The 72,089-nt window shown below is 38.3% G+C and overlaps 1 non-coding gene across 1 annotated transcript; it reads left to right on the top strand.

Moving 5' to 3' along the window:
* The first annotated feature begins 52,664 nt into the window (after window positions 1-52,664).
* LOC145135372 (small nucleolar RNA R71) lies at window positions 52,665-52,771 on the top strand. The gene has a single exon (XR_013719834.1). It is a non-coding gene; the product is annotated as a small nucleolar RNA R71 (small nucleolar RNA).
* The last annotated feature ends 19,318 nt before the right edge of the window (window positions 52,772-72,089 follow it).

The following is a 72,089-nucleotide window of genomic DNA, read 5'->3' as shown; positions in this document are numbered from 1 at the left end:
CAATTGTGAGACAATCCCACATTCCCTAAGATAGTCGAGGAACTCTGAACTAAGATACTCACCACCTCGATCAGATCGAAGGATCTTAATGTTCCTGCCCAATTGATTCTCGACTTCCTGTTTAAACTCTTTAAACCTCTCAAAAGTCTCTGACTTATGCTTGATTAAGTAGACATATCCATATCTACTGTAATCATCAGTAAAAGTCAAATAATAACGATTAGCATCCCTTGTGGCATGTTTGAAGGGCCCACACACATCCGTGTGTATAAGATCCAACAAACCTTCACCCCTCTCACAAGAGCCTGTGAAGGGTGACTTTGTCATTTTTCCAAGTAAGCATGATTCGCAACTATCATCTGACTTTAGGTCAAATGACTCCAATACTCCATCCTTTTGGAGTTGGCCTATGCGTTTCTTGCTTATATGTCCAAGACGACAATGCCATAATGATGCTTTATCCAAGTTATTATCATTAACATAATCAATACACAATACATTATTTCCTAAGTTATCAACCACAGATACATTTTCATACACACCATCACAAGGTAATGCTTTAAAATAAAGAACATTATTAAAGAAAGCATTAATCGAACCAAGTTCATTATCAAATGAAAAGGTGAAACCTTGTTTATACAATGCATGAAAGGAAATAATATTTCTTGCCATTTCTGGCGAATAACAACATTTATTCAAATCTAAGCTAAACTCACTACTTAGCGATAAAGTATAAACTCCAATCTTGGTGACAGGTAAAGCTTTCCTATTCCCCATGATTAAGTTTATTCTTCCATGCTCCACATTCTCACTTCTTCTTAGTCCCTGCAAATCAGAACAGATATGAATACCACAACCGGTATCAAGGACCCAAGAGTTAGAATGGGGTGAGTTATTAGATAAGATAGTGTAAATACCTGCATGGTTGGGTTTAACTTTCCCATCCTTCACATCTTGCTGGTACTTTGGGCAGTTCCGCTTCCAATGTGACTTTTCATGGCAATAGAAGCATTCAGCCTCTTTAGGGTCAGAAGAAGGAGTGACAAAACCTTTCTTGGTTCCACTTGAAGAAGAGCCATCAAGGGTCCTAGCCTTGGTACACTTCGAAGAGCTCTTCCTCTTCTTCCCTCTACCTTTCCCGATTTCCAAAACCGGGGCAGAGTTTGGAGTAGGAATGTTAACAACCGACTTACCCTTAAGACCTGTTTCTGCGGTCTTGAGGAGTCCCTGAAGTTTGCTGAGTGTGACCTCTTCCTTATTCATGTGATATGTCATGCGGAATTGATCATAGCACGATGGTAAGGAGTGCAAAATGATATCTATTGCAAGCTCCTCAGGGAAGTTCACATTAAGCTTCAGCAACCGATCCACATACCTTTGCATTTTCTACATGTGGCTCATGACGGATTCCCCGTCCTTCATCATGGTTGTTATGATAGAGCATATGATTTCATACCTCTCTTGTCGTGCACTTTGATGGTATCTTTCCATCAGATCTTGGTGCATTTCAAAAGGGTAGAAGTCCTCATAGGACTTTTGGAGTTCCGCTGTCATGGTGGCCAACATGATGCATGCCACTTTTGTAGCATCCCTTTCATGTGCCCGGAAGTCAGCGATCTCCTGGGGAGTTGCAGTGGTCTCATCAATCTCCTTAAGCTCCTTGTCAAGGACATATTCTTTGTCCTCGTAGCGGGTAATCATCTTGATGTTTCTGATCCATTCATTGAAGTTGGATCCATCAAAAGTGACTTTCCCACACAAGTTCATAAGGGTAAAGGAGCCATTAGGATTAGAGCCAGAAGCAGCATTGTTTGAAGACATCTGAAAGAAGAGAACAAGATTAGTTTAGATATTAAGAGAGTCCTTAATAAAACACCCAAATGTAATATTAAGGCTAGGATCCAATCACAATATATTATAACTTAGAAGAGGTATGCCGTAATCCAAGCTATAACATATTTGAAAGGTAGGTGAATCACGATTCACCAATTTCCACCATGAAAAACGAAATATAAATATTAGGTTTTTAATTGGTTCTTAGAAATTCCTAGATTCTTTTGAGATTCAATGAACTTTTCAAAGACATGTTTCAATCTCGAGTGTGCCCTCCAAGTTTTGTGACTGGGATACCGAGGATCACAAAACGAGGTGTGAAGTAACCATGCAAATCACTTGGTACCCTCAAGGTTTATCACTCAATCGATGTGCCGGTAAACCACACACGCTCCACCGATGCTATGGTAAACCTTAAGTCACCCTTTACCTACCTTGTTAAGTCCAGGTTAGTGTGCCGGTTAACCACACACGCTCCACCAAGGACTTAAACAAAGTGTTAAGTGTAATTTCATGGATTAGCACCTTATTCACATTTTCCTAAAGCAACTAAGATTGGGAATTTAATAAAAGCATTTAGTTACTTTATAATATTCATCATACTTTTAATGAGAATTTATAAGTCCTTGTCTTACCCGTTCGGCTAACAACCCTCCACCGATCAAGGAAGCGGTGGGTGAGAGTGGACACCCATTAAGTTGCCATTTTATAGGCAACAACCTTATACCCCCCTTATAGACCGGCTTCGTGAATGAGGCGTACTAGCGGTAAGACGACTTGTTGTTATACATATATATATTAGTAACTTATAATATTATAAAGTATAAGGGTTGAATTTTAACTTTTAAAATTCTAAGGGTTGGAACTAAAGTTTTAATCAAGACTTTACATGTTCCAAAACATGAGGGCAAGTTTTTGTAAACTTCCAAAACTTTTCATTTCTTATAACTTATGAATTAATTGAGTAATAAAAATGAAGACTCTTCATTTTTATAACTCTTGTGTTCTTTTAATGGCTTTAATAAAAGTGAGACTTTTGGTTTTCCATAACTTGAGGACAAGTTATGGACTCCATTAAAACACATTATGATCATGAATTAAACTACCATGAAGGTTACAAACAATTCCTATGATTATCTAATCTTCATAAGTTCAAGAACATGAATATGAACACTTTCAAGAATCAAAAATTACACTTAAAAAAAAACTTGTAATTTTAATAATTGCCATTGTAAATGGATTAGCATAAACATTACACCATCTAAAACAAGTTTTAAAACATCAAAACATTTTAGGGTAATGTTTCTAGTCCATTTCCAGCAACAAATGTGCAAACTTTCATACGAGCAGAAAACAGAAAAACTATTTTCTTTTTCAAGCTGTTTGCACACAAAAAAAAACAACAAACAAACCTAGGCTCTGATACCACTGATGGGTTTTGAGCATTCTAACACTTCCTAAGTGTACATGCAACCCTAATAACCTTGGATCTATGTTTGTCTAATAATCATGCAAAGTTGAATTCCAAGGTTATATTCCTATCTAGCATACATGGGGAACATTTTTAACTTGAATGAAAGATAGAATAACTTACCTTGTTGTTGATTATGATCCTTGAAACCTTGTGAGCCTAGCACCCCAAGTGTGATGCCTCAAATGCTTCAGACAACACTAAATGCAAAGGAGTAAACTTTGAGAGAATCTTACACTTGCAAAATCGGCTCTAGCCCTCTTGTTTCTTATGTGTAGCCAATTTTTGTGGAGAATGGGTTTCTTATATAGTGTTGACACATCTAGGGTTACACCATGTAAACCCTAATGTGTCATGACTCTTCATTTCCATGACCCATGGGTTTGTAACTCCCATGGAGCATCCATGGAGCATCCTATGGGTGGAACCCAACTTGATAATCCATGGAGCCTCTTAGCCCACTATATAAGATATAGAAGATTTACATAATCTACCCATATATTTAATTAGTTATCTTTTGATCACTTAATTAATTCTAAATTAATTCTTGATCAAACTAATTAAATAATATTATTAATATATTAGAACTTATAATATATTAATAAACCATAAGTGTTATTTCTCTCATTTTAGTTTATCCAATTGCATGGTGTCATGCAACCCAAATGGACCATGCCGGGTCGGGTCAAGTACATACCAGAAATAGTTATGGACTTAGACACATTATCCAACACTTCAGTCCCTATAGACTTCCTACTGATGAGGATGATGATGCTCCAGTCACAAGACAACACCTACAGAGCATTCATGAGAAGCTTGATAAGTTGATTGAAGACAACAAGTCCTATAGTGGTGTTGTGCTTAAAGCCTTTTTGGACACTGCTCTTGAACAATATACGGAGTCAATTGACAAATCCACCAAAGTTGTTAATGCGTCTACCTCCTCTTGCCAAAAGGCCACCTCTGATGTTACTGAAATTGTACATAGTACTCAGATTTTTCTTGAGTCACTTAAAGGGCATGCTGATACAAATGCAGCAAAGGTAAATGCTTCTGTTGATTCTTTATCCAAGTCTCTTCAAGAAGAACAAACAAAGTTTGAGGATGTGCGTTCTTCCATCCAAGCCAAGAACTCTTCACTTATCAGTTCAGTGAATTCTAGACTTGAATCTCTTCACGCTGATCTGGCCAAAGAAAGTGCTTTAAAAGAAGAACTGGCTCGACAAACATCCGTAGTTGAAGTACAGAAAGTGCAGCTCGCCCAAGCAGAAAAAGAAATTTCTTTATTGAAGACCGAAAGAGCTGTTTTCCGTAGCTGTGCAGGTGATGTAAAGGATATGCTCACCAACATTCTTGGTGCTCATGATCCTATCCTCACTTTGACCATTCGAAATCATCTTACAACAAAACTTCTTCCCGCCCTTGCATTGTTACACGAGATGAAGGGTGTTTCGGAGAGATTTATTGCTCCAAAACAAGGGGAGAGGGTGCTCATCAACCGAAGGTTAAGACTGAAACCGAAACTACTCAACCGAAGGTCAAAGTTACAATTGAACTGAAGGATAATGTAGCTTCAGGTTCTGGTCCACAAGAAAAACAAAAGGAGATTGATGATGATAGCAATGATGAATCTGATGAAACTATTGCTGAGGCTCTCAAGAGAAAGAAGAGAGATAAAGAACTTGATGAAACCTTGAAGGTTGCAAGGGAAGCAGAGGAGAGGGAAAGGAGAAACAAGGAAGAAGAAGAAGCCTTGAACTGCAAGAAGGCCTTGTTTCCCTTATGGACTAAAGAGTCACTTATCAATCAAGCTATAGTGTTTCCAAGTATTTATTGGTTGGAACCTGTTGCTTCCTTTGACTGTGATAATTCTAAGGACTCGCAGTTCGATACGCCAATCACACGAAAAGCGTTCACGTTTCACTGCTTTGATTCGACTGCTGAGGTTCCTTTTCCTCATCTAAGGGTTGACCGAGAGCTTATTAATTTCTATCTGAAGTATGGGCAACCTCAGTACATGACATGGAGCGCACAGAAAATAATCACTGTCAAGGTACTGAAACCTACGTCTGCTGGGAGATTTGTAAATGTCAATTTCAAAATCACACGAGGTTCTGCAAACTCGGTGTCGATTATATCTCTAGCAGATCTTCCGAATCTAAACCCTCATGATTGGATTTTATTGTTCAATATTCTGCTTACAAATCCGAGGGAATATGAACCGATTTTGGAGCACTTGAAGAGGATGTTGGCTTCTTACATCCATGAGGTTGCAGCTATGGATCAAGAGATAGCGAAAGTAATGAACAAGAAACCCACCGTCAAGCCAACATCAAAACCAGGAGATGTGAATAAGATGAAGATTGGCCAAATAGATTCAAAACATATCACTGTGATGTTTACAAAAGGCGAAGCTCACAAATTTTTGTTCGCTCTTGTTGATAAACATTTATTTTCAACTGACTGCTTGGAGCACATCATCAACATTATACATCGGTGCAAGCAGAACTCAGAGGCTGACAAGAAGAATTTTACTGACATGCTTGGGTTGTACATAACGTTCCGTCATCATTTGCTAGCTATCATTCCGAAGGTGTTCAAAACAATAAAGAACACTTCTGCAGCTCAACCGAAGTGAGCTTTCGGTCCCATTGACGCAAAGGGGGAGATTGTTGAGTCTAACTGTGTTGCGTCTTGGGCTTTTTGTTTTGTATCCGGATTGGGCCTGTCCATCCGTGTTTATCTGATAAGGTTATACTATAAATATGCATGCATGTATGCATTAGACCATGTTGATTATTACGTTCATTGTTCTGTAACCCTAAACGCCTCTACAGTCGAAGTTCTTAATCGAGCTCTTCTGAGGTGTTGAAGTATTAATCATACGACATATTCAAAGCCATTCTTGTGTTCTTGATTACATTCTTAACTGTTTGCTTGCATAGAATCTAACGATCCTAATAGAACTTTGTTCTAACAGTCTTCAAATCCGCGTAATATGAAAAATTCAAGTTCGAATTTCCATATAAATTTCTCCCCCTTTTTATAATCGAAAAATGATTATAAAACCTTCAAGGAAAGAGAACGTTCTCTATTCTGAATTTTTTGTGTCAAAACTCCCCCTTAACATGTGGCATAAACTTTGTGCTTCAATCCGGAAAACCCAAAAAATATTCAATTTTTAGCTTCGTTCACGGATCGCCTTTGACAAAATTTCTCAAAAATGGGTAGAAATTGTCAATTTCAAAATTCTGCAGTGACACGGTGCGCCCAAAACAGCAAAATATGCAAAACTCTCCCCCTTTTCCAAAGCTTGGTAGAAAGCGTCAATTTGCACAAACTGCAGGGGCCTGAAATGTATTTTCTTCAATTTTCAGCAAAAATAGTCCTTTTTTGAATTTGGGTATGAACCGCCAAACATTCAAAGCCTCAGGGACTATTTTCGAAAATTCTGCCCTTTTTCCTCCAAACATACGAAGAATTGTCCCAAATATACGAAGCTTCAGACAATTTTCAAAGTTGGGTGAAAAGTGTCAAACATTCGAAACTTCATTTAATTTTCAAGGTGTCAAATATTCAAATGTTCAGGGACTGAATTCGAAAATTTTTCATTTAACTTTGTTCAATTCATACGAAGACATACAGTGTGCCAATTCATACGAAGGTTTTAAGTTTTGTCAAACTGTCAAAACTTCAGGGGCCATAAACGAAACTTTTCTTTTCCTTCTTTCCAATTCATACAAAATTATAATCCTTCGTATAAAATCTCATACCCTTCGTATGAAACGTATTACCCCTTCGTACAAAATCTCATCTGCACCCATTTTCTCTCTCCTCTTCGTATGAAACTTCACTGCACCATATTAACAAATTTTTCTCTCTCAATCTAACGAACACGAAGCATACGAAGCCTCACTTATGAACAGTAACCTCTTAGCAATTCATCTAACCTTTGAATCAACCCATCCTATCTTCAAAATCCAAACACAGGGACCCTTCGTACATTAACCCCAAATTCTCGTTCTTACAGTTCTTCCCAAACCATCAACAGCAAAGTTTCGTTCAATTTTCTCGACCCAATTCTTCGTTCTTTTCATTACAGGGACCCAAAATCGAATATATTTCTCAGTCCAAATCACGATTCCAACACAACAATCGACCCTTCTTACGAAATCAAACACCCATTTTCGTTAATTGATTCACCCGTTATTAACCCTTCGATCATTCACAAACACAGAGACCATTCGTTTAAATTCTTCGTATCATCTACAAACCCCTCTTCGTTCAATAACCCAAATACTCCCTTCGTTCTTAAAGTTACAACCCTTCGAATCATTAAAACATCCAACTCCAACCCATCGATATCATAGCCTGCGTCGTTTGTCATCAATCATCGACACTGTGTTCATCACAAGAACATAAATTCAACTGATTTTTGAAATTAATCCTCCAATCAGTCATAATTTCGACATCTATAGCTTGTTCTCGACTCAACAACAACATCTTCAACTTTCAATTCTTTATTTCATCACTCCAAAATCAAAGTTGACTTTTTCGGCAGTTGACTTTTTCGATTTCAATGTTCAACAACCAATAAATCGATGCTTCTATCAACAAATTTCAAATCAAAATATGATCAATCAACCGATTTTCACCTCCTTCAAGTGTTATTGGTCAGTTTCATAGAAATCAAAGGGATCAATTTCATGATTTTTCAACTGACTTGATTATGATCGATTTATGTGATTGAACACAATATATAGAATCGATTCACAAGTCCAACTCAACAATCAAAGCTAATCGAATTCCAGATTTAAAGAACCGAAAACGAAGATTTAATCATAGTTGAGATAAAAATCGTGAATCAAGAGCATCTTGAAGTACAACCAAGTTAGGCACAGGAACAAAACACAAGAATTGATCAGCGACTGTAGACATTCGAACAGATTTAGTGAACAGTAATTCGAGTTTGGGCTCAATGAAATAATAATCAAATTATGGATTATTTGGGATGGATCTTTTGAATATACGAAGTGGATTAATATTTGAATATGTCTTTGGGCTTAAAAATTTGATCACACGAATAGTAACCAATTCAAATGATCAATTCAAACGAATCTTGAAGATATTAGATCCTAAAATGAATTTTGAGCTTAAATCTCAATTCAAACGATCAATTGCAATTTGAAAATTGAATCAAACAAACAAATATGATTGGATTGGGCTTTGATCAACAAAAAAATATTGGATCACAACAAATGGGTTTTTCAAAGAAGATTTGATCCAACGAGTCAAATGATCAAAAATCAAAAACGCAACACACAAATTCAATGAGATTAAGAGAGATCATAGAGAGAGACTAACCAAAAATGCTCAAATTGCGACAAAAGTTGCCAAACCGAGAATTGTTCTTCAAAAATCACCTTGATCTTGAAGACCTTCTCTGATACCAATTGTAGTGACATAAGAACATGGTTTGGCATGCGGAATTAAAGTTTGCACAATGAACATGGTGATTTGGGTGCTAAAAGATATATTCTATCATAGTAAATGAGTACAAAAAGGGATCTAGTCTAGAACTTCATAAATATCTCACTCACTAATCACTATGACTACATCTCTCAAGCACACCTCTACAAATGGACTAAACCCACCTTATATAGAGGTGTTTACATGTCTCTCTCTCACTCTCTATCTCTCATGTGTCACAACGCAAATACTCCACATGCAAGTGGGTTTACAAAAATCAAACATTTACAAAGTCAATCATGAATAACTTTGTACCCCAACAGGGATTAATCTTTCACCTTGATTGCCATGTGGGATATCATCTTCATTAGGAAATTCTTTTCCAAAAGGATAAGGAAGACCATAGTTGTCAGAACTAGACATCTATGAGGGAGAAATTCAAGTTAGTTGATTTAAGTCCTTAATATAACACCCAAACTGAAATATTAAGGCTAGGACGCAACACAATATTCCACAATTGTGAAAATGGATGCCATAATCCAATTGTAAAATATTTAAAGGTAGGTAAATGACGATTTACCAATTTCCACCATGAAAAATGAAATAGATTATTAAGTTTTAATTGGATTTGAAATTCCTAGATCCTTTGAGATTCATTGAATTTTTCAATGGCATGTTTAAATCTCGATTGTGCCCTCTCAAGTTTGTAACTGGGATGTCGAGGATCACAAACAAGGTGTGAATAACCATGCAAATTAGCTCGGTACACCCAATGTTACAAATTACCTAATCAATGTGTCGGTTAACCACACACGCTCCATTGATCTATGATTAACATCAAGCTACCCTTAGCCACGCACTGTCAGTCCCATATTAGTGTGCCGGTTAACCACACACGCTCCACTGACGACTTAACAAGGTGCTAAGCGCAATTTCAAGGGGTAGCACCATTTTCCACATTTTTGTTAAAGTAACTAAGATTGGGAATTTAATAAAATTTAGTTACTTTATAATTATCATTATACTTATAATGAGGATTAGTGTCCTGTCCTATCCATTCGGCTAACGACCCTCCACCAGTCAAGGAAGTGGTGGGTGAGAGTGGACACCCATTAAACTGCCATTTTGTAGGCAGTAACCTTTTACCCCCTTATAGACTGGCTTCGTGAATGAGGCCTACTAACGGTAAGACTGACTTATTCTTATATATATATATATATATATATATATATATATATATATATATATATATATATATATATATATATATATATATATATATATATATAACTATTAACTTTTAATATTATAATAGTATAAGGGTGTATTTTACACATTTAAAATATTTAGAGGTTTAATCTATTAATTAAACTATACTCTTAATTTAATTAAACTTAAACCATGTCATTATGGAATTATTAATTCTCCTTTAATTAAACACTTCAATTAATTTTAATAAATCCATAAGGTTTGAATTTTAACTTTTAAAACTTTAGGGTTTGGAATTAAAGTGCTCATTAGTGTGACTTTACAAATTCCAAAACTTGAGGGCAAGTTTTGAAACTTTTCAAGACCTTTCACATTCATAACTTATGAACAATTATGAGTTTTAATACTCATGAATGTGACTTTTCATATAACTTGAGGACAAGTTACAATAACACATAGCATGAATAATTAGATCAAATTTTTGGATCAAACACAATTATCATATAATTCTTCCTATTGATCTAAACTAACTCATAACAAGAATATTCATATCAAATACTACATATAATTACTTTATTATCTAAACATTTGACAATTGCCTTTTAAATGGATGAAGGCAATCATTACCAATTCAGAAAATACAATTTTTATGATTACAAAACAGTTTGTGGTAATGATCTTATCCATTTCTGGCCAAAAACTCGGAATTTCTGCACACATGAGCACCAACTCGTCAAGTACATGAACTGGACTCACCGAGTTGATTCCTCACTGAGTGGACTCGGCGAGTCTATCTGTTCATGTACTCGGCGAGTTCATTTGCAGAATGCAGAAAAGTCGATTTTTTCAACTTTGAAACTTAGCCATGCATCAAATATAACAGAAAACAACCTATGGCTCTGATACCACATTTGGGTTTTGTATACTACAACATCCTATGGTGCACATACAACACTAAAAGCTTTGGATCTATGTTTTCTCTAATTATACATGCAATATTGTTTCCAAAGCTTTAAACCTACAACTAGCATACAATATGACAATTTGAACAATTCAACTAGTTAGATGACTTACCTCTTATTAGGACTTGTAGTTCTTGGCCATTGAAAGCTTTAGCACCTTAAGTGTGATGCCTCTAATGTGTCACAAACACCATACGCAAAAGGAGGCTTGAGAGAATAAGGTTATCTTGCATAAAATCATTTCTCTCTCGCTAAGAATTACTTAGGCAACGTTTTTGACTCTAGGGGGCTCTTTATATAGTGTTGCAAAGGTTAGGGTTTCATCCATGAAACCCTAGAGCTCCATGATCTTCCATATCCCTTAGGCTCCATGGGTTAAAGCTCCATGGAATATCCATGAACCACTTAGCCCATCCTAACGGATCATTGGCCCACACTATAAGAATGATTGATTTACATAATCAACCCATTAGATTTAATTAGTCTCTTTTGATCACTAAATTAATTCCAAATTAATTAATGACCAATACTAATTAAATAATATGATTTCTCAATTAATATATTATACTTATAATATATTAATAAATCACAAATAACCTTATTCTCAAAAGTCCATCCTATCAAATTGCACTGGTGAAGGCAACCCAAAAGGACAATGCTACTATCGAGTCAAGTACATACCAATTATAGTTATGGGCTTAGACACCAAATCCAACAGTTTCCGCCATCCTGGTTTGGGGGTGTGACAGATTGGTATGAGATCATTGTTTATAGTGAACTAAGTATATCAAACCATGTAAGATATACAAACTCTCTGACTAAACATTTTCACACAAGTATACTTTTAAAATATAATGATATTTTTATAAAAGTATAAGTACATACATACATACTAGAGCTGTGTCATAGCAAGAACCATATAAAAGTATTAAGATGAGTTGAACACTACGGGTAGGCCTAGGTATTATGTAATCATATATTGGATAAATATAGTATGTTCAAATATATTTATGCGAGATATGAATAACATGTGTTTAGGAATAGTCATGGTGAACAACGAGTCTAAAACTTACCAACACCCCATACAAAGAAACTCTAAAACCAAACATAAAGTTTAAAATACTATAGGAGTATTTTATGATACTATAGAACCATATATTTAGACTCTTTATTTGTATTTTATACCTTTACTCTTGCACAGTCGACATAACCAAATATATAGTTGAGACACTCCATTTTGATAATACCCGACTTATAATCATTATAAGCCACCATGCTAAAGGATACCACCACGCCGAATAATCAGACGTGTCGTCAACACATCAGCAGCTCCACCGCCACCGCCACTACCTCCTCAGGCGGACTCTACTACCTTCCAAGCCGCTGTGACGGCATATGTGGCAGCCACGATGGCACAAATCAGTACCAATGTTGCAAATGGGAATGGAAACGGTAAAAAAAGTTCTAATCATGGCGAAAGCCATGGACGCCAAAGAGGATGCTCCTATAAGGACTTCTCGAATTGCAAGCCCAAGTCTTTCTATGGCAGCGGAGGGGTCATTGCCTTGACTACATGGTTCGAGAAGACATAATCAGTATTCGAGATCTGTGCGTGCCCGGAAGAAAGCAAGGTCAAGTTCGCGGCCTGGACATTCGCTGACGGGGCCCTCTCCTGGTGGAATGGCCACGTCAAATCACTAACTCTCCCGGTGGCCAACTCTATGAGCTGGGAGGACTTGAAAATCATGATGCTGGAAGAATATTGCCCGAGGGGCGAAGTTTAGCAGCTAGAGCAAGAGCTCTGGAACCTCACAATGACGGACTCCGATGTAGCAGCCTATACTACCAGGTTCAGCGACTTGGCGGTGCTATGTCCCGGGATGGTCACCCCGGAAAGCAAAAAGGTGGAAAGTTATATCTGGGGACTGTCCCCCCCTCCCCCCCCCCCCCCGATTAAAGGGAATGTGGTATCTGCAAACTCATCCACTTTTGACAGTGCCAAACGCTTGGCACAAAGCCTTGTGGATCATGGAATCCGCCAGGGCACTATGACAGCCACCCCCGAACAAACAAAAAGGGGAGACAACAAAAGAAAACTCTGGAACAAGAGGAAGGGCCAACTGACGCAAGAGCCCGCAAAGGAACAACAAATCGTGGAAGTCCACACTGCCACTGTCTCTACCGCTCCAGCACCAACGAGACAATATGCTGCGAGCCTACCCAAATGCGGCAAGTGCAACTTCCACCATACTGGAGCTTGCCGGGAAATGCATTGTAGCAGCTGCAACAAAAAGGGGCATACCACCCGCTTCTGTAGGGCACCTCGTATGCTGGGCGTACGAGGAGTACACGGGGCGTACGAGGGGAAAGGAAAACCCTAATTTTTGGATGTGTACCCTATATAAACTCATTAAGTCTTTAGGGCTGGCCTCTTTACGAGCCTCCAAGTCCCCAAAACCCAAGAAATTGTCCTCAAGCCTCCATGGTGGTGTCTTTGAGCTCATTATGTGCATCTTGGTGTTTTTGAGTCATTTCCAAGAAGATGGAGTTTTGTGCAAGGTTGTGGATCAAGGAAGAGCTTGTGGATCTTGATTATGTGCTTAATTTCCAGCTTGTTCGAGGTAAAAAATATTTAATCTTGTTCATGTTGTATTAGATCTTTCATATATGAGTTTTGGTTTCTTTTTGGCCCCAAGAATGAGATCTAGTGGTTTGGTACCACTCCAGGAGCTATGAGTTGCCACTCTTGGTGTTTTTGAGGTTCTAGATGCATAAAGTTGCCTCATTCAGGGTTTGGAATCCCCCACTTATGAGATTGTGTCCATTTGGTGAAAGTATAATGCTTTATCTTGAAGATTTGTTCTTTTGGGGCATGCAAAGTCACCAAGTCAGTGACTTTATGGTTCTAGATAATCATTAAGAAGTAAATATATGGTTTGGACTTATGGAATTAAGCATTAAGAGCTTAAGGAAGGTTTTGGATTAATGGAGGAGTTTGTTGGGCGTACAAGTCTGTACGTGCAGCGTACAAGCCGAATTACATGTATGCTTAGCGTACAGTTGAGTACGCCCCGCGTACTTAGTCAGGAGGGTTTTGGCTTTTGGGCTTCGTGTTGGGCTTGGGCGTTTGAGTTCTTAATGGGCCATCTGAGTACAAGTGTTCTGGACTAGGAAAATTGGTTGAGCTTTAGGGTAAGGCCCATGTGGGGGGTTTGGGCCCAATTTGGAAGATTAGGCCATATTTAGGCTTTGGTTGGTTATTTGGCATTTGGGCCTTTCAGGTTGTGAGTTTGGGTTTTAGTCTTGGACCAAGCTAGGTTAGGGGTAAAATGGTCTTTTTACACCGAGTATGAATTTATGGTTGTAACGCTTGGTCCAGGTATTATTCAATTCTCAAAATAATGGAGTTTTTGTAGGAACTCGACGAGTTGGGGAGTACCAACTCGACAAGTTGGCGGATGTGGAGGAAACCCTAATTTTAGGGTTTGGCACCCTATTTAATGACCTTAACTCTCTTGGCTGGCCTCTTTACCAGCCTCCTTGTTCATAAAACCCTAATTTCGTGTGTTATCCTTCAAGGTTGAGTGTATGAGCTAGTAGTGAGCTTGGAGAGTAGGTTTTTGGTGTTCTTTGGAAGAGGATTGAAGATTAAAGGTGCTTGGTTTGGAAGGAAGGATTTGGATCCAGAAACTCTCCATTTGTTGCAGTTCTTTTGAGGTATAAAGTCGACATCTTGCCTTGTATTCATCTAGATCTCTTTGCTTGAAGTTTTAGCATGATTTTGGGATTTTGGTTGAGGTTGCCCAAGATGTTGAGGTTTCCAGGGTTTAATAAGTTAGATCTGACCCCTTCATGACTCCTCTTGACTTAAAGTTTCAAACTTTATTAGTTTCTATGTCCCATTCATGCAATAAGTCCCTCGCTAAGTCTTTATTAAGCTCTAGAGAGCATTTCTAGCTTGCTTGGACGTAAAGTTGGAAACTGTACGTGAGTTTCCAACCTTTGGACTTCAGATCTGTGTTTTGAGTCTATGTTGTGTGAGTTTAAGAGCTAAATGGGTTAAGACTCACTCTATTGAGCCTAGGGTTTGAGTTTGGCTCTTTAAGGATGGTTCTTAAGGGTAAAGTTGGAAACTTTACCCTTCTAGACATCATTTTGGAAGAGATCTGAGTTTGGGAGTCCTTGGTTTCGTTGGAAACAACTTAATGCATTAAGAGGTTGAACTTCTAGTCAACTCGGCGAGTTCATTGGTGAACTCGACGAGTTGATGGGAGTTTTCCCGATCTGTACAGTGAGAGGAGAAACTCGACGAGTTGAAGGACAACTCGGCGAGTTGGGTCAAATTGGACAGTTGACTTTGACTTTTGATTTATGACTTTAATCAAGTTTGTCCCAAGGGGTATCTGTGGTAATCTGAATTGTAATTAAGGGAAGTATGGGCTTAGGGTAAGGCCCATATGGGATTGGGCCCAATTTGGAAAATTTGGCCATTAGTGGGCCTTTATGGATCCTTTGGTTTTGGGTTTGAGAGTTGAGTTATTATGGGCCATCAGAGTTCAGGTGTTGGACTAAAAAGAATAGTTGGGCCTTAAGGCAAGGCCATGTAAGGGGTTTGGGCCCAATTTGGAAAATTGGGCCAATGGTTGATTTATGCCTTTGGGGCCTTTCAGATTGTAGTTGGGTCATAGAGCCGGTCAAGGCTAGGTTAGGGGTAAAATTGTCCTTTTACCCCAGGTATGGAGTTATGGTTATGGTTTGGAGCCCAATTGCTAATTGGGTATATTGTTGGTATTGATAGTTCGGGGATCAGTCAACATAGAGCCAGGAGCTTTCTGTATGATTCAGCAGTGCGAGGTGAGTCTTCTCACTATATCCATGGGTCGAATGCACCAATGTCGACTCATTATGTGTTATGGGGTATGCTAGTTGTACCTGTGATATGTGGTATGCTAGTTGTTTCTGTGATATGTGGTATGCTAGTTGTTTCTGTGATATGTGGTATGCTAGTTGTCTCTGTGATACTTGCATGGAAGACCTCGGGGGGAGCCCGTGGCATTTGGATATTAAACCATGGGGGGAGCCCATGGCATTCCAGGTAAAAGACCGTGGGGGAGCCCATGACATATCAGATAAAGACTATGGGGGAGCCCATGGCAACTATATGTATGTGCATGATATTCCGTGGTTGTATGTTGTGTGGTATTTTTGGGAAACTCACTAAGCTTTGTGCTTATGGTTTTCAGTTTATGTTTTAGGTACTCTAGTTTTCAATGGAAGGGCTCTGGATGATTGCAGAACACACACCGCATGTTTCTGTTTTCCGGGAAATACTCTGATTTGTCAATAATATGTTAAAAATTAAATTACCCTGGTTTTTATGGAAATAATATGTACTAACGATTTATTAAACTAAAAATAAAATTTTTATGTCATGATTTTTGGGGTGTTACAATGGTTATGGTTTGGAACCAATTATTAATTGGGTGTTGTTTTGATATTGACAGTTCAGAGATCTATCAGCCAGCAGCTAGGTATCGTCTGTGTGACTCAGCAGTGTGAGGTGAGCCTTCTTCCGGTGCTCGTGAGTCGAAGGCACCAATGCCGGATCACTAAATTATATATGTAGGATGCTAGATGTCTCTGTGACACTTGCATGGTTGTATGAGCCTGTATGGTAGAATAGTTGTATATGTGATGACCAGCTGGGTCTAGTTGTTATTATTATGTTATGTTGTTTGTATGTGATTAAGTAGATGTATCTGTGATGACCAGCTGGGTCTAGCTGTTATTATTATGTTATGTTGTTTGTATGTGACTGAGACTGCTGCTAGTCTCCAAGGTTGCTGATAACCCACCGGGTCTGCTGTTAGCCCACTGGGACTGCTGGTAGTCCCCAGGGTTGCTGATAACATGTAGTTGTTTAATTGTGTTGTGCTTTGTGTGCTATTTCGGGGAACTCACTAAGCTTTGTGCTTACGTTTTTCAGTTTATGTTTCAGGTACTCCTATTTTAAAAAGGAGGAGCTTAGGATGATTGCAGAGCACACACCACCTCGTTCCACATTTTCCTAAATTACTCTGATATGATGTGATGATTGACTAATTGGTTTTATCTGGATTCTTATAACGATGTTACTAGAATACTGGTTCTTATTAAATTCAAAATGAAAATTTTGGGTCTTATTTTTGGGATGTTACACTGACCCACAATACGCTCGCTCTTTCAGTGCTCTTCTTTCATAGCCTTAACTTGTGCCTCACGAATCCGCTCCAATAACGGAGTATTCATGGTCATCCGCAAACATATGTCCGTGATCGGAGCCGCGACCGCCTTGTGGCTAAGAGCATCAACCACCACATTGGCCTTCCCCGGGTGAAAAATGATTTTGCAATCATAATCCTTCACCACATCCAACCATCGACGCTGCCTCATATTTATATTCGGCTGATCCATCAAATACCTCAAGCTCTTGTGATCCATGTAAATAGTAAAACGAGCCCCATAGAGGTAATGTCGCCAAATGTTGAGGGCGTAAACCACGACCCCCAAATCCAAATCATGCGTCGGATAATTTGCTTCATGAGGCTTCAGCTATCTCGAAGCGTAAGCGATCATGTGACCCCTCTGCATCAGCACTACCCCCAATCTTGTGATCGAAGCATCACAATAAACGACGAAATCATCAACACCCTCTGGCAGGGTCAAAATCGGCGCCTCACATAACCGACGTCTAAGAGTCTCACAAGCTTCCAGCTACTTAGCCCCCCAGAAAAATGTAACCGTCTTCTTTGTCAGTCGGGTCAAAGGAACAACTATCTTGGAGAAATCCTGGATGAATCTCCCATAATATCCCGCCAAACTAAGAAAACTCTGAATCTCATATGGAGACCACGGAACCTCCCACTGCATCATAGCCTCAACATTGGCCGGATCAACCAGGATACCATTCTGGTTGACAAGGTGCCCCAAAAACTGCACCTCGCGCAACCAGACTTGGAGAACTTTGCGAAAAGTCTCTCCCTCCTCAACGTCTCTAGAATCTCCCTCAAGTGCTCCTCGTGCTGCTCCCGACTCTTGGAATAAACCAAGATATAATTATTGAATACTATCACAGACCGATCCAACATCGTTCTGCACAATCGGTTCGTGATGTCCATGAATACGGCTGGAGCATTGGTGGGCCCAAAAGGCATCACCACGAACTCGTAATGACCATAACGAGTCCGAAAAGCGGTGTTCTGCGCATCCTCATCCCTGAACCGCATCTGATGATAACCCAATCTCAAATCAATCTTGGAGAACCAAGATGCACGCTGAAGCTGGTCAAAAAGATCATCAATCCTCGGGAGTGGATAATGGTTCTTCACCGTTACCTTATTCAACTCCCGGTAGTCGATACACATACAGTGAGACCCATCCTTCTTCTTCACAAACATAATCGGTGCTCCCCAAGGCGAACTGCTCGGTCGAATAAATCTGTTGTCTAACAGCTCCTCCACATGTGTAGAAAACTCCTGCATCTCGAGATGAGCCAATCGATACGGTGCTTTGGCTATCACAGCCGCACCTGAACCAGATCAATCCTGAACTCAACCTGCCTCTCCTGAGGCACCCCAGACAAATCCTTCGAGAATACATCCGTGTAATCCCTCACAATCGACACATCATCCACGGTCGCCTTACCCTTATCCCCAGTATCCATAACATAGGCGAAATAACCGGAACAACCCTGCTAAAGATAACATCTGGCCCTCTCCGTTGAACACAAATTGACCCACGTTGAGATCTCTCCCCATGAACTACTATCTCTCCCACACTAGGGGTCCAAACCCGAACTAACTGCTGCTCATAGTTGATCACTGCCCTATTAGGGCTCAACCAATCCATGCCCACGATAACCTTGTTTCCACGTAGAGGAATGAGAACCAAATCAACCGGATACTGCTAATTGAATAACTGGATAGTACAACCCCGATGAACCCTCGCAACCCGAACAGACCTATCATCAGCAATCTTGAAATCTAAAGGACAATCCAGCTCCCCCAGAGCTCCAGCAAATCTCTTGCTCAGCGCAAGCGATACAAATGATTGGGTAGCCCCCGAATCAAACAATACCAATGCAGAAATACCGTTCACAAGGAACAATCCTAAAATAAAACACATAAACATAAGAAAGCAATTCAATATAAATAAAGAGATAAGGAGAACATACATACCCGTCACCACGTCGGGAGCTGCACGCGCCTCCTTGGCTGTCAACTGGAAATCCATGCTCTTTACCTTAGGTGCGTCTCCACGGCCCTAGAGGTTTTCCATAATCCGAAGAGTTGCAGGAGCGGGTGCTGACACCGGTCCTGCTGCAGCCAAACTTGGACAATGGGCCTTCTTGTGTTCCCTCATATTACAATGAAAGCAAATCAGATTGGATACCGGGGTGGTGATGGTGGTAGCAGTGCAATCCTTGCTAACATGACCAATCCGACCGCACTTGAAGCTGCCACAACCACCCACCCTGCACGTACCCTCTTGCAACCTGCTGCACTTGCCGCAGCGGCATTGGCCCTGTTGGCCCTTCCCTCTCGTATCAACAACCTTGGGCCTCTTTCCCGAACCCCCTGATACTTGAACGTCATCCGACTTCCCCTTCCTTTCCATCTCAAGATCAATCTCTCTCTCTCTAGCCCTCGCTATCATATCCTCCAGCGTCTTGCAGCTGGATTGGCTCACAAACTGGCGAATGTCACTCCTCAATATCTCATGATACCGAGCCTTCTTTATCTCCTCGTCCGCCACATACTGCGGAACCAAAAAGTGCCCTCTCCCGGAACATCGCAGTGATCTTAGCCATTGTCTCCGTAGTCTGGTGGCGATCCTGAAACTCTCATGCCAACTGTTGCACCTCAATCACCGGTGCAAACTCAGCTCTGAACCTAGTCGAGAAATCATCCCATGTCATCACATTAACATCATCATCACCCACTACACGTCCTACCTCCTCCCACCAGTCTCGTGCCCTGTCCTTCAAAATGCAGGAAGTTAGTCTGACCTTGTCCCCCTCGGGGCAACGACTGGTGCGGAAGGCGTTAGCAACATTTGCTAACCACCTCCTTCTCGCTACCGAGTATTTCGCCATGTGATAATTTGGAGCTTTAGATGCTTGAAACTACCTGAAGGTCAAAGAACGCGCCCCAACCAAGGCCACCATCTCTGCATGAAAGGCGTTCAACCGCTCATCCATGATCTCCAGAATACCCTCCTTGACTGTGCCAAAGATCACAGGAGTCTACTCAAGGATACTGCACGTAATCTCAGACGAGATGAAATATCTCTTCTGGTTATCTAGTTGCCCGACTCCAGATCCCGAGCCCGATCCCTCTCCAACACCAGAACTGATAACAGGTCTGCCTCGCAATGTCATCATACTGAAAATACACCATATAAACCATCAGAATAAGCATCAAAATATATATCGTGGGATCACAAACTCACAAGCTTCCTGGTTTCATTGCAACTATCCCTGAATTAAGAACGGATCCTATACTACCAGTTGTACGGGCCCATACTACCTTCCAACAGTCTCCCACTTGGATAAGTCTAATAACTATTATTGCAAGTATGACTTTAGAATCTGATTAGCAATCGTAGCTTTCAAAAGCCGCTGTCGAACTCTGAACTAGTCAATGACGCGTCCTTTAGATAAGGGATCAAATATTCCACCGTTCTACAAGATATCGTATGGACATGAGACATGGATTATAATCAATCTTAGTCCAAGATTTGTTTCCCGATTTCTGATTTATGACCACTGACTAATTGAACAAATCAAATCAGTCCAGGCTTGGCCAAGCGCTTCAGGTGTCATCACTAAATCATCGAGGGGCCCATAGATATCGCTTTTATCCCATTTAGGGTAAAAGTAATGGATAAACTGCGGATCATATGCTTGTACTATTTACTCATCAAATCATACACACCAATACGTTTTATAACATCAAGTTACTGATGCATTTACGTATTATCAATGCGCAACCGACTCGTAAACAACAACTCATATGTCTCTGTTTCAAGAATATAAGATATTATCGTCTCACAATCACTCGTGATAAAATCCATGAAGTGATTCAAATGAGCGTGGGTTTAATCCAATACTCAAATTCCTATTTCAGGAGTACTCATGAACACTGCATCAAACATTTGCTATGTGTAAGCACTTAGACAATCTTACAGTCAAATTCATGACAGTCTTAATTCACTACTTACTTCCAAAGTATGAGCGACTATGGATGTTTGAATAATCCAATTATTCAGGAAGTAAAACATGCGAAGTGAAACACAAGAATAAACTAATCCAATATGGTCTCAAAAAATGTGAATATAAATAAAAGCACTTTTATTTAATCACTATATTAATTAGCCTTTACTCATTATATAATGTTTCGACCAATCAACTTTATACTTGAATTAAAACAACAGTCATGCCATGCTCCAAGCACGCACACTATGTTTATCTATGGTCCTTTACTTTGTGAAACAGATCAATTGGACACATTTCTAATGATGCTCATTTCATAATTTCAAATTCTTATTACAAATTCTTGCCACTACAGAATGTGTTAGAGTCTAAACTCACATGCAATGATCCTTTTGTAATGTCGAGGCTCCAGAGTCACAAATACTTGCTCAACGATATTACAAAGCATTCCATTGGAGATTTGTTACAAAACAATTCCATGGAAATGAAGTCTCACATTCAAAGTACATTCCTTTTGCACCCTTCTTGCATTAAAGTTTCTAACTTACATATAGATTCTTAATATCCACTCCCATAATGGAAACATTTCCATATTGCCATTTGATAATCCATTCTTAACATAATCATATCTATTCAGAATCACGTCAATATGGTCCATTTATTACTATACTTCCAACCGTCCACAAGCAACCAATCTTTGGTAAACCTTAGATTGTCCTTGACGGTTGTTTAACAACTTCAGTCACATCTTGTTCTAGTCCTTTTCCCTCTTAATGCTATAGGCATTTGGAAAAATTAGAACAAATGAATATTACAGCATATGCAATCGATCCTATACCCGAAGCATATGGGATACGATTCATAATGTCTTACATAAAGACATGATACTTGACCAATCTCTTGCTATAATATTTCCATATATAGAATTTCCTATGTTGAATTACTTCAACACATTATTCATATATGTTAATGACTAAGTTCCATTAAAACATCAATCTAAACTTTTAGATTCGAAATGAAGTATAATTATCCTCTCCCTTAAACCTTACTATAGCGAAACGATTTCCAAACTTTGCAACTTTGCAAATTGAAACTTTTGTTTCCTATAAATAGCATTTGGTAACTTGCAACACTTATCATAATAATTATGCTCCCACTAGCATAATAATTCTATTCTTACTAGCATAACAATTATGCTCCCACTAGCTTTGACATGTACCCAGAAATCAGTTGGACTTCTAGAAATCAATACTTATTGACTTTCTTACCAAAGTCCAGATTTCTGATACATGGTGTTTCGATAAGTCTTTATCTAGACTTCTCAAGCTCGTACACCTTCATTAGATAGCATATGTGTGTGTCTAAACTATTTCAGAACTAATGGCAGTAAGTCCTGAATGTTCAAACAGTTCCTTTCCATTTCTCACAATTCGAACCATGAAAAGGGATGTCGTAATCATACTCGAATTTAAGAACACAAATATCACAACCGCTAAATCTAATGATATTAATCAATCTTTTAAAATTTACTAGTGAAAGCGTTTCCTCACAATCATTTTCATGAAGTAGAGAGAAACCTCTTGCAACTTAGATTTTATGGTGTATGTGTTCCTATCCATGTGAATTTTTCATTTACAACCACTATCACAAGACAAGGTTTATGACAAATTCAAACTCATATGGACTGAACTTGCTTAATCTTAATTTCTTGCCTTTTGGTAGCACAAGGGCCTACCATTGCTTCCAAGTTATTTAGCAACTCATCCTTACTGATCAATGTACTTTCACTGTTCAAGGTGTTTTGCCCTATGCAGTCAAATGAAAACTCATAGAACTCACATGCATAGTCAACTCAACTGGAATGAGCACAAAAATAAGAATATGTCAAAACGAAAGGTTATAAACCTCAGGTCATGTTCTAATGATTACTAAAAGGTTTATTCTTGATTAGCTCCTAAAACTATTCAAGACCATTAAGACTCCCACTGGCTTCTTGAAATGTAAGATTCTCTGTCAAGGAACATTACTTGACAACAAAATATTCAAGAGTTAGTGCGGGTTCTTATCAAGAAAACACTTCATATAATTGGTCTTAGTTGGTCTTTTTTAGCCAAAACATCACAACTACCAATTTCAAATGTGAAAGAGTTAGAAAACATTTCTACTCCACATTTCATGAGGTGTTATAAACCTATTTAGAACATGTTACTCAAGGTACAACTTGAAGTAACTAGAGTATGACTCCTAAACTCGATTTTGGAACGAAGTATGACTCATTTTTTTGATTTAACCATTTCAAAAATTCTTGATTCCTCTTCTTAGTCATATAAATGCACTAAGGTGTCCTTAGAGCATCAATTGTGACATGGTTCCATAATCGTTAGGATGATCATAAAACACGATACTAAAGTACTCTCATTTCCTTTCAGATTGGAGAAACTTTTATCTTTCTACCTAATTGATTCTTCTTATTCGTTATGCTATACTCTGAAACTTTTCAAGGTATTAGAATTACACTTAATCTTATAAGCATAACCATATTTACTGAACCATTAGTAAATCATGACGAATAGACTATGTCGTCCTTTGTGGTGGATCTGACAAGTTCACATCAATGTGTACTACATCCTTTAGTCCTTCAATTGACTCACATATACATGTGAACAAGTAATTAGTCTTAATTTCCCAAAGATCAAGATTCTCATACATCACACAATTCAAATCGTATGATTCCAAGTTTCTGTCCAATTGAAACTTGGGTGACGAGAATCCTTCCTTATTTGGTAAATTATGACACTACCACAAACAATATAACTAAGAATCAAATCCATTTTCAACATTGCTAATAATATATAAAAACCAATTTTCACAAATGCCATTGTAAGGAAACATAAAATAAGACAAAATCAAAATTTACTTTGTTTATAAAATGCGGAAAAACTTGTCCTTACAATGCAAATACATAAGAAAACTATGTTTCTAAATATTCCTAAGCAATCTATCATAACTCCTAAGTAAAAGCTCAAAAATCTGATCATCGAACCATACGATCAAAATCCATCTCTTCAGGATCTGACTCAGCTTATACTTATCCTTAAGCTTCCTTCCTTCTCTTCGATCCTTCAAAACCTCAAAATGCAATCTGATCACATAATGTATTAAGAATCTATAAATAGAAACTTAACAGAGCTAGATAGTGGACTTACCTGAAGCACAGTCATACAATTTGACTTTACCATCTTTGCAATCTTTCAGGTAGACAGGGCAGCTTCGCATCCAATGTCCATTCACTCGGAAATAGAAACATATGGACTCTTCAGGAACAACACATGGGACTATCTCGGAACTGGCCTTTCTCTTTACCATATGGTCAAACGGTTTGACCTTGGCCGATCCTTTTCCATTGGGAAGAGAAACCTTTTCTGGACTACCAATGTTGCCATTGTTAAGGTCCATGGAATTTTGGGAAATAGATCCTCCAAACAAATTTGCTTGACCAGTGTGCCAAAGCATTTCTGCTTCAACAGCTGTTAGCAAATATGTCAGATCAATAAGGGTTACGTCGTTGTCAATCACATAGTAGTCTTTAACAACTGACTATATGAATCGTGAAGTGACTGAAGAACCAAGTCAACAGCTAGCTACCTTGGGAAAACGACATCCAATATTCCCAATCTGTCAATGTGCGACTTATGTTTAGAACATGTGCACATACATAACTTCCATCTCTGAGTTTACATGCCAATAAGGCTTGAGTGACCTTGAACTTTTTAAGTCGACGAAAATGTGGGTCTGGGAGAATTACTGGAGGAGGTGGAGGAAGAGAAGTATGATTTCCAGTTCCACCAATATACGAAGAAGAGATTGATCTTTTACCTCAATCGACACATGGAAAATCATCTTCAGAAGGAATGCCTTTTCCAAAAGATTTAGGAAGGTCATAGTTGTCAGAACTAGACATCTACAAAAGGGGAGAAATTCAAGTTAGTTGATTTAATCCTTAATATAACACCCAAATGAAATATTAAGGCTAGGACCCAACACAATAATTTACAATTCGGAAAAGGGACGCCGTAATCCAATTGCAAATTATTTTAAGGTTGGTAAATGATGATTTACCAATTCCACCACGAAAACGAAATTTTAAACGAATTAGGTTTTAGATGAAATTCCTAGATCTTTTGAGATTCATTGAACTTTTCAAGGGTACGGTGGGTTAGAGTGGATACCCAGTGGCGGTCATTTTACAGGTAGCTTCCTTAAACACCCCTTATAGACCAGCTTCGTGAATGAGGCCTACTAACGGTAAGACTGACCTTTTCGTATACATATATATAAATTAAACTTTTAATATTATAATAGTATAAGGGTGTATTTTAAACTTTTAAAATACTAAGGCTTATTCTTTTAATAAATTAAACTTTTAATTTGATTAAATTTAAACCTAACTATGGATTTATTAATTCTCTTTTAATTAAACACTTAATTAATTCATTAATAAAATCCACGAGGGTGTATTTTAAACTATTCAAAATACTAGGGTTGAACAATTTAAATTTCTAAAATTAAAACTGTTAATTTCAAATTCAAACTATGAAACCACAAGGGTGTATTTTTAATACTTTTCAAAATACTAGGTTAAATCTTTGAATCAAAATAATCTTATATTATCCGATTTTAACCAAATCTTCAAATTTTATAAGGATATCATGTTACCAGTAAGAAAAATCGATTTTAGGCAATAAAAACGAGTTATGGTAATTATCCTACTCAAAATCTGATCTGAAAATCGAAAAATCAGGGTACTCACGAGTCAACTCGTCGAGTTGGCAAGTGAACTCGTCGAGTTCATGCACGTCGTCGAGTTCATATTGAACTCGTCGAGTTTATGCTTCAGATAGAAAATTTCGTCTTTCTTGTTCTTTGGACAATTCACTATTGCATCAATTCAATTGAAAAACATCATAGGCTCTGATACCACTGATGGGTTTTGAGTATAACAGCGTTCCTATGTGATCATGCAACCCTAATTGCTTTGGATCTAAGTTTTTCTCTATTGAACATGCAAATTGAATACCAAAGCAACAACCCTAAAACTAACATACATAATTCGAAATTCATATCTAAACTCGGGTTAGAATATTACCTCACTTGTTATGTAGCAATAACAAGAACATCTTGAAGATCCTTGACCTTTGAAAGCTTAGTGCCCCAAGTGTAGCACCTCTAATGGAGTCACAAACACCCAATACAACAAGGATGAGAAGGAGATACAAGGATTTTCGGCTAGGGTTATGTATCTTATGCATAGGCCGAAAATTCCATGATATGGAGGTCTTTATATAGCTGTGGACTACTAGGGTTTCTGGAGGAAACACTAATTCCTGCTTAAGGCTTAAGCAGCCCATGGACTCCTCCTTATGAGGCCTTGGACGAAATCTATAGGGCCTCCCTATATGATTTCGTCCACTACTAATTAAGGAGTTCAATAGCCTAGTTTTGCAACTATCAATGATTTGCAAAACAACCCTTCCATTATTAATCAGTTCCTTTAATCCCAAAATTAATATCAAATTAATTTCTGATTAATTACTAATTAATAATATGATTTCCATATAATATATTAATCTTGTAATATATTAATAAAATCACTTTGAGTATCAATTTATTATTTATATAATAAATTCTATTGTCTCTCCACTTGTCATCCTGTCAAGTTGCATGAGTGAAGGCAACCCAAAAGGACCATGCTCATAATCAAATCAAGTACATACCAACTATAGTTATGGGCTTAGACACCTAATCCAACAAGAACTCCTATAAAGCACAAAGCAAGTAACATTCGGGCATCAAGTAACTAGAATCAAGTATCACCTCATCAGGCCACCCTATCACTGACTGAATAGTACTAGCATGAAAGTCTATAAGATCATACAGTAGGCATACAAAGGCATCTCTCCTAGCATTATATCATTCAAAAACTGAGCATATCCTTAGCCCTAACTAGCATGTGATTCATAGATTCACAGATCAAATCATATTAGATAACATGTATGGGTATTTTGGGAAAACTTACTTAGCTCGGTTGATTGCATGCACCACACCCTTTCTTATCTTAGAAAAAACTCTTTTCTTAAAACTATATTTTCTTTTGGAAAAACTTTACCAAATCCTCAGTTTGAGTTCAGACACACTTGAGAGTATGTCCGAATCACTCAAACTAAAGCTCTGATACCAACTTGAAACGTCCCAAAAATAAGACCCGAAAATTTCATTTTTAATTTAGTAAAATTAGTATTTCCAAAACATCATCGATACAAACTAAATAAAATAAATGTATCAAACAACATATCAATCAGAGTGAATAAAAAAAAAGCAGAACGAGGTGGTGTGTGCTCTACAATCATCCCGAGCCCTTCCCCTTGGAAATGGAAGTACCTGAAACATAAACTCAAAACCGTAAGCACTAAGATTAGTGAGTTCCCCAAGATACCGCATACCAAAACATATAACATATAACGGGCCCCGCCCAAAGAGTAAAATGGGCCCTGCCCTAACTCGCATAACGGGCCCCGCCCAATGAGTATAACGGGCCCCACCCTAACTCGCATAATGGGCCACACCCAATGAGTATAACGGGCCCCACCCTATCTCACATAACGGGCCCCGCCCGCATACAATTCATACTGTCACACCCCGATCCTTGTCGGAATCGATCGAGGCGTGATATATTGTTCAAAGTCTCATGACAACTATGTTATAATATGATTAGATTCAATTAAGTACTAAGTATGCAAACAAGATCCACAACATACAAATACAAATCCAAATACGAACAACATTTATTACATCAAATTTAAATAGTCTTGTGGATTTCTAAGGCACAACCTATTTTTCATCAACTTCATTCTTCAAATCTGCATCATGGGTAAAAACAGGTCAACTACAAGAGTTGGTGAGTAATCTAATTTTAGTAGAGAAAATTGTGAAGTTGAAACCTTTATAATTGGAAATTTGTTTTCTTTTGAAGTCGGCAAACAATTGTATTTGAGATAACGGTTTATAAATCAAAAATTGATTAACAAATGATAACAACAACAATAAGTCCTCACCCTATATATACATATGTATATATATATAAATATATATAGGATGGAGCATCTAATCATCATACACACTCAACCACGTGCGATCAATCACCTTAGCGTCCCAAGGCGGGGTGGTCAACCCAATAGCGCTATTATTGTCCATAACGTACCTCAAGAATACGGGCATAGTCATGGAGATTAGACTAAAAATGATAATGCACTACAAGTACATGTAGCGTAAACAAACAATAGTTATACAATTAATGACTCACGTATAAATGTCCCAACAATGTCTCAATTGTGATAAAACAATAAAATGAAGTTGGAACATATTAGAACCACATGATACACCCCAAAAGTATTGAAAATTATAAAATATGGGGTAGATTACTCACATTAGTCCCAAAACGAAATGCGTGTGTCGTACGATAGACGGTTCGGGTCAAAATGGCGTAGAACCTAATATAATTAATAGTTTTGGTTTAGGAACTGCTAAACGAGAATAGAGTACTAATACAAATAATTAGACATATATTCTTATATTAGATGAATTAACAATAATTCATTTTGATTATAATATTAAGGTATTCATTTGTTAAATGAATTTTAAATTGAATTAATTACTTTGCATAATTAATTTATATTTTCAATTTAGGCCAGATTTTAATAATTTCTTATTAAAATAATAACTTGCCCAATTATAATTATTTACAGATTTTAACAATTATTTATATGAAATAATCATTAAAATGCATTTTTACATGCTTAAATACTTAGGAAAATGGTTTTAAATAGTACAAAGTATTGAAAAATTATGAAATTATTAGGAAATCATTATTTCATACAATATTAATTACTGTAAAATTTTTATATTTTTCTGAACTGTTTTAGTATTTATTTAATACTTTAATGATTAAACAACAACAAAATTCGGGAAAAATACTAAATGATTCCCAAAAATTATGTAAAATTAACCATAGTTTTATAACATGATATAGAGCCCAGTGTATAAGTTTCGGATATTTGTGACTATGAGAAGTATTTTTTATATATTTCATTATTAATTAATCAATAAAATCATAAATAATAGTAAACAGTAATATAAATGCATGAAACTTCATAAATTATGTTTAATCAATATATTGGTCATCCCAGAATTTTCTCAGAATTTATTGAATGCAAAAAGTATTTTATGTGAATTATTGCCCTACTTTATTGCATTAATTATAGTAATTCAATAAAAATAAGTTATTTTCTGAAAATTTCCAGAACTTCTTATTTTATTGATGGGATTATGAGAAAAATCAGGTTTATGCATAAAATGAGTTTTAGATATTTTGGTGGATTTAATTTGTTTCTTGTATGAATTTGAAACTTTTAACAACATACCTTGATGAATGCTTCAAGAGGGATGAAGATTTGAGTATAATAGATTGTTCTTGGCTGGAATATGAGTATTTCTTGGATGAATTTCGAGATTGAGAGTGAGAGAAAGAATAGAGAGGGTGTAAGTGGTGAAGAGAATAATGTGTTGGGAGAAAAAGGAAAGGAAAGTGGATGGGAGGTGTGAGTGGGAGACCATGGGAATAATCTTTTTGCTTTTGGTGGTCTTCATAATTTCCCACTAACACAAGCATCTTTTACATAATTAATATAAGAGTTTTATAAAATTTAATGTAAAGTTTATAAAAATAGAGTTTTATAAAATTTAATGTAAAGTTTATAAAAATGGAGTTTTATAAAAGATGAGTTATTATTTGATTATAACAATCTACTTTGATTTGAAGTTTAATTATAGCATTCAAGTTTGATTCTTTTAAATTTAATTAGAGCATTATACTTTGATTTGATATTAATATGGTATCATAATTTAATTTGATTATAGTTATAACGTTGTACTATACTATGTTGCTATTAACGTCAATTTATATCGTAGTGTATGAGTTTTGATCCTATTAGCGTCAAGTAATCTTGAGTAGGGTTTGAATGAGATTGAGAGAGGTTTCGTTTGTGATCTTTTTGAGTGTCCGGCTTCGCAACGCAAGGTCCATAGACCCCGTTAAGCCATGATTTAGTGTCCTACACAATCCCGATGATTGTGCAATAGTGTTTTATCGCTTTGGTTCGTTGTTTAGCACTGTTAAGGCTAAGGAATATCAAACACATGAACTTTCCAAATGATGTTTTCTCATTAAAATAGCGAATTGTACAGTGATTACATAACGTAAACCCTAACATACAAGGGTTAATGGAGTTGACCGGTTTAACTTGTTGACTTTGTTTGACTTTGACTTGACCGAAATTTGATGGTTGTCACACATACTACATAACAAGTAATAGCATACCGAATAATCATGGGGCCCCGCCCAGTAAGAATACAAGCACATACACATACAATTATCATACAAACAATGAGTATTCAAACATATCAGATCATTGCTCGATATTGGTGCCTTCAGCCCGCTATACATGGTGAGGAAACTCACCTCGGACTGCTGAATCACATTGATAATCCCTGGCTGCCGGTCCGACGAATCCTCGAGCTATCAATATCAAGTAACACCTAATTAACAATTTGAGTCAAATCTATATCCTTCAGTCCGTACTTAGGGTTGAAAGACCATATTTCCCATTACCTAGTTTGGTCCAAGAATAAGGCCCAAAATTTCAATCTAAAAGGCCCAAAAACCAATTATCCATCCAAGGCCCACATATAGCCCAATTTTCAAAATTTGGCCCAAATCCGTACATGGGCCTTACCGTAAGGGCTACCAATTTTTCCTAGTCCAAACACTTGCATTTAGGTGGCCCAACAAGGCCCCAAGCAACTAGGCCCAAAAGATAAACCAAACCCGAAGCCCAAACATGCGAAGTCCATCAGACTGAGTACGCAGGGCGTACTCAGCATGGACACACAGCGTACTCGCTTGAAGGCTTGTACGCTAAGCGTACCTGCTTGTACGCCCATCATACTCACCCCTTCATCCAAAACGTAATTTCAACTCTTAATCCCTAACGACATAGCTCCAAAACATAGTTCTGACTTCCTTGAGCTGGATTATCACGTAAAGTTGCTAACTTTATGTAACATCTTGTTTTGAATTTTTCCATTTTAGGATGGAGATCAAGGACTTAGTATTATCAGGCTTCGGATCCTCAAGGAATTTAGGTTTTTGGACCCAGTTGGATTTGGATAATGTATTTTGGTTGCTCGGGTATTCAGTTTGAGTTTTTGGGTCAAAGGGGTATTTCGGTAATTTGTCAGCTCGGGCTTTTATGGAATGTGAATTTAGTTTCGGATATCTTATGACGAGTACAAATTCATAACAGTGTTGAGGGTCTCGATACATTCCTATGGCTATATGAATGGTCAAAAGCGGGGTTGTATCGAGTGAGTTATAGTCTTCGGAAGAATTAGGGTTTTGGGGGAAAACCCTAGTACGCGGGGCGTACCAAGGTGGTACGCAGGGCGTATCGAGGAAAAGGAGTTACACGAGGCGAAGCTGGGAAGAACACGTGTCGTAAGTGTAAAGTTGGGCCGGGGTACACGACCTCATACGCTGGGCATACGAGGAGGTACGCTAGGCATACGAGGGTCAGATTGAAAACCCTAATCCAAGGGTTGTACCTTATATAAGCATAATGTTAGCCTCTTTCTTCATTTCAAAGTCAACCCCCACCCTCTAAAACCCTATAAATCATCCTAAATCCTTCATGGTGGCGTTTTTAGCTTATGGTGTCCATTTTTGGTATGCTTGGTCCATTTCCAAGAAGGTGGAGTTTGATGCAAGGATGGGAATCAAGGAGGAGTTTTTGGATCTTGCTTATATGTCTCATTCCAGCTTGTTGGAGGTAAAAATCTTTGAACTTGACCATTTATGTTTTGGATCTCTCATTTGTGAGTTTTAGTTCATTTTGGTCCCAAGAATGAGATCTAGTGGTCTTGATTTCGTTCCAGGAGCTTTGAGTTGGCCCTCTTAATGTTTCTGAGGTTCAAGGTCCATAAAGTTGGTAACTTTAGAGTTTAAGACCATCTATGTTGGAGTTTGAGTCATTTCCATGAAAGTAGAATGCTATACTTTGATATTTGATCTTTTTGGGGCATGTAAAGTCACCAAGTTAGCGACTTTATGGTTCTAGACGTTCATTTAGAAGTAGATATGTGGTTTTGACTTATTGGATCGGGATTTAAGAGCTTAATGAGGATTTGGATTAATGGAGTAGTATGATGGGCGTACAAGTCTGTACGCGCATCGTACAAGCTAAACAGCCTGTACGCTTAGCGTACAACTGAGTACGCCCCGCGTACTCAGTCAGATGGGGTTTTTCTTATTGGGCTTCGGTGTGTTGGACTGAAAAGAATGATTGGGCCTTAAGGTAATGTCCATGTAAGGGATTGGGCCCTGATGGGCCATCAGGTTTTGGGCTGTTAGTGATGTTGAAAAGGCCCACGGAAGGATTTGGGCCTAATTTGGAAAATTGGGCCATGGTTTGGGCCACGAGTGTTTTTTTAACATTTTGGGAATATAAAGTGTGTTGGACTGAAAAGAATGATTGGGCCTTAAGGTAATGTCCATGTAAGGGGTTGGGCCCAATTTGGAAAATTGGGCTATTGATTGATTAATTGGCCTTTCGGCCTTTTAGATTGTAGTTTGGGTCATACTTTTGGACAAGGCTAGGTTAGGGGTAAAATAGTCATTTTACCCCAGATGTGGAGTTATGGATATGGATTGGAACCCAATTGTTAATCGGGTGTTGTTTTATTATTGATAATTCGGTGAGCTGCCAGTCAGCAGCCAAGGGTGCTTCGGTATGATTCAACAGTACGAGGTGAGTCTCCTCATCATATCAATGGGTCGAAGGCACCAAGGCTGGCCCATGTTATTTAGCTGTAATGGTTATTTGCAAATGTACTGTAAATGTGTTATGTATTTATATGAAGACCATGTGGGGGTTCCTATGGATGATAGTCAAGACCATGTGGGGGTTCCCATGGCAGTGAGTAAAGACCATGTGGGGGTTCCCATGACAGTTCGTTAAGACCATGTGGGGCTTCCCATGGCACCCGGAGTAAGACCGTGGAGGGTTTCCATGGCATCCTTATATGTTTGTATGCATAACTTATGTAGACTTATGTGGTTTCATGTATGGTATATGGTATTTGGGGAACTCACTAAGCTTTGTGATTATGGTTTTCAGTTTTGTTTCAGGTACTTTAGTTTTACGGGATGATCGCAACGCATACACCCGTGGTTTCCGCAATATGTGATCTTTGGGATTGGACTCTGATAATTGTTTTATTTGAAATTCTTTTCAATGTTTTGAACAAAGTTACAATAGTGTTTGGAATATAATAAAAATGAAATTTTTACCTTGGATTTTTGGGCTGTTATAAGCTGGTATTAGAGCCTTGGATTGAGGGATTCGGGCATACTCTTGGGTGTGCCTGAACTCAAACTGAGGGTTTGGTGAAAAGTTTTACAAAATAAATATTTAACTAAAAAGGAATTTCTAATTAAAAGAAAGGGGTGAGATGCGTGCAATCGGCCAAGCTCAAGTAAGTTTTCCCAGAATACTCACACATGTTATCTGTTATGATTTGATTTATGAATCTGTGAATTGCATGCTAGTTAGGGCTAAGGATCTGCTCAGTTAGAATGCTAGTAGAGATGCCTTTGTATGTATATCGTATGAGTTGGTAGACTTGCATGTTAGTGCTGATCAGGTTGTGGTAGTTGGATCTGATATGTGATACCATGTTGCTCTGGGTGTATTGGATGTTATGCTGAGATGGGAATATTTATTGGAATCAATAACTGTTAGGTGTATGCTTTAAAAATTGTATACGATTAGGATCTTATAGCCCTAGAATAATGGATTTTGCCTTATTTCATGTTCCTTGTCTGGTTGTGGTTCTAGGGTTGAGTATGTTATTCGACAGTTTATATGATCTTGTTCCGTGTATAATTTGCATGCATAAGGCAACCGACAGTAAGGGTGGAATTTCTAGTATATGTAGTAGTGTATTGGTTGGATGTTCTTTGATAGTTTATGGATTAGAGTGTTACTGCATGAATGCTGCTTGCTTTGTGCTTTATGGAACTCTTTGATGATGAAAGTCACCTACTAAGTGAATAGGAAAGTATTCATGAGGTGGATGACTGGAATTATGAGGAGTTCTTCAACAGCTGATGCCAGAGTGAGGTCGGGAGCCTAGGTGAGCCTAGGGAGTGTTGCAGTGGTTGTATCCACATGGTTTAGTGAGCCTTAGTGCATCAGTTTGAGAAGGTGACTTAGAGGATTCAGGATAATTCTTGAGGATAGTATGGATAGGTGTAGAAGGTAGTATTGGGCCCATACTACTGAAAGCATAGGATCCATACTCGAATCAGGGAGAGTCTTGGAGAATCTAAGAGGCTTATGTGAAGAGGATTCTTGGGGATGTTTTTATCTTTGGCTTGTTGTATTTCGGGTTGGAGATGATCACTCAGGGAGGTAGTTTTGGTTCTGGTTTGGTTTCATCTTCCGAATCAGGTGCAGATGTTGAGCCGATTAGTGAGCAGATGCAGAAGTTCATCTCATCGGAGATTTCTCGCAGTATTTGAGAGATGTTGGATGAGAGCTTGGGCGTGTTCAATGTGGAGGTTATGACTATCATTGGAGATAGCACTCTTTTTTTCCGAGAGTTCTGTGCTTGTGGAGATCCGGCGTTCTATGAGGAGAGGGGTTCAGATCATGTGCATTTAGTGGAGGGTCTCGGGAAGGGACCCAAGACTTCTGAACATGATTTGAGAGGCCAGCGGGGTCAGGGTCTGTCCAGCGCGTGCGGGAAAGGAATAATGGAGCTTGCCAATCCAAAAGTATGGGTAGCTACGAGCGTAGCAGGATTGATCATGTCAGTAGAGATTGTTCTCTAGGGGAGGCAAGGAAAACCAGTGCTCCAGCAGGTGGTTCGGCGAGTATGTTATCTTTTGTGATCCTTTCGGTTGCTACGGTTTCTTGTTGCTTGGAATCTTATAGTATTTTGGATTCATGTTATCTTTGGGTTGTTGCTATGTTATCGTTGGGTTGTATCTTCGTGGAGTGTTTTATGTCTTTTGCATGCCATGATTCATTAGTGGGTTATTGAGGAGTTGTATCTCGTGTAGCGGGTTCCATTGTATTCGGTTATTATTATGTTTTGGTTGAGATCGGTTTAGGGGAATTGTGCGGAAGGTCTATGGTCGGGATTCAGTGGGATGGTTTTCCCAGTAACCATCAGGGTTCAGCGGTTTAAATATTGGTTCTGGTATGAGTGGCGGTTGCGTCTGAGAGAACTGTTGGGTTCAAGTATTGTTGTTGTTAGGAGGAGAGAGGTAGCAGGAATATGATAGTGCCAGTTGCATGAGTTGATCTGGTCATTAGAACGTCAGGGGATTTTTCATATTTTCTCAGGTTGCAGTTGACTAGGATTCGGGGATTCTTCGAGAATGGGTGTTGGGATGAAGATTTGTCAGTCAGGGCAAGTGTTATGGTTTTCCGTTGCCAGCATAAGAACTCAAGGAATTGGTATGGTAATAAGGGAAGTAATTTGAACTACCTTATTGGTTAAGATTTCAAGAATATCCTTCAGAATTTCGAGAGTTGGCTGATCATTGAGTTTGGCTAGCAATGAAACACTAGTATTGTTCAGCGCAGGGTATGGGCGGTTCATGCTATTTGAGGGAGATGGGTCGGAGATCCATGATGTAACGCCCGTAGATCCGGGCTAGTCAATTTAGAGATAATAGGGTTCGAAGACGACTTTTTGACAAAAGATTATTTAGAATAAATAATCTTAACCAAGTTGTAGAATATGTCTCAAGGGTTCCGTACATATAAAGAACGCCGAAATCCGAGTTATAACGAAGAAGTTGTGGCTCGTCGAAGTTTTACGGCAAAACCGGCACGACACCGGGAGACGTAAATAGTGAATTTTTGATAAAGGACTTTTTAGCCTTAGTGATCTAAATAAAAGTTGTAGTATACATTAAACCGAGAACATACAAAAAAAAGAACGCCCAAATCTGACTTCGTATGAGGAAGTTATGAATTTTCTAAGATTTGGCTTAGCAGTGCACAGCCCGAAACTCGAATTTTAGATCGAACGGTTTTTGGCCTACGCAACCTAAATGAGAATTGAAGATATCATTAATAGGAACTCAACGGTAAAAAGACAGACGAAAACAGAGTCCGTATGTAGAAGTTATGAATTTTACTCGGACATTTAACAGTATAATCTCCTCATACTGTTAAATTTAAGATCGGTCAAGAATTAGTCGACGGAGTCAAAATTAAAGTTGTAGATCTTATTTTTACCTACGCGTGGATATAAAGAACGTCAAAAACGGAGGTCGTATGTGAAAGTTACAGATTTTAGAAGTCGGAAGTGTGCTGTGTGAAAATGGGTGATGTGGCACAATCTTGGCCATTGCTTTCTCCCCAAGTCTTGCCACTAGATGGTGACATGTGGCACCAAGTTCAGCCATTTTTCACCCTAGAAATAGAACCTCTCCCACCCTCATTTTCTTCACACCTTTCCCATTCTTTCTTTCTCTCACTAGTTTCTCTCTTCTAGAACCTCTCTCTAGCCTCGAAACCCCCGAAAAGCCTAGGGAACCTCCCTAGCACGAGGCGGAAGCCCCGAAGTGCTCGACGGCTCCGAGAAGAAGAGCTTTTCGGCTCGGGAACTCTGCTCCAAGCAAAGCCCGGTTTTCTATAAAACCCGCTGTAAGTGAGCTACGCCTACGCTATTTTTAATATAACTTTTATTTAATTATAATAACGTTATTAGGAACTTATAATAAGTACTTTGGCTATTATTATGGGTTATATAAGTATTGTTTAACACTTATATAATAGTAATAATAGCTAGACTATTAATTAGTCTCGGCGAATAATAGACTAAACTCTAGTGGTAATAATACTAGGTTTCGTCGAACGAAATTATTTTTAAGAAGCGAAGCGCTGTCTGAGTTCGGATTCACCACCTTTTCAAGTGAGTGCATGGTCCCTTTCATCTTACACATAGATATGAAGTATTTTATATAAATTACGTGCTATGTGTGCATATTATCTGAATACTTGCTGTCTATGATGGATGAATGATTTTATACATGTTTTAAATGATTTAAATATATATTTATTTTATATCTACAAATACGTTGGGATAAAACATGGGTAGACGAAATAGTTGGTGTGTGATGAAATAAAATGATGAGAGATAAGTGATGATAGGAAGGTGATGATAGTTAGGTGATGGATAGGTGATGATGAATCGGTGATGTAGGATGAAAGATACTATAACCTTGTCCGACAATTTGGAGATGTAGTCATCTACTAGAGTATAGATGGCGACCACGGAATATTCTAGACAACCCGTGGAAACACCAGCAGACTTATAACCTGTAGGTGATGAATTACGAGTCCAGGTGATGTGGTGACTGTATATTCATGCGATGATACTCTAACCCTTACTATGAATTACGAGTTCAGGCGACGTTGTAACTACGTATTCATGCCTTAGGAACGAGCATATAAGGAAATGTGAGGTAGAAAGATGAGAGGTAAATATGATATAGGAGATGACCCTTAAGATAATTCTTTAAGGAATATTAAAGAAGATAACGGGGATGGGTAATCGGGTTGATTGTTTGATGTTTAAATATAATAATTATATTATTGTGGGTTGAAAACCCTATGTACTCACCAGGTTTCCCAACCTAACCCACTCCAGCTTATTTGTATCACAGGTGTCGATACGAAGCTACTTTGCACTGAGAGATTTAAAAGCGATGTAGATCACTAGTGTAAATGAATGTAAGTTCTGTTTATGCTTATGTTTCTGTATTGACGATGACATCCCAAATGTTTTAAATAAATAAAAATACATTTCTTCGGAAATGCTTTGATAACGTATTTATCATGTTTTTCTGGGAACAAATTCCGCAACATTTTTATTAAAAGAAGTACTCTGATTTTTATAAAGCATAAACAAAAATCGGTCTTTTCTGGCCGTGAAAATGGGGATGTCACAGTTGGTATCAGAGCATTAGTTTAAGCGAACTAGGAATATGGATTTATTTCTAGACTTAAACTCAGAATGCTAAGCAATGATGGTGAGGAGTGTGTCTAATAAATTTTAGGAAAGTACACCTAAATAGACACGAGCACTAGCTCATTTAGGGAAGATGCCTAAATTGCTTTATGTGCTAAATGATTGTGATGTTTTATGATGTTATCGTTTGATCAGATCTATGGTCTGTTGCCGACCGGATCTGGAAATTTTATGTGTTCAGATTTCTAAACGTTTGATTACGGTATTAGAACTGGCATGTAACTTTCGGAGTAATAAGGAGGATTACACGTCTAAATCTTCTCTATCTATATTCTCGTCTCAATGCACTGAATGCATGCTTCCGTGAAAATAACATCATGGTGAAGACTCATAGAGAATTGAGTAAATAAAGGAAATGAAAAGTCTTATGATAGTGAATGACACCTATCGAAAGATATCGTAAGAGTGGTATCTTGCCTTTAGAATATGTCAGGCAGTACGTTTAGAGGAGTACGGTACGTCCGAAGTACACCTTCGATTGGCGGGATGATGGAACGATTGGTGTAATTCCCGAAGTTGTCCCATCGTATGTCATTTCCACCACCAACCGAGTTGAAGCAGAATTGATGATTGAAGATACGCATGGAGGAAGTCCTAGTAGAGTCTAGGGAAAAATTATATGATTGTTTGGACACATTTGTATGTGTTAAAATTATTTTTGTGATAATAACTTGGAGAACTGCGACACAATACTTGGGACGAGTATGAGTAGGTGTGAAAGGTAGTAGAGGCCTATACTACCGGAAGCACATGACTCATGCTTGGATCAGGGAAAGTCACAAGGTTACCAAGAAGCTAGTAATTGATACCGTTTTATTCAAATATGTCGTTACCATCGTTTCGGTAATGACTAAGAGGATGATTGTTATTCCGACCCTAGTGGTCATATTGAATTGAGTCTGACTACGCTGAGTATGTTATGTGGTTCAGAGAATCAAGTTCGATGTAGCATCTGACTTAAAAAGGAAGATTGAAATAAAAAGCGATCAGTAGAGGTATCACGAAAAGTTGCTTGTAGCTAGAAATGCTACCTTTTAAGATGAGATTAGAACATGAAGGAAAGTATAGTCTGTTCTGGAAGACTCTAAGAGACCTGAGTCTTAGCATTGCAGCATACGATGATAGGTCATTGGAATATGACACATCGTTCCATTTTAGTAATAAAATAACTTATCTTAGGTTTGTTAAGAAGAAGAAGCAGTCTCCAGTAAGGATCGAGATTGTGAATTGAAGGTCATACTTTGGAGTCTAACGTGAGATAGGGAGCAAGTGCAAGATCGAGCACCGCCTGCAATCAGGAAGTCTTAGAGTTAGATATTCGTTCGAAGAAACATCAAAGTTACAGTTATTACTTAGGATGAAGAGATAACGTATGGAGTCATCATGTGAGCCCTGTTTCGTTGATGATTCTGGGACGTAATCATCCTAAGGGGGAGATAATTGTAACGCCCGTAGATCCGGGCTAGTCAATTTAGAGATAATAGGGTTCGAAGACGACTTTTTGACAAAAGATTATTTAGAATAAATAATCTTAACCAAGTTGTAGAATATGTCTCAAGGGTTCCGTACATATAAAGAACGCCGAAATCCGAGTTATAACGAAGAAGTTATGGCTCGTCGAAGTTTTACGGCAAAACCGGCACGACACCGGGAGACGTAAATAGTGAATTTTTGATAAAGGACTTTTTAGCCTTAGTGATCTAAATAAAAGTTGTAGCATACATTAAACCGAGAACATACAAAAAAAGAACGCCCAAATCTGACTTCGTATGAGGAAGTTATGAATTTTCTAAGATTTGGCTTAGCGGTGCACAGCCCGAAACTCGAATTTTAGATCGAGCGGTTTTTGGCCTACGCGACCTAAATGAGAATTGAAGATATCATTAATAGGAACTCAACGGTAAAAAGACAGACGAAAACAGAGTCCGTATGTAGAAGTTATAAATTTTACGCGGACATTTAACAATATAATCTCCTTGTACTGTTAAATTTAAGATCGGTCAAGAATTAGTCGACGGAGTCAAAATTAAAGTTGTAGATCTTATTTTTACCTACGCGTGGATATAAAGAACGTCAAAAACGGAGGTCGTATTTGAAAGTTACGGATTTTAGAAGTCGGAAGTGTGCTGTGTGAAAATGGGTGATGTGGCACAATCTTGGCCATTGCTTTCTCCACAAGTCTTGCCACTAGATGGTGACATGTGGCACCAAGTTCAGCCATTTTTCACCCTATAAATAGAACCTCTCCCACCCTCATTTTCTTCACACCTTTCCCATTCTTTCTTTCTCTCACTAGTTTCTCTCTCTCTCTAGAACCTCTCTCTAGCCCCGAAACCCCCCGAAAAGCCTAGGGAACCTCCCTAGCACGAGGCGGAAGCCCCGGAGTGCTCGACGGCTCTGAGAAGAAGAGCTTTTAGGCTCGGGAACGCTGCTCCAAGCAAAGCCCGGTTTTCTATAAAACCCGCTGTAAGTGAGCTACGCCTACGCTATTTTTAATATAGCTTTTATTTAATTATAATAACGTTATTAGGAACTTATAATAAGTACTTGGGCTATTATTATGGGTTATATAAGTATTGTTTAACGCTTATATAATAGTAATAATAGCTAGACTATTAATTAGTCTCGGCGAATAATAGACTAAACTCTAGTGGTAATAATACTAGGTTTTGTCGAACGAAATTATTTTTAAGAAGCGAAGCGCTGTCTGAGTTCGGATTCACCACCTTTTCAAGTGAGTGCATGGTCTCTTTCATCTTACACATAGATATGAAGTATTTTATATAAATTACGTGCTATGTGTGCATATTATCTGAATACTTGTTGTCTATGATGGATGAATGATTTTATACATGTTTTAAATGATTTAAATATATATTTATTTTATATCTACAAATACGTTGGGATAAAACATGGGTAGACAAAATAGTTGGTGTGTGATGAAATAAAATGATGAGAGATATGTGATGATAGGAAGGTGATGATAATTAGGTGATGGATAGGTGATGATGAATCGGTGATGTAGGATGAAAGATACTATAACCTTGTCCGACAATTTGGAGATGTAGTCATCTACTAGAGTATAGATGGCGACCACGGAATATTCTAGACAACCCGTGGAAACACCAGCAGACTTATAACCTGTAGGTGATGAATTACGAGTCCAGGTGATGTGGTGACTGTATATTCATGCGATGATACTCTAACCCTTACTATGAATTACGAGTTCAGGCGACGTTGTAACTACGTATTCATGCCTTAGGAACGAGCATATAAGGAAATGTGAGGTAGAAAGATGAGAGGTAAATATGATATAGGAGATGACCCTTAAGATAATTCTTTAAGGAATATTAAAGAAGATAACGGGGATGGGTAATCGGGTTGATTGTTTGATGTTTAAATATAATAATTATATTATTGTGGGTTGAAAACCCTATGTACTCACCAGGTTTCCCAACCTAACCCACTCCAGCTTATTTGTATCACAGGTGTCGATACGAAGCTACTTTGCACTGAGAGATTTAAAAGAGATGTAGATCACTAGTGTAAATGAATGTAGGTTCTGTTTATGCTTATGTTTCTATATTGACGATGACATACCAAATGTTTTAAATGAATAAAAATACATTTCTTCGGAAATGCTTTGATAACGTATTTATCATGTTTTTCTGGGAACAAATTCCGCAACATTTTTATTAAAAGAAGTACTCTGATTTTTATAAAGCATAAACAAAAATCGGTCTTTTCTGGCCGTGAAAATGGGGATGTCACACATGAGGATTAAGAGGTGAGATATCTACGTTTATTCCAAGTGGGGGAGAAGTGAGTGGTTGTTCAGATTGAGGTTTGTGTTGATAGGAGTTCAGGAAACTCCCAGCCGCGGGTCGACATTTCCATTGTTATTATAGTTGGCTGTGGGATTTGAATGTGTAATTGAACTTCTAGTTGGTTGCAGAATTCAGCTTGGGATGCATGACACTTAGATATCAGACCATGTGGGGGAGCCCATGACATTCCAGGTTAAGACCATGATTGGTTGGAAATGTTGTAAGACTGCGATGGGATCGTAGCATTCATCAGTTCGAGGTAGACTATTATTAGGGATGGTCACGAGCGTGGAAGAAGGATCAGTTCATGCCTTGGGCACATCGGCTCTATGGTCACGAAATTATTCCCATGGCAGTTCGTTAAGACCATGTGGGGGTTCCCATGACACCCAGAGTAAGACCGTGGAGGGTTTCCATGACATCCTTATATGTTTGTATGCATGACTTATGTAGACTTATGTGGCTTTCATGTATGGTATGTGGTATTTGGGGAACTCAATAAGCGTTGTGCTTACGATTTTTAGTTTTGTTTCAGGTACTTCAGTTTTCAAATGAAAGAGCTCGGAACGATCGCAGCGCATACACCTGTGGTTTCCGCAATATGCGATCTTTGGGATTGGACTATGATAATTGTTTTATTTGAAATGCTTTTCAATGTTTAGAACAAAGTTACAACAGTGTTTGGAATATAATAAAAATGAAAATTTTTACCTTGGATTTTTGGGTTGTTATACTTTACGTTCATGCATGGCTATATGAATATCTTAAGCTTAAAAAGGACTTAATAAGTGACTTAATGCATGCATGTGACCAAAAATCCCATAAATCTTGCACCATTATGCTAAAAGAACTCCTAAGAAGCTCAGATCTAAAAGAATGAGTCCTTCAAAAGTCTTAATTGTTCAATCAACCCAAAAAGGGACCAAAAGCACAAAATCAACCCATAAAGGGATCTAAATATTTACAAGCCAAGATTTAAACTTGATACCTCAGATAGCTTGCACAAAAGATGATGATTCTGGATCAAAAAACCTTCTCACCAAGCAAGGCAAATTCAAGCTTCTGTACTTCCTTCACAAAGGCAAAAATGGGCACCAAAGTCATCTTAATAGCTCAAGAACACCACAAAGAGGCTTAAGGGTCGATTTAGGGTTTTTATGGCAATGGAGGCTGGTAAAGAGGCCAGTCATGAGGACTTAAGGCCTTTATATAGGGCACAACACCCTAAATTAGGGTTTCATTAAATTGCACGTACGCCCCGCGTACGTGCCCGATGTCCCGATCAACACCTTGCATCAGTACGCTAAGCGTACCAAGTGGTACGCCCTGCTTACTAGCTTCTTAGCTAGTACGCTAAGCGTACCAAGTGGTATGCCCAGCGTGCTACTCCATGGACCAATATGCAACATTTAAATAACAAAGGCCGAAAATAAAACATACCAAGATTCAAGTGTTACATGCTCTGTCATTAGTTCTCTATCTTTTTGCTCCTGCTTCTCCCATGCATGCCTTTCTAGGAACTCCAAGTGGTGACATTTCAACTCATTTTTTTCTTTTTGTAATAAATTGTGCTCATCGAATTTCGCTTTCATTTCCGCCGCATCTTTTGCTTTCACCTCAACCTCCTCTGCATGCTTTGCAGCATGCCTCGCTTTATCACATCTGGGCGGTCGTCGCAGTGGGGAGATCTCCTCGATATCATCCGGGATCTCATCGGTGTCGGCATTTAGGTCGATGTGAGCCCGTGCATCCGACACGTCTACCGGGCTCGAATTTCAAGACTTCTTGGATTGAATTTCGGACGATGTAGGAGTTTTATTTCACCTTGTATAAAATCACACCAACTCCCATGCTTTCTCGAACTTGAACACATGTCCCATATCGACCCGATATTGTTTTTTTGCAGCTTTGAACAAATCAAAGTTGTTGGTTCCGCTTTGTTGTTGCTCCTCAAGCCGGTTGTAAATACCATTGAATTTTGTGCACCGCCTGCTAATTTATGTCCATTTTCTACTAAGCATGTCTGTATTGCGATACGGGTTTTTCTTCAATATAGTGTGCAATTTTTTAAGCAGCGCCTCCCAATAAGCACCTTTCTTCATCCCATTTTTGCGAGATTTGTCGTTTGAAGTACCACACCACGCTTGCGCCAAAGCATTTTCTTCATCTAGTATCCACCCATGTGGAGCTTCCTCATTTTCTGTGTCAACCGCTATAGCTTTCCCTTTCCCTCTTCCTTTCCCTTTCCCTCTCTTACTACCTCTCGCTTGCGTTTCAACCGATGGTTGTGTTGGAGGTGGTGGTTGTGTTTGAGGTTGTGGTTGTGGTTGTGTTTGAGGTTGCATGGGAAAAAGATTTTGTTGTAAACTTGAATGTTGGCCGACAAGATTTTGTTGAAGATAATGTGAGTTATGGGATTTGTGGTGAAGATTGCGACGATAGAAGGCTAAAGTAGTTTTCATAACCGACAAACCCGATAGGAGATGTTGTGTGTGGTTGTATGTTTGAGTTTTGGTTTGATGGAGGAGTGTTTGGATTTTGATGTATTTTTGTGTATTTAGTTTTAGGTTAGATGTATAAAATATAGAGAGAAAAAAGGTAAAAGTGTAAAAAATATATGAGTGTAATGTATTTATATGTAAAAAATGATTTTTTTAAGCATATGACCGTTCAAAAACGGTGAACAATAGCCCAACGTTCAAATATTGGCATGTTTCTTCCAGTGGTAACGTCAACGAGATGCACTCTTAATCGGATATAACGAGTAGGGGGCGGTGTTCCCCATTATAACCGCGTTATTGGGTCTCCACGTCGGCAATAACGCCGATATTAGGACTCGTACCGGATGCTCTAAGGTAACATTGTGCTCTATTGTGGTTTGACTATGATGACCAATAAAATCATGTCTCTTGATCCTAGTTGTTTTAAGATCAAGGCGATGACATCTCTAGAGAGAAAGTACTTACATTTTGCGGTTTGGAGTTGGAGGATCACATCTTGCTTTACTAAGTTCCTTCCAACAGATGAATTTAAAAATAATTTTATTATTTTTATTATTATTATTATTATTATTAATATTAATGGTAAAGTTTCGTTAAAACTGATTTGGTTTGTCTAGGTGTCCAAAACCGGTTAGTTAATGAAGTCATGCCATCTAGTAGTTTTGATGTGGGATTTCAATAGACTTTTGTTTTTAACAAAATATATTTTTTTACACACCACCCTAAACACACCTATCACAAACCAAACTAGTTTTTTAAACAATTAAATCTTAAAAATCATGTGAAAATCATTACTTCCTAATGCTATAAATAAGCACATACTTGCTTTTTGATAAACCACATTGCCCTTTTTTCTTATACTTTTTCTTTATCTTTTTCTTATTTTTTCTTCTTTTAAAAAGTGTTTCTTACTTTTATTGTTTGTTATATTTCTTTTTATATTTTGAAATTTTAATTAGAAAAATATAAGCGTATCAACTTATTTAATAACATTAAATTAATTATATAAACTATTTAAATTCATTATTTATTAATATTATGATTTATTATTTTGTATGTTTTTAGTTTTTATTTAAAAATCTTTTAAGTTTCTTGTCGTTTTATTTTAATAATTATATTTAAATCCGACTTTTAAGTCTTTATGGGTATGAGTACTTGCAAATTTTACGTCAATTCTGAAGTGTGTGTTAAAATAGCTTCTTTTTTTTGCAATAAGAATACTCCTAACATTGAAAAATCCGATCTTTTAAGTCTATAAATTATGGGTACTTGCTCTGATTTCACATAGTTTATACAATTGTGTAAAAATCGTTTCTTCTATCTCTCTCTCTCTTTTTTTTTTGGTAAAATGGAGGTAAGATTACTGTACTTGGCAATCACCATACTTCATGTTTCACTTTACCACTCCCTATGCAAAATCAAATTTACATTTCTCAAATTCCTAACATCAACTCATGAATTCATTCTTTTCCAGGGTTTTGAATGTAATGTGAAAAGATGAAGTCATGCTTTACGAATGACATATGAGGAATAGTTCTAAAGTGAAAATGGTTAGAGATAATTTGTTAATTTAATTGTTAGTAAGGGAAATGCCTTCAGCTCTGATAATAAAGTACTATTGTAATTATAACATTTGATTAGAAAAAAATTTAAATCATTATTGGGAAGAGAGATGAAAAAAATAATGCAAATGTTAATTATGTGATAATAATAATCTAAAAAAATGCCTAATGTAGATGTATAAGTTGGTATGTCCCTTTGCCAAAACCCAAACTAATTGTAATTAAGCTACAATAGGTAAGAAAAAAATATGTTACATCTTTGACTTTTCAAACTAAATTGCTATTTCTAGCATCAAGAAAAGGTTAATAGTGAACTTTTCTAAAAAAATTGATAAAAGTTTTTTCCAACTTCTTTTATAATGAAATTTCCTAAATTAGGTTAAAACTTCATATTATAAAGTAAAATGCTATTAAAAGATTTGTTCCATGTTTTGATGTCATAAAAAAAACCAACCATCTACCAAAACGATAATTGTATGATAGGGACCATTTGTATATGTTATGATTAAACACACGGGTACCATTACCGTAAACATGTAAACACACAGGGACCATTATTTTATTGAAAAAAAATATCATAATAACATTTAGCTGTTACAATGTTGGGTAATTTATGGTGGCTTGGATTAATAAATTGTTTTCTTCCTAATAAGAACCTTTATTCAATATTTTGTTATACGTTTTGATTTGTCAAAAAAAAAATAGGTGTCCTACAAAATTCAGAGCAGGTTGCTATGAAGTAAAATGTGCCTTCATTTTGTTTATCTAGTGCTATAATAAAATTGAAATTACATCCTAAGTAGACAATGAATATAGTGATATTTTGTTTGATAATAGGAATACGGTGACAATAGTTAATAACAACGTAAATGAAAGACATAGTAGTAAAGGGAAGACATAGTAGCTAAGGGAAGCATATCTAAAGAATGAGATCAAATAGAAAAATATCTTTGCTAGTTTTCGGGAGATATACACTAAAATATTAATAACAAAATTTAGGTACGATATACTTTAAAGTCAAAAGCTATTGATGTCTTGTGTACCTATAAATACCCCACACTTATCATTTGCTTGCCCTCAAGCAAAACTAATTATTGTTAATTTCAAACCTTCATCACTAACATAGCATAGAACAATCCATTTCGATTTCACCCATTATACCAAGACCTCATTGCATATATTTGTGTCTATAATTCCTAAAAACCTCTCAATCATAGCTACTCACAATCCTTATGAACCTTCACCCCTTAGCTTATACGATACTCATTTCTGCAACCCTCCGAATCAATCCTCAGAAATCTTTCTTAACCTCAAGGTGTTTTTGGTTAAGCTACCCAAGCATACATAATCTAGAAATTACAACTTTAGATACCACAATGGAGCTCTTGAAATTCTTCACTTCTTTGATATTTTATTTTTGATTTCTTTGAATTCACCATCTTTATTTTTTGATTTTTGGTATCTTCAGCTTTTGATTCTTCAGAATTTTGATCTTTTGATGTTCATACTTTGATAGCCCCAAAATTCTTACAACTTTTTGGTAATTTCTCTCTCTCTCTTTTTTCTTTTTATATAACTCACTTTTTTCACTTAAATCCTACATGCTTAGGCAAAGGAGCTTAACTTCAACCCTTATTGGTTAAATGTATTAGTCTAAATGCAATGACTATATAAGCTTTACTGGATAGATTTCAGGTGCATGCTTCAAAACATATTATGCCATATAAACTACCAGATTACCTTTCATATCTCATGACTTTTCACTAAGACTTGGGAAACCACAAATATGCTATAACATATATTGGCTCAATTAAACATTTGAGCTCTCATTGGATCATCCCATACAACACTAACAACTTAAGTTCAAATTATCACTAGATTTAATTTTTAGCTTATTATTTCAAATCCATTTTTAAAAATTTTCAAACTTTTCGAATTTTTATAATTTTCTAGCAATTTACTTTTTCAACCCCCACCCCACACTTATTACATACAATGCCCTCATTGTATGTGTAAAATAAATTAAAAACAAGAAAAAGGAACAAACTCCCCTGGGGTAATAGTGATGATATCGAATTCTTCATATGTGAGATAAGTTGTGCATCTTGAATACGGACTTCTTTAAAATTGGAACTTGGATCTTTAAGAAATGAGCCATGTAAATGTGCCGACAAAAATTTGGAATCGAGCCTTCAATATTCAACAAATGTGACGCAGAAAAATCTCCAAAGCATAAAGAACAATGTGGGAAAGCATACGCCACATTGCATGGTTGAGAAAATAAGCCATAAGTATCTTCATAATAATTCCAAGAAGGATGGTGGTGATCCATGGAACAAATATGGAATAATGGTCTTCAATTTTGTGAAAATTTAAGATTCACGACGTGAGGTAGTATAGTTCACAACATGAAGTCGCAAAAACGCGCATTCTGGAAAACCATCAATAACTGACTCACGACGTGAGATATATGCATTCACGTCGTGAGAATTGGAGAAAAGAATTTTCTCCAATTCTTCCTTCAATTAGTGCACTTCACCCAATTGTCTTAATGAATTAAGACACTTCTAAAACTCTATGTTTTCATGACTCTCTTCTCGAACTCTCTCGATTAACCCCACACTTATTTTTATTGTGGGTCTCGACTCTCGACTCTAAATACCCGGCTAAACATATATTCACTCATATCTCGTTATCCCTCTCTGCGTTTCTTTAACCAATTCTGAAAATACAACCAAGAGAAGTGAACAAGAACATAATAACTTAAAAGTTTTACAATCCCAAACAAATGAAAAACAAACAAACAAACTAAAAATAAATAAAAGAAACTAAATAAACTAAACTAAACTAAAAAGGATAGACTAATCATCTTCTTCATCTTCATACGCTCCACTTGTCCCCGCTCCATCTCCTCTCGGCATCCACAGTTCCTCCCAAGTCGGAATGTACAGGCATTGAGGAGGCACTATAGGAGGTCGCACTTCATTCATGTGGGAGTATATACTCTCGAGAAGTTGGGTATTGTAAGTCAAACCCCCGCGAAGATTATCCAAGTATGTACCCACCCGACTTTGAAACGGGTCGGTAGGTACTCCACACTTAAATTGTTAAGGGGGTTGTGTGAAACCAACCCAAAATTTTTAGTGAGAAATGGGTTTAACCGATCAAGGAGTCCCACCTCCCTAAGCTTGTGCCAGTTGACAGTTAGAACAACCACAAATTCCCTGTTGTGAAACCAACCCAATCTGTTGTTCTATCTATTAAGCACATCCCGAGATATGTTGGTTGGAAACATATAAAACGAGTGTAAATTAGCAACCCCCCCAGAGCATCTTGAACATCTCGCCTTGGTGGCATTTTTATGCAAGAGAATAACCAAGGAACAAAACCAAAAACATAAAGGCATTAAATACATAACAGAATCAAAACAATGCTGGAAGTCAGTATTCACTTCGTGAGTTTTGCGAACTCACATCGTGAATACAGCACAAAGGCAGTCTGCGACATTTCTCAATGTCGAACAATTTTCTTAACAAATTAAGTTCAGTAATCGCTAAGGGTTTTGTCCAAAAACAATTTCAAGCACATTACAGGGGAATGCATGATAAAATTCGGGCATACTCATGGGTAATTTGCAATTTGAAAACAATTAACACAAACCCTAGCCCCTAAATGTAATAAACTAAACAAAATAAAGGATTAAAACATGAAATATTACCTTAAACAAATGTTAAGTAAGAAAAATTGTAGAAGATTGGAGGAAATGGCCGAAATCAATAATTTGGGGGGGGGGGGACCAAGAGTGGAATTCACTTCGTGAGTTTTGGTATAATGGTGGTCAAAGTGTTTCTGATTTGTTTATGCTGTGGTCTTGTGAACTTTTAAGTCCACGTTGTGATCTTTGAGGACTCACGTCGTGAGTTAGTCTGGGCTAATATATTTGGGCCAATTTAATTGAACAAAAGATGGGCTATAAAAAAAAGAGATCATATAAATCAAGCCCACCCGTATTACAATTTGGATTCACGTCGTGAGATTTATGGGCTCATGTCGTGAGGCTTCGCTGGGCGTAAAACTCGGCCTAATTGACAATTCCATTTTATTTTAGAAACCTTTATTTGTTTGACCACTTAAATTTAAATTCCCCCACACTTGAATTTTTTTACTAATTAAATTACTAAGACAATTAGATGATTAATTATCCTAAAAAAACTATTCTAAATGCAAAAATGAAAAGAAATTCAAACCGAGCTCGGGTTGCCTCCCGAGAAGCGCTTCTTTTTGTTAGAGTCATGAGCCGGACTCTGTGCCGCCTCACGTTGAGTTTTCCGGGGTGTCCATCACCAACTGTATCATTTGCTCCTTCCATCTCCTTTTGTACGCTTGAACTCGTCAGATATACGCCTTTTTAGAATTCTCTTTTTTAGTCTTCACCTTGTTTACTTCAAGATTGCGTTTAATCCCCTTATTCTCCAATTTTTCTTCATTCTTTAGCTCTACGGGAACCATCTTTTCTTCCACAGCTGAACTCGTTTCCTTAGAAGTAACCTCGTCCTCGTCACTCGATAAATCTTCACTTTCCTCACTCACCAAGAAGTTGGATTCTTATAAGCAATTACTTCAAACACAAGTGGAACGTTTGCTCTTGGTTTGGTGTGCTTGACTTGTTGAATTGTCTTAAGTTCTTCTTCCATTAGCTTCTCCAACTCTTCAAGTTCATCTTCTTCATCAATATTGACGACTTCTCCTTGAACATCATTCCCTTGAAAACCATCTTCTACTCCAAAAGTTGTTTCATCATCTCCAACTCCTAAAGTTAGCTTGGACTCACGAATGTCAACCAAGGCTCGAGCAGTATTTAGTAAAGGGCGACCAATAATAACTGGAACATTAGCATCTTCTTTCATGTCCATAACAACAAAGTCAATTGGAAAAACGAATTTTCCAATTTTTACCAAGATGTCTTCCACAATGCCTCTAGGATGTGTCACTGAACGCTTAGCCATGTGAATTTTCATTCTTGTAGCCTTCAAATCCGGAAGATTAAGCTTTTGATAAAACGAGAAAGGCATTAGATTTATGCTAGCTCCAGAATCAGCTAAGGCATAAGTCTTTGTATTATTTCCAAACTCACACGGAAGGGTAAGGCGTCCAGGGTCTCCCATCTTCTTTGGTAACTCTCCCAATACAACCTTAGAACTTTGCTCACTAAGAATCACCTTAGAATTCTTTTTTAATTGCTGGCGAGTATCTATTAAATCTTGTAAGAACTTCACGTATTCAGGAACTTTGGATAATGATTTTTTTAAAGGAGTATTTATTGGAATACCCTTCACTTGCTTCATAAATTTCAAGTGCTCCTATTCCAGCGGATGAATATTAGCTCGGGACAGAAACGGTAAAGGAGGACGATAAGCCGGAACATTTGCTGAATTTTTCTGTTCAGACCCAGCCCACGTCGTGAGCTCGATGTTTCAGCAGAATTTTTCTCGTCGAGTTTTGACTTTTTCGCCCTTGGTCCGGACTGTTGTGGCTCCACTTCTAAAGCATCTTCTTCAGTTTCAATCACCATGACATGTGATTGAGTCTTCTTGTCGGGAAATTGTGGAGATAATTTTTCATTAACCAAAGTTGTTAGTTGACCAAGTTGGGCTTTGAGATTTTGGATCGACGCTTGATGATTTCTTAATAATGCTTGCTGGTCAATCATCATGGCCTGTTGATCTTTCATCATGACTTGTTGCTCCTTCATCATCAATTTTTGATCTTTTATAGCTGCATCTGTCTCGTCATGTCTCTTTTCTGAAGCCTCCATAAAACGAGCTAACATGTTTTCTAAGTCAAATTTCTTATCAGCTGCTGGTTGTTCCTTTTGGTAGAAGCCTCGGCCAGTCTGCCTATACTTTTCTTCTTCTGCTTCTTATACTCATCGTACGACAACCACTCCTTCTTTGGTTTTCTCTAATCTTCATCATACTTATCTCCACTTGAGTAGAAAACTTGTACCTTTTTATTCCCGTTATCATCTAAGTGACAGTCCTTGGTCAAGTGTGGACCATTACGCCTTTCACATCCTACTTTAATGGTATGTATTGACTGATCCATTTGGGTCATCCTCCGGTCCATAGTATTAAGCATTGCTAGCACAACAGCCATGTCTTCCGATGTTCCACTACCAATTCCCCTTGTTCCATCAAGTCTCGGGTTATGGTACTCACGAGAATGCTTTGAGAACTCCTCTATCAACTCCTTCACTTCGCCCAAATTTTTCTTAGTAAGTGGTCCTTGAGAGTTAAGGAGTTGCCTTGTCCTGACATTTACTCCATAAAATATAGACACTTCTTGTTGTATGTTGAGGTCATTTTGAGGACAATTTCTTAGTAATCCTTTATATCGCTCCCACGCCTCATAAAGTGACTCTCCCGGTTGTTGCTCAAAGTTGGCTATTGCCTTCTTGAGTTTAGATATCATGGATGGTGGGCAAAATTGTTCCAAAAATTGCACGCGCATCTGTGCCCAAGTAGTGATTCTACCAAGTGGAAGTGCCTTCAACCAGTCTTTTGCAGCTCCCTTAAAAGTGACGGAAAGCATCCTTAACAAAACTGTATCCCTAGGAACATTTGGGACATTGAAGTAGTCTGCAATGTCATTGACCTCGTCTAGATGTTTGTAAGCATCCTCATGGTCTTTGCCGGAAAATGGGACATCCTTAAGCGCAGTAAGAATGTGCCCTTTCAACACGAAGGTGGCAGTGGCGGGAATTGTCGGCTGCACCAAACCAGGACCAGCATCATCTCTTATTTGTTTCTTGTATGCTCCCATGGACATATCAACAATGTCCGCCATCTCGTTCTCTTGCTCGTTTTCAGGTTTACTCGCCTCTAATTTGAATTCGGGATGAGACTCGTACTCAGAATCTTGTGGATTAGGATTCTTTTCTAAGTGTTCAGTTGTGTTTACTTCTTTCGATGAACTACTCGATTCTCCTACGTTTTTCCCTTTCTTCTTTCCAAACACCGATTTAAGGTCTTTAAAGGTCGACTTCTTTGGTGTTTGGTCTTCTCCTACGTTCTTATTCGTTTTTTGGTGAAGGGCCGACTCTAGATAAGGTGTTTTGTAGCCTCGTGTCATCAACTGCTGCAATAAAACAAAAATAAAAACGTAAAACTGAACGAAGATTAAATAAAAATAGCCTACTGACTGGCCACCACGACGTGGTAAAGATCACCACCTCGTGTTGTCGCAGAAAAACTAGACAGAAAAGAAAAACGACAAAAAACAAAAAACTACTGAACTCACGTCGTGAGCTTATGGCTCACGTTGTGAGTTTAGTACTAAAATAAAAAAACTAAGCTGAAAAATTAACTTTTTGCAAGTTTTACCCCACAAAAATGATCGATTAACCTAAAGCAAATAAATCAACAATCAAATAAGTCGTTCCCCGGGAACGGCGCCAAAAACTTGATGTGCACAGATTATACCTATCTAGTTTTAAATTTATAACCTAACGAACTTAACTAGCTAGAATGCACCTAGGCAGTGTACCTAGTCGAATTATAGGATAGTTTAGGCAAGTCGGGTGTCGATCACAGGGAATGGTTTTAATTAATTAATTTACCTACTATTAAATTAACTTAAGTTCTAGCAAAGTAACGGTTTTTTTTATCTAATTTTGCAAGTTTAGATGAACTTAACTTCTTAACACAATTCAATCAAATAACAAAAACACTTCTGTTAGTTTGATTCCACTTTCCCTCAATGGTTTAACTATTAATTATGATAATTCCTGTTGGTTACCAATTAATGTATTATTAGTAATTGAATTCCAAATTAACTAATGTTGAATTAATTCATGTAGATCTATGCATAGTCACACATATTTTAACACAAAATTAATCATTAAATAGAATTGGAGCAATGTAAGATTTAGTTAACAAACATAATTATGTTCATAATATGAGTTCTCTAGCACAACCAAATTCAATAGTTCAATTACTTATCTAAGATTGGTTTAATCTTAGCTCTAATAATCTAATGTTCACTAAATTACTAGGTAATCAAATTCATGTAGATTAATGGTCATTAACTACACAAAATAAGAATTCAAAGCAATCTAATATCAAATTAAGCATGCTAGGTGGAATCAATCAAACACAAGACATTAACCAACAAGAAAAGTCTAAATTGAATAAATCAAACCATGAGTTCCAGATTCATCTAGCTAACAGAAGCAACTAGATTTAGCTACTCATACTAACAAATAAACTCAAAGAAATCATAATTGAAAGCATTGTAAAAGTACCAAACTAGAAAGTAAAGTATGCTCTAATCCTTCTTCCTTGGTGTTAAAACCAGATTCCTAGTCTTCTTTTCTTCTGAATTCGACTTCTGGAAACCTTCTCAAGCCAGCCAACCTCCTAAAAGTCGTAAGGTTCAAGGATTTATATAAATTTCGAAATATCCCCACTCAAGTCGTGAGTATAGACGTCTCACGTCGTGAGTCCAGTAGTTATCTGTATTCAACACGGACTCTTGCTTCGCGATGTCTATCTTCTAGAAAGTCCTTACTCACGTCGTGAGACTTAACACCTCACGTCGTGAATACGTGTTTTTGCTGGATTTTTCATCTTTCAAGCCTTTATCCTCCAAAGTTCCAATCTTTAACGCTTTTAGTCCCTTTTACTCAAAATGTCTTCTTTTTGGCTGCAAAATATAATTTAACCTTATAAGTACCATTATTCCATGCAAATAACCAAAAATATGTATAAAAATGTATTCAAATAATTCCAAAAAGTATATATAAATATGGCAATATCAACTATAAATAAATGAGTAAAATAGAAATAATATCGATTAGAAATAAATAAGGAAGTAAATACAAATAATATTGATTAGGTAAAAATAAGGGAGTCAAATAGGAACAATATTGATTTATTACGCTTTGAAAAAAAAGCTAAGCGAGAATGAATTTAAGCATTTCCATGTAACATCTTTGATAGCTTAATACTCTGAAAATGTATCGTTTGGCACCAAGTGATTTTTATTTATAAAATAGTATATATAATAACAGATTATTCAACAATGTAATTAAGTTGTACAAGAGATCATTCAATTTTAAATTTTGTGATGGATATTTTTAAATGAGATTCACCTAAAATGATTCTACTAAATTTTGTTTGACCGTAAAGGCGTAACACCCTACATTTATATAGGGCACAACACCCTAAATTAGGCCTTTATATAGGGCACAACACCCTAAATTAGGGTTTCATTAAATCGCACGTACGTCCCGCGTACATGAGTGTACACCCCGTGTACGTGCCCGGAGTCCCGATCAACACCTCGCATTACTACGCTAAGCGTACTATCTTCTCAGCTAGTACGCTAAGCGTATCAAGTGGTACGCCCCGCGTACTACGTCAGGGACCAATATGCAACATTTAAATAAAAAATGTCGAAAATAAAACATACCAAGATTCAAGTGTTACATGTTGTGTCATTAACTCTCTATCTTTTTGCTCCTGCTTCACCCGTGCATGCCTTTCTAGGAACTCTAACTGACGACATTTCAACTCATCTTTTTTCTTTTTGTAATAAATTATGCTCATCCTATTTTGCTTTCATTTCTGCCGCATATTTTGCTTTCGCCTCAACCTCCTCTGCATGCCTTGCATCGCGTCTAGCTTTGTCACGTCGGGGCGGTCGTCGTGGTGGGAAGATCTCCTCGATATCATCCGGGATCTCATCGGTGTCGGCATTTAGGTCGATGTGAACTCGTACATCCGACACGTCGACCGAGCTCGAATTTCGAGACCTCTTGGATTGAACTTCGGACGATGTAGGAGTTTTATTCCTACATCGTGCATCCTTTTCTTATTTTTTATTCTTTAAAAAAATGTGTCTTATTTTTATTGTTTGTTATATTTCCTTTTATATTTTGAAATTTTTATTATCATAATATAATCGAATCAACTTATTTAATAACATTAAATTAATTATATAAACTATTTAAATTCATTATTTATTAATATTATTTTTTATTATTTTGTGTATTTTTATTTTTATTTAAAAATCTTTTAAGTTTCTTGTATTTTTATTATAATAATTATATTTAGATTATATTATATAAATTGTTATTTATATGCATACTAATTTAGAAGTCCTTGTTGGACAGGGCTGAAATTTTTTTTTTTTTGTTTATTTTTTATGCTGTGTTCTTTGTCTTTGTCTACTTAAATTTTTAGTACTGGATCTCAAAGTGGATTACACGGGTCTTCATTGTTTTGTTGAATGGTGGATGTCTGGATTATTATTTAAACACGTGTTATGTTACGTGGTGTTTTCTGTGTACCTTATCTATCTTCCTCATCTTCTCAACGCCTCCCACATCCAATTACCTTTTACCGCTTCAAACCCAAGATTTTGGACATAATCGATCCATCCTATTTCTCTTATTCCATCCTTCATGGAATCTCATTACCCACTGCTTCGCTGCCGTTTCTACTGCTGCCATCGTCGGCTTCCTTCTGTGTCGTTTCACGACGGGACTGCAACAAGCGAAGTGATGCAGCATCCCCGACCAGCATGAATTTGGGCGTTATCACAGCCCAATTCCTTTTTCCCCTTCTTTGTCTTTCCAACTTCTTAGGTATGTTTTTACTATTCATCTTTTTTCTATTTCATCTGAAAAATTCATGAATTTTGTTGCAGAGGGGTATTACTGGGCAAGAACAACAGAGAGGAAACCATCAAGATTGAGGTCGGGTTATTTGAAAGTGGGTAATGCCGGAATTGACCCTCTCTCTGTCACAGTCACCATCGATAGGTGAAATGGGCATACATCTTCTTAGTTTTCGCAAATTAAAGATATTGGAGATTTTCGAAGTGGGACCTTGCCAGATACAAATCCACGTATGTATTCGATATTTGTGCAAGTGGCAAATCGAGGTCCTCATTTTTATGTATTATGAAGTTAAGTTTAATAGCAACTTACTTTCATTTGGTTGTCTATTGAAGCATCGTACATTTATGTCCTTCCTATTACACTATAAATGACACCAATAGAAAAGAATATAGATTAATAGATTGAAATTAACACTGGAACAACAGGCCATTGGAGATGACTCCCCGATTACCAACAAATCGACATTTTTTAGAATCCACCTCCACTAATTCTACACACACAATCAATAACAACAACAAACTCATAATGACAACAACTTAATGAAAAAAAAAACAAATACTATCCTAACCCATAACAACAAGCAACATACACATTCAACAAAAAAAAAGTTTGTTGTTATTTTCTGTTTTTTAATAAAAGGCTATGAAATACCCTCCAACCCCCGACTCCAACACCCGCAACGCGGGATTCTTCCCTAGTTCCTACTAAAAACAAATATATGTCTACCTATTGAAATTACTTTAATTAATGGACCATTTTTTTCTAAAAGAAACCTGTAAATCCACATTAAATGTTATGCTATACTATTCTTAAACAAAATATATATGTGAGTTCTTTTTTAAATATAAAATTCAAAAAAAATATAAGTAAAAAAGGAAGTATGCCGTTAAAAACGTTGCAAAAGAAAGAGAAAAAAAATCCTTTTTTTATTGTTGAACGACGCAATATATATATATATATATATATATATATATATATATATATATATATATATATATATATATATATATATATACTAATTTTGAATTATAAAATAAAAATAAAAAATAAGTAAAAAAAGTAATAAAAAAAGAAGTGTGCAGTTAAGAAAAAATTTGTGAGTTTTTTTTATCTTATTAAAAAATACGTTTAAAATTAATAATATTGGTAAAAGTAATAAAATTAGTAATAAAAACGTAATTACTATATAATAAAATTAATAGTGATTAGATTATAACGAACTAAGAATATAAAAATTAAATGATTATAGTTATTAATTAAAAAATGATCGTTAACTTGATACGTTGATTTTGAACATGTTTTTGAGATTTTGGATTCCGAAATATTAATTGTTGTCAAAAACATATTGTCTAAATTTGAATCCAAAAATACTCTGTGTGTATAAGGTTTTTTTAGTATAAAACTAATAAAAAAAAGACAACGAAATGTGCTATATGTTTTAATTTTATAGTTATTTCCAAAACAGATAACTATTCATTTATTTTATAATTATTAATTAAAATATAATAATAATCATTACTTAATTTCTATTGTAATAATAACATTTGATTAGAAAAAAATTTAAATCATTATTGGGAAGAGAGATGAAAAAAAAAATACAAATGTTAATTATATGATAATAATAATCTAAAGAAATGTCTAATGTACGATGTAGAAGTTAATGTGTTCATACTAGAACCCTTTCCTAAAACCCAAATTAATTGTAATTAAGCTACAATAGGTAAGAAAAAAATATGTTACATCTTTGACTTTTCAAACTAAATTGCTATTTCTAGCATCAAGAAAAGATTAATAGTGAACTTTTTAAAAAAAATTGAGAAAAGTATTTTCCAGGTTCTTTTATAATGAAATTTCCTAAATTAGGTTAAAACTTCATATTATAAAGTAGAATGCTATTACAAGATTTGTTCCATGTTTTGATGTCATAAAAAAACCAACCATCTAACAAAACGATAATTGTATGGTAGAGACCATTTGTATATGTTACAATTAAATACACGAGGTACTGTTATTGTAAACACTAAACACACAGGTACCATTATTATATAAATAAATATCATAATAACATTTAACTGTTACAATGTTGGGTAATTTATGGTGACTTGGTTTAATAAATTGTTTGCTTCCTAATAAGAATCTTTATTCAATATTTTGCTCCACTTTTTGATTTGGCAAAAGAAAAAAAAAAGGCGTCCGACAAACTTCAAAGCAGGTTGCTATGAAATAAAAGGTGGCCTCATTCAGTTTATCTATTGCTATAATAGAATTGACATTACATCCTAAGTAGACAATGAATATGGTGATAATTTCTTTGATATTAGTTTTTCAAGAGGAATACGGTGACAATAGTTAATAATGATGAGAATAAAACTCTTTAAGATCGATGAGATCCTTAACAAGTAACACAATAACACGAAGCAAATAAGAACACAAGATGAATCAATACTTATGTCGAATGATTAAAAAGCCACACCTCAGAAGAACTCTATGAAGAATTGCTACTGTAGAGGTGTGGTAGAGTTACAATGATAAAAATCAACAACTGCCTAACATATGGTGTATGCATGCACTACATATAGTAAACCCTAATAAATGAAACACGGCTGGACAGGCCCAGTACCGTGAGAATAATGGACTTAGACCAAAAGCCCAATGACGCAACACTTCTTATGCCAACAATCTCCCCCTTTGCGTCAATTGAGGCGAGAGATTACTGTTGCAAAACCTGCGTGGTCTTCTTTACTGTTTTGAACACCTTCGGTATGATTGCAAGAATAGTGCGACGAAAGTTAATATACCACCGAAGCATGTCATTGAAAATCTTCTTTGCATCATCATCATTGGATTTACATATGTTTATTATATCCAGAGTATGTTCAATAGCAACAGTGGAAAACAGATGTTTGTCAGACAAGGCGAACAGGCACTTCAATGGAGTAGCCGAAGCTCCAATTTCTTTAGTAAACATCACCGTCAAGTGTTCGGTGTCAATCTTGCCCATACGCATCTTATTCACATCACTAGCTTTGCCAATGGGTTTGACAGTAGGCTTCTTCCTCAGAGCAGAAGCAATCTCCTAATCAAGCTTTGCTACTTCATGTATATACGATACCAACATTCTCTTTATGTGATCAAGAATGGGTTCGTACTTCTGCTCGTTAGTCAGCAAAAGGTAAGTCAATAGAATCCAATCATGAGGATTGAGATTTGGCAGATCAGCAAGAGAAATTTCATGAACTGAATCTTCAGAACCACGAGTAATCCGAAACTTCACATTGATAAATTTCCCCGCGGCAACTGGCTTCATAACCTTGACCGTAGTAATCTTCTTTGCACTCCAGGTCATATATTGAGGTTGGGAGAAAGCAAGATAATAATCAATCAGTTCTCTATCAACCTTTGGGTCAGGTGAGGGAATAGAAGCGATTGGCTCAAAACAATGAAAAACGAATGCCCTTCGGGTGATCGGCATATCGAATTGCGAGTCTTTAGTATTAACCAAGTCAAAAGAAGTGACTGGTTCAAGCCAATGAGTACTTGGGGACTCAATCGCTTCCTTCAGTAGGTTTTCCAATGTCCATAATTGAAAAAGAGATTTACTTCATTCCAAAATGTCATGGGCGTTTTTATCTTTTCTTTCCCTCTCTTCGGTTTCAGGAGTTTGCTTTAACAACTCTTCTTGATTCTCTTCTTCCTCTCCACTTACACCAATGATTTTCTTTCCTTTGTTTTGAACCGTTGAACCCGAAGCTTCATTATCCTTCGGTTCTTTGGTGACATTTGGTTTAACAGGAGGAGGTTGAAGATTTACACTTGTTGGAGTTTGGCTTGTGGGGGTTTGTTTTGGTGCTTGATCTGCTTCTCCCCCTTGTTTTGGAAGGACACCCGCCTCCGAAACACCTTCGATCCTGCTCAGAATTGCAAGTGCAGGACGCAATTTTTCAGCCAAATGTCTCCTGATGGTGATGGTGAGAACAATATCATGGGCATCCAGGAGATCGACCATAGTAGTTATTGTAGTACGTATAGGTGTATGGGCATTCCAACCCGATGGTTGTGGGCCGAGAGTATTCCATCCCAATAGGATGATTGGGCTCGTAGTATGTAGACATTCCAACACGATGGTTGAGGGCCAGGGGTATTCCTACAATAACTACTATGGGTCCAATCATCTCGTAAGATGGAATACCCCAGGCCCCTCAACCATCGGGTTAGAATGCCAACATACTATGAGTCCAATCATCCTACCGGGATGGAATACTCCTGGCCCACAACCATCGGGTTGGAATGCCCCACTTCCTATACATACAATAACTACTACTATGGGTCCAATCATCCCTCGGGATGGAATACCCCAGGCCCCTCAACCATCGGGTTGGAATGCCAACCTACTACGAGTCCAATCATCCCATCTGGATGGAATACTCTCGGCCCACAACCATCGGGTTGGAATGCCCCTAGACTAGCAACATGCACACATAACAGGCAACCACATAACACTCTACAGAACCAACATACTAGGGCCCTATCATCCTACCGGGATGGAATACCCTCTGCTACTACTCAACATACATAACCCGCAGGTAACCTCCTACCAGCGTACATAAGGCAAGACGTTGTACAGGTCTATAAATAACCACTACCCAACTACCAGGGCGCTGATCCAACAGAACTAGCCATCACTTAACTATCCATTCCTCTAGGATACTAAGCTAGCAAGGCATATCCTCATATCATTATCCTATCTACCAGGATACTAGAAAGCATATCATCACATAACATAACAAGCTCTAAACAACAATTCAAAGGGCCGGCCTTGGTGCCTTAGACCCTTGAGTACAGTGAGGATAACTCACCTGAAATGAAGAACCGAACCACGGAAGCACACACCCGAAGCACTGCTCCAAACTCCAACACCTATTGCCATCAATTGACAATTGACATAAATAATCAATTACCATAACACCCTTGAAGGTCAAAGTCAAAGTCCAGGCCAAAGTCAAACTTCCTGACAAACCCTACTCGCCGAGTCAACCCGTTGACTCGTCGAGTCCTTATACTCTGAAAACTCTTAGAACACGACCTAACTCGCCGAGTCACCCCAAGACTCGTCGAGTCCAACGATCTCCGAGTCCCAACCTGTCCAACTCACTGAGTCACCCCTCGATTCACTGATATGCGTCTTAACCAAAAGAGGTTAGGGGTTCTGCGACCTGACTCGCCGAGTCCAAGAACAGACTCGCCGAGTCCAAGGCAATCTTCAACAGACTCGCCGAGTTGTTCTTCAACTCGTCGAGTCCATGCACATGTTCATACAACTCGTCGAGTACACCCATGTGACTTGCCGTGTCTCTCCAGTTCTCAATCCATACAGAGGCTTTTCGAGCCATGCAGGGGCTCCAATCCATAGATCCAATCTTCTACACTCTAACCCTTACATAAAGTTGCAAACTTTATGTGAAACCAAGGAGATATAGGCCCAAAACACTCTAGGGCTAGGGTTCATGACAAAGGGGCTTTACCAACAACTCTTAGACATAAGCTTTATGACATTTTGGACCATCACAAGCCTAGATCTGAAGTAGCAACCTCAGATCTAAGCCTCTAACTCGAAATAGCTCTCAATCATACCAAAAATGCCCCGAATCTCAAATGATAATAGATCTAGATGCAAAAGAGCCCAAGCAACAGATTATTACCTCCAATATGAGCTCCAACAGAAGTAGATCCCGGATCTACACCACTCCTTAGCAGCAAACCTCTTGATATCAGGGACACGCTTCCGCCCCTGCAACGCTAGATTCCATAAACACCCACTGAGCTCTGCTAAGAACTAATCCATCTTCCTTCGCCCAAAAATGGTGATAACCCTGATAACTTGCACCCTGGAATGAATCCTATTCCACCCTCTGGTTCTATCCCTTACGCTCTGACAGGATGCTGCATCCTTCAGCTCCCATAACCCATCAACCAACCATATCGCCTAACCACTCGTACCTGGCCTAATCAGCCCCGGGCTGGAATACCAGGCACACCTATAACGGGTCCAGTCATCCCTAGGATGGTATACCCTAGCATCTCATGTATGTTTGGCCCAATCAACCCTCGGGTTGGAATACCAAACACACCAGGTCCAATCAATCATAGGGTCCGGTCATCCTCATGATGGAATACCCCAGATTGGGATACCTCCACTTACATAACTCAAACCTACAACCATACTCGGGACCAAGGACCTTGTCCTTGCGTCACCCTTGAACCTTTCGGTTCGCCACAACTGAGTGTAACCCACTCATACCTACCTATCACGATCTCTAGGTCTTTGACCTCCGAGTGTAATATCCTTATACAGTCCTCATCACCGGTCCAGACTGCTCCCGAGTCTGTTAACCTGCTATCTCACTTTCCTCTGTCCAAACCTCCAATCTGGAGCCACTATCCCCCTCCTCTTCCAAGGAGACTAAAAACACGCCTACGCATCATTCAACATTGCCACAGCGACAGATCCTCGCTATACATCACCCCTTAGCGGTGCTCACCGCTATCTCATAACACCATCCTCAATACTGGTTCAAAGATCCACGACACTTGCAAAGCCCTTACTATAACTGAATCGCCTCATCGCACCATCCCAATAACCGACCTTCAAACCGCGTCAGACAACCTTCTACAACCAGCGGCTCATCCGAGAATTTCCAATTCTCCCCCCACTTAGGGCACTAACCACCATCTACTGGCGGCGAAGCTAACTCGCTGCTCAATAAACCCCACTAATACACCGAACTTCAAGGAACCTAAGTTCCTGCTGAAAGTTCTCGAATTCCCGAACCATAACCTTCCTTTCTCACGAATTCCACACCAGATACTAACCCTCTAAAACCCTCAATACTAACTCTTCTCTAACACATACAACACTTTAATATCTCATGCAAGAAACAACATCTCTTAACCACAACATAAACAAAGAAGGCAGAAAAACATACCGACTGACACCTCTGGCGCTGACCTGATCTCCTCGGTCACAAGCTGATAAGAACGCCCTGGAGCCTTCGGAGGCTCTGCTCGACCCTGACCTCCGTCAGTAAGTCTCAAAGTGGCTGGCGCTGGGGCCTGCACTGACCTGGCAGCCAGCAGAGGACACTGGGCCTTCATATGGCCCACCTGATCACAATGATAACAAAGTCGGACTCCTGCCGCTGAAGTCGACTGCCTGCAATCCCTGGCTATGTGGCCCTCCTTGCAACACTTGTGGCACCCCGAAGAAGAACGGCAACTACCCTTGTGCACCTTGCCGCACTTCCCGCAAGTGCGACTTATCGGACCTCCCTGCCTATAATCAGCAGCCCTTATCCATTTTCGTGCAGGCTGCGACTGCACCGGGGCCTGCCTCTGCTCTCTCAACTGGAGCTCAATCTCTAACTCGCACCGCCTAGCGGCCTCCTGCAACTCCAACAAGGTACTACACCTCTGCGTGGACATAAACTGCCGGATATCCCTCTTGAGCATACTCAGATATCGGGACATCTGAGCCTGCTCTGAAGCAAATTCCGGGCAAAACATCGCCCTCTCAGTAAACATCCTGGTGATCTCCGTCACCGACTCTGAATCCTGCTTCAGCTCCAGGAACTCCTGAGCCAACCTCTCTCTCTCAACCTGCATAACATAATGAGTACTGAACATCTCCCTGAACTGATCCCACGAAACCGCAGCCCGCTGCGCATCAGAATAAGATCTCGTAGTCAACCTCCACCAATCCTTCGCCCCGAGCCTCAAAAGGTTCAGAGCACACCTCACCCTCTGATCCGCAGGGCATGAACACCTGAAGAAACAACCCTCCACGTCTGACAACCATCTCATAGCAACGATCGGATCCTAAACTCCATCGAAAGTAGGGGGCTTCGTATTGTCGAAATCCCGATATTGAAAGCCCCGACCGGCTCCTCCCCATGCCGCTGTTACAGCCGTTGTAGCTACCGCGGCAGCCGTCTCAGTAAGAGCTGCATAACGATCATCGAAGTACTCCCTCATAGCGGACTTAATAGTCCCAAACAACTCCGGGATCTGACCCCGGACAATCTCGACCACCTCCTCGCGGATGATCTCCCTGACCCGATCCTCTGTCAACATTGGCCCCTCCTGGCTGATAATCTCAGGTGCCACTGGGGCCTCCTGCTCACCCTGTCCTGATCCCGATCGGGATCCAGTCATGACACGCCTCGCATCCGCCATACTGCAATATACCAACAAGATCCTCAGATACCTCGCATAAACTCCGAGAACTAACTTATAACCAACAACCTAGGGGTTGTGACTTCCTTGACACGCGTATGGGTCCTGTGCTTTCAGTAGTACGGGCCCATACTACCTTCCACACCTACCCATATTTGTCTCAAGTATCACCATAACGCCCTAAGCACAAACATACATAGCAAGCACTCAATCCTTACCCCTAGAGGAATACCGAATATCTCATATCAAGAAAACCCTAGGCTAACAGGCATCACAAATCAGGCAATTCTATCATGCAATTCCTGAAGATCCCTAGCCTAGTACTAGCATGCTGTTCTAACATCACATAATGAATAACTTGTATGGTATTTTGGGGTCTACTTACTGGCTCCGGCTGATCGTACCCTCTGCGTCCTCCTTTACTTATTTTGAAAACCTTTTGAAAACTATTTTTGAAAATCTCTCCTTGATTTGAGACTGGATTCACACGAATGTTCCTCCAATTCACTCAAACCAAGGCTCTGATACCAACTTGTAACACCCATAAAAATTGAACCAATTTAAAACATTTTATTTCATTCAAAAAACCATTAAGTTCATACATCTTGTTTTTAAAATAGTTTAAGCATCAGAGTATCCCCCAGAACCATATCACATAAATCATAAAACATGAGGAGCGGTACGATCACGCCTTCACCTTGCCACGATCTCCAGAAGTACCTGAAACAATAAACTACAACTGTAAGCCCGAAAGCTTAGTGAGTTCCCCCAAAGTACGCATCCACGCATAAGCATACGCATGCAACAAAGAACAACATACTATCGGTCCAATCAACCTTCCGGTTGGAATACCCCTGGCTCTCAACCATCGGGTTGGAATGCCTACATACTACGAGCCCAATCATCCTACTGGGATGGAATACTCTCGGCCCACAACCATCGGGTTGGAATGCCCATACACCTATACGTACTACAATAACTACTATGGGTCCAATCATCTCGCGAGATGGAATACCCCAGGCCCCTCAACCATCGGGTTGGAATGCCAACATACTATGAGTCCAATCATCCTACCGGGATGGAATACTCCTGGCCCACAACCATCGGGTTGGAATGCCCCACTTCCTATACATACAATAACTACTACTATGGGTCCAATCATCCCTCGGGATGGAATACCCCAGGCCCCTCAACCATCGGGTTGGAATGCCAACCTACTACGAGTCCAATCATCCCATCTGGATGGAATACTCTCGGCCCACAACCATCGGGTTGGAATGCCCCTACACTAGCAACATGCACACATAATAGGAAACCACATAACACTCTACAGAACCAACATACTAGGGCCCTATCATCCTACCGAGATGGAATACCCTCTGCTACTGCTCAACATACATAACCCGCAGGTAACCTCCTACCAGCGTACATAAGGCAAGACCAACTACAGGTCTATAAATAACCACTACCCAACTACCAGGGTGCTGATCCAACAGAACTAGCCATCACTTAACTATCCATTCCTCTAGGATACTAAGCTAGCAAGGCATATCCTCATATCATTATCCTATCTACCAGGATACTAGCAAGCATATCATCACATAACATAACAAGCTCTAAACAACAATTCAAAGGGCCGACCTTGGTGCCTTAGACCCTTGAGTACAGTGAGGATAACTCACCTGAAATGAAGAACCGAACCACGGAAGCACACACCCGAAGCACTGCTCCAAACTCCATTACCTGTTGCCATCAATGGACCATTGACATAAATAACCAATTACCATAACACCCTTGAAGGTCAAAGTCAAAGTCTAGGCCAAAGTCAAACTTCCTGACTGACCCTACTCGCCGAGTCAACCCGTTGACTCGTCGAGTCCTTATACTCTGAAAACTCTTAGAACACGACCCAACTCGCCGAGTCACCCCAAGACTCGTCGAGTCCAACGATCTCCGAGTCCCAACCTGTCCAACTCACTGAGTCACCCCTCGACTCACTGATATGCGTCTTAACCAGAAGAGGTTAGCGGTTCTGCGACCTGACTCGCCGAGTCCAAGAACAGACTCGCCGAGTCCAAGGCAATCTTCAACAGACTCGCCGAGTTGTTCTTCAACTCGCCGAGTCCATGCACATGTTCATACAACTCGTCGAGTACACCCATGTGACTCGCCGAGTCTCTCCAGTTCTCAATCCATACAGAGGCTTTTCGAGCCATGCAGGGGCTCTAATCCATATATCCACTCTTCTACACTCTAACCCTTACATAAAGTTGCAAACTTTACGTGAAACCAAGGAGATATAGGCCCAAAACACTCTAGGGCTAGGGTTCATGACAAATGGGCTTTACCAACAACTCTTAGACATAAGATTTATGACATTTTGGGCCATCACAAGCCTAGATCTGAAGTAGCAACCTCAGATCTAAGCCTCTAACTCGAAATAGCTCTCAATCATACCAAAAATGCCCCAAATCTCAAATGATAATAGATCTAGATGCAAAATAGCCCAAGAAACAGATTATTACCTCCAATATGAGCTCCAACTGAAGTAGATCCCGGATCTACACCACTCCTTAGCAGCAAACCTCTTGATCTTCAAGCCCCTTTCCAAGATTTTCTCCTCCAAAGCTCTATTCTCTCTAATAATGGAAGCTCACTCGATTCTAGGGTTTCTGGATCTTAAAAGGGTAGCAAAGAGGCTGAAGGTGGGTTATAATGTGCTTTATATAGGGCACAACCCCCAGGATTAGGGTTTTCTCTCTTCAGCACCAACTCGTCGAGTCCAAGTCACCGACTCGGCGAGTTGGCCACTTAAACCGCGATAGAATCCCGCTCCGACTTAGCGAGTAAGCGGACCTACTCGTCGAGTCCCTTTCCTAAATTTACACTTTTGGCCCTTCATTGAACAAATGAAATTTGGGGTGTTACACTGTAAGGGTGACTTTTGCTTCAACTGAACTACAGACCTTGATATAAGACCGAAAGTCGAGTGAAGTACTTGTGTGGCCGGTGTAGCCAAAAACAACAAGTAGGTGTGACAGTTTTCAGTGACTTGGTGATAAGGATATAAATCTCAAAACAAAATTAAAAGTGGATCTTTTGGGTAGAAATTTCCTTGTGTTGGAACATTTCATAAATATCTCACAAAAAAATAAAAGAGATTTCATGGTACCGACCACAAACGTGGTTTCGTTAATGCATGGGTGAAAAACTAGAACGTTTGATTGTTCACCATCAATTTTGTTAAGGTGTTGGATTTTGGGTTTCACTTAGTACGTGGTGAAATGAAGCTAAGATCATTAACACAGATTTTGTGTAACCGTAAACCTCAGTGGTAGATTCTGAGAGTCTCAAGGGTTACATTCATGAAACGTAATGTGATGGACAAAATTATGAAGGTGGTTAAAGAACCGAAAGTACCTCTGCTATATAATTAGTACCGAGCAGATAACTCTTAACTCATTGTGAGAAGATTAAGGTAGCTCGTGACTTAAGTGATATTTGCAGCCTGATTGGGAAGAAACGATTTGTATATACCAAATCAGTAAGTCTTCACTTAGAGTCTTTGAGGCTTTGGACAACATACAAGATCATGCTTCTAGGGACACTTAGCTAGTATACAAAGTAAGAGTATATACCTTCCCCATGATTCATGGTTGAGACAAGCAGCAAGTATGGTAGAATCCAGATTAAATAAAAGAAAATATTTTTGTGTTTTTAATATATCTGAAAAAGAAATAAAAACATAAAGGAAAAATATTTTTGTAATTTTGATTTTTCTGAAAAAGACATAAACAGAAAGTAAAAAAGAAAATGTACAAAAGTATACATAAAGTATCAGCCGAACGTTCGCCTTTGGATAGATGAGGCGAACTATACCGGGCGTTCGGTACAATTCGGTTACTGAAAAATCTGGAACCGAAATAGACCGAGCGTTCGCTCTATTTAGCTTGTTAATTTTAAAGAGGCGAAAGCGAAAGTGAAACTTAATGAAGCGAAGATGGTTTCGGTATAGATTTAGCTTCCATCATTCCTAAGCCTTGGAGTATTCTATTGAAGGTTGCTTCAGGCAAAGCTTTCGTGAATATGTCAGCCAATTGATCAGCGGATTGAGCGAAGTGCACATCGACATTACCATCTTCTACGTGATCGATGAATTGATATCGCAGTGCAATGTGTTTCGTCTTGGAATGTTGCACTGGGTTGTGACAAATACGGATTGCGCTTTCTGAGTCAAAATATAGGGGAATTTTCTTCATATTCAGACCATAATCTCTTAGTTGGCTTTGAATCCAGACAACTTGTGAGGTACAAGATGCTGCAGCTATATATTCAGCTTTGGCAGTGGATAGGGATACACACGTTTATTTCTTGGACTACCAATTGACGAGTTTACCATCGAGAAATTGACTACCGCTAGTTATGCTCTTTCAGTCTAGACCACATCCTCCAATATCGGCATCGGAGAATGCTTGAACAAAGAAATATAATTTGGCTGGATACCATATTCCAAGAGACGAGGTTCGCTTCAAATATCTTAGGATGTTCTTGACAGCCACCATGTGAGGTTCGCGTGGATTGGCTTGGAACCTGGCATAATGGCAAACAGAAAACATGATATCCGGTCTACTAGTTATAAGATACATTAGTGACCCTATCATTTGACGATAGAGGGTCATGTCAGCAGCTGGTTTATCCACGGATGGTGTCAGCTTCGTCTCGAAAGCCATTGGAACCTTCACTCTTGAGTCTCCTATCATGCCAAATTTTGCTAGCAAAGTCTTTGTGTAAGCCTCCTGATTGATAAATATACCTTCTGGTCCCTGTCTTATGTTCAGGCCAAGGAAAAAGTTAATTGGACCCATTGAGCTCGTCTCAAATTTTGTCTCCATCAATTTTCGAAATTCAGCTGTTAAGCTGAGATTCGTGGAACCGAAGATGATGTCATCGACATAAATTTGGACAATCATCAAGTGGGCACCCTTTTTCTTGCGAAAGAAGGTTGGGTCAACCGAACCTTGTTTAAATTTTGACAATTTTAAAAAGCGAGTTAAAGTTTCATACCAGGCTCTAGGAGCTTGTTTTAAACCGTAAACTTCCTTGTCCAGAATGTAGTAATGATAAGGATATTTCTCATTCATGAAATCTGGTGGTTGTTCAACATATACGGTTTCTTCTAATTCTCTGTTCAGGAAAGCACAGTTGACATCCATCTGAAATACCTCAAAGTTTTTGTGTGCTGCATATGACAAGAAGATTCGCACGGATTCTAACCTTGCTACTGGAGCGAAGGTTTCTTCATAATCGATCCCTTCTTCCTGACAATATCCTTTCACAACAAGTCTCGCTTTGTTACGTATCACATTCCCTTCTTTATCCATCTTATTACGGAAAAGCCATTTTAAACCAACTACAGATGCATCCTTTGGAGTAGGAATCAGTTTCCAAACTCGGTTTCTCTCAAACTCGTTGAGTTCGTCTTGCATAGCCTGTACCCAATCAGAATGATCGAGTGCAGTGTAGACAGTTTTCGGTTCTATCTTGGAGACAAACGAATTAAACATGCAATATTCCACTTGAGAGAATAAAGCAGTTTGTTTCGCTTTAACTTGAGAACGTGTAAGGACTCCCTCATATGATTCACCAATCACTTGTGTTTTCGGATGATCTCTTGTCCATTTAGTGAGTGGAGGGTAATTTGGATCGTAGGCAGGATCTAGTTCAACATTTATTTCCTCTTCGAATTCTGATTGAACATCCGAATTATCATTTGAATTTTGATTCTCCCCCTCGAATGATGAGACGGTTTCAACATCAGGTTCATAATTCTGCCCCTCGAATGAACTTTCATGGGTCATGGTTGGAGATGGGTTCGGGCTGCTTCACATAAAGATCGGTTGCGTCTTTCAACTACTCCATTCTGCTCTGGAGTGTAAGGAGCAGAGAAGTTGTGTATGACTCCCTTTTCGGCTAGGAATTCTTCAAAATCTTTTTTCTTGAATTCCAATCCGTTGTCGCTTCTGATGTTACGAACCAGCTTTCGCAACTGAACTTCCACTTGGTTTATAAAGTTCTTTAGCTTTAGAGTAGCCTTTGATTTCTGTTTAAGAAAATATACCCAAGTGAAACGGGAAAAATCATCAACAATAAGAAGTATATACTTACTACCGCCGATACTCTCGATAGCCGAAGGCCCACAAAGATCGATGTGCAACAGTTCAAGAGGTTCAATGATCTTTGTGTTCACAAGAGTTGGATGACTCTTCTAGCTTTGCTTCCCCATTTCACATGCAACACATAGATGCTCCTTATCAAACTTCAAAAGGGGAAGACCTCGCACATGATCACCAAGAACATGCTTGTTGATATATTTAAAGTTGAGGTGCGAGAGTCTTCAGTTCCATAGCCAGCTTTTATCAGAGTGAGCCTTCGTTAGTAGAAATATAGCAGGCTTCCCTCGTATTGGATTTAGATTAAGTGGATACATCTCGCCTTTTCGCTGCGACCTCAGTAGAATTGTTTTCGTTTTCTTCCCTTCTTTATCCATCTTATTACGGAAAAGCCATTTTAAACCAACTACAGATGCATCCTTTGGAGTAGGAATCAGTTTCCAAGCTCGGTTTCTCTCAAACTCATTGAGTTCGTCTTGCATAGCCTGTACCCAATCAGAATGATCGAGTGCAGTGTAGACAGTTTTCGGTTCTCTCTTGGAGACAAACGAATTAAACATGCAATATTCCACTTGAGAGAATAAAGTAGTTTGTTTCGCTTTAACTTGAGAACGTGTAAGGACTCCCTCAGATGATTCACCAATCACTTGTGTTTTCGGATGATCTCTTGTCCATTTAGTGAGTGGAGGGTAATTTG

Source organism: Lactuca virosa, chromosome 8 (genome assembly GCF_052849685.1).
Source record: "Lactuca virosa cultivar CGN04683 chromosome 8, Lactuca_virosa_CGN04683_v6, whole genome shotgun sequence".
NCBI classification, from domain to species: Eukaryota; Viridiplantae; Streptophyta; class Magnoliopsida; order Asterales; family Asteraceae; genus Lactuca; species Lactuca virosa.
The sequence above is the reverse complement of the archived record's forward strand: the minus strand, read 5'-3'. Positions and strand labels throughout refer to the sequence as shown.